This window comes from Impatiens glandulifera, chromosome 3, assembly GCF_907164915.1.
Source record: "Impatiens glandulifera chromosome 3, dImpGla2.1, whole genome shotgun sequence".
In the NCBI taxonomy this organism is placed as follows: Eukaryota; Viridiplantae; Streptophyta; class Magnoliopsida; order Ericales; family Balsaminaceae; genus Impatiens; species Impatiens glandulifera.
The window spans coordinates 23,437,510-23,492,612 of NC_061864.1; the positions used below are offsets into that span (position 1 = coordinate 23,437,510).

At 30.5% G+C, this 55,103-nt stretch overlaps 4 protein-coding genes and 1 non-coding gene across 6 annotated transcripts; 2 read left to right on the forward strand and 3 right to left on the reverse strand.

The window, feature by feature from the left end:
- Positions 1-1,905: 1,905 nt before the first annotated feature.
- On the forward strand, positions 1,906-3,121 carry LOC124931755. The gene is made up of 4 exons (XM_047472307.1): positions 1,906-2,237; positions 2,330-2,440; positions 2,734-2,802; positions 2,867-3,121. Exons 1-4 carry the CDS (start codon positions 2,082-2,084, stop codon positions 2,915-2,917), a joined length of 387 nt encoding a protein of 128 aa, XP_047328263.1. The 5' UTR covers positions 1,906-2,081; the 3' UTR covers positions 2,918-3,121.
- A 10,332-nt stretch (positions 3,122-13,453) lies between these two features.
- LOC124930022 (aspartic proteinase CDR1-like) lies at positions 13,454-14,821 on the reverse strand. Its single transcript, XM_047470393.1, has one exon. The coding sequence runs from the start codon at positions 14,819-14,821 to the stop codon at positions 13,454-13,456; it is 1,368 nt and encodes a 455-aa protein (XP_047326349.1).
- A 15,069-nt stretch (positions 14,822-29,890) lies between these two features.
- On the reverse strand, positions 29,891-32,197 carry LOC124930023 (polygalacturonase-like). Its single transcript, XM_047470394.1, has 9 exons — positions 31,994-32,197; positions 31,578-31,706; positions 31,319-31,486; positions 31,200-31,220; positions 30,881-31,088; positions 30,637-30,718; positions 30,428-30,536; positions 30,228-30,344; positions 29,891-30,115 (listed from the first exon to the last, which is right to left on the reverse strand). Exons 1-9 carry the CDS (start codon positions 32,195-32,197, stop codon positions 29,891-29,893), a joined length of 1,263 nt encoding a protein of 420 aa, XP_047326350.1.
- A 3,686-nt stretch (positions 32,198-35,883) lies between these two features.
- On the reverse strand, positions 35,884-35,956 carry TRNAF-GAA. Its single transcript has one exon. It is a non-coding gene; the product is annotated as a tRNA-Phe (tRNA).
- Positions 35,957-41,963: 6,007 nt separating this feature from the next.
- Positions 41,964-47,394, forward strand: LOC124929191 (WD repeat-containing protein 3). 2 transcript variants are annotated; one of them, XM_047469485.1, is made up of 13 exons: positions 41,964-42,004; positions 42,088-42,333; positions 42,649-42,864; positions 42,952-44,037; positions 44,437-44,559; positions 44,655-44,836; positions 44,918-45,149; positions 45,442-45,654; positions 45,736-45,864; positions 46,300-46,368; positions 46,571-46,693; positions 46,977-47,027; positions 47,108-47,394. In XM_047469485.1, the coding sequence occupies exons 2-13, from the start codon at positions 42,100-42,102 to the stop codon at positions 47,270-47,272; spliced, it is 2,823 nt and encodes a 940-aa protein (XP_047325441.1). In that variant the 5' UTR covers positions 41,964-42,004; positions 42,088-42,099; the 3' UTR covers positions 47,273-47,394. The 2 variants fall into 2 exon arrangements, with proteins under 2 accessions (XP_047325441.1, XP_047325443.1); XM_047469487.1 differs by having other exon boundaries at positions 41,979-42,004; positions 42,098-42,333.
- Positions 47,395-55,103: the final 7,709 nt, after the last annotated feature.

Here is a 55,103-nt window from a genome sequence, read left to right on the forward strand (position 1 = left end):
CAAGTTTTTTATAATCTAAATCCAAGAAAGTTATTTAAATAAAAATGTATATTGCTTTCAACATAATTTGATGGTAAACCACTTGGTACATACATAAAATTAGTGACAATATTTAAATCTAAACAAATACCCTAACAAAGTATGAATATTTATTATAAAAAAAAAAAAAATCAAAACTAAAAGAATCTATCAGGCATATATTGGTTTATCATTTGATTATGTTGAAAGCACTACTTGTTCCAGTTATTCAAATAATTTTCCTTTTATATTGATATTATAAAAAATAAAATTATTTAGTTAAAATACTTAAAATAAATAAATTATAAATAAAATAAAAAATATTTTAATTTATAAATTATTTAATTATATAAAACACATAGCAGTCTAAGTCTAATGCACCTTGTGGACAAATACAAATTTAAATTTGATGCCCTCTAATTTTTTTTTAATTAATAATTATACATTTTTTAATTAATATTTATATATAATATAAAATGAATAATATATTATAATGCAGAAATATATAAAAAAATTATATATATATATATATATATATATATTATATAATATATATTCAATATTAAAAAAAAATATGACTAATAATATAATATATAATTAATAATATTAAATTATAATTTGGGACTATAAAAGATATCTGAGTTAGGGCATTTTTATCAACTTCCCTATTTTGTATCCCTAAAAATAATATAAAATAATAATATCCTTATTTTAGAGAATCAAAATATAAATTATTCTACATCAACTTTCTTATCCTTATCTATATATCATTTAAATATTCATTAAAACAACTAACTTTTCAACCACCTCAACCACTTATTACTTATTCATATATATTTAAATATTCATTAAAACAAACAAATGAGTTACAGTTAGCCATGAAAGAGAAAATATATTATTTTATTATTTAGGGATGCTACAGTAATTCCTAAATATAAAGATTCAATGTTCATCATCCCTAAAAAATTATAAGAATAGAGAATTTGATAAAACATTTTTTTTACAAGTTTTATATTATTTATCTTCATAATAGAGATAGAACACATTTCAATGATTCTGTTATAAATGCCCTTATATAGATTTTTATGAGACTTTTTAATTTTTTAATTTTTTAATACTTCGTATACTTCCTCCTCTTTCTCTATATTATTCATAAATAATAATTTATTTAAATAAAATAATTTAATTTATTGTAAAATAAAATTTAAAATAAAATAAAATAAATATTAAAAAATATATACGAGTTAAATTTAATTTTTATTAATATAAAAATAAAAATTTAAATGAATACTAATTTAAATGAGATATATTTATAAATTAATTAATATTTTTTATTCAAATATATTTAATTTAATTTTATAGTATAATTATTTATTTATTTGAATTATTTAAAATTTAAATATTATATTAAATAATATGGTACTGTATATTATATTTGTATTTATATTGTGTTTTAATTTTTATTTTGACTTAGTTAATATAATTTTTTTAAATGAAATAATTTTATAATTTAATTTATATTAAAATAAAATTTAAAATGTAATTAAATAAATAATTAAATATTATATGTATATATATATTAATATTAAATTTTATTAATATAATATAAAATATTGAAGTAGAGAATAATTTTGATATTTATGATTAAGTTTTAAAATAAAAAATATAATTTTATTTTAATAACAAAAACAAATAAAATAAATAAAATTTGATTAGAGAATAAAGTATTTGTTAAGAAAATTTCAAAAGTATTTTAAAATTGTTAATATATATGTTTTATTATTTGGATATGAGTGATGGAGAAATGAAATAATTAGAAGTAGATTATACAAGAGAAGAGAAGATAAACAGAGCATAATAAAGTGTGGATTCCCCTTTTCTTCCAATCAATTTGATCCAAGTAAGCTTCATCGTCTTCTTCTGACCACCATATCGATCTCTATCTGTATATCATCTTCCTTTGTCTTCTTATCATCGCATAAGTAGAAACACACACACACACACAGAGTTTACAGAAAGAAAAATCGTGTTGCTGCGTAGAAACCCTAAAAGGTTCTTCTGCCATGTCGAAGAAAGGAGGAGGTGGAGGTGCCGCCTTACAGAAGGATGTTCCATGGAGAGCATCTCCTACGGTTAAACCCATCCCGAAGATTCATCATTCTCCACTTCTTCGTCTTCCCCAGACCCCTTATTCCGATTACGCCCTTTTAGTCATGAAGGTTGGTTGTTGTTGTTGTCTACTATTCTGTCAATTTTTTATCTTTTAGGGATTCTGATTAGTTCTGGTTGATTGAATCGAAATTTTTTGCAGGATTCGAATCCAATTGGAAGTGGGTTAGGTCATGAAGCAATAGTTGAAGGAGCTGGTCCTGAGTGCATTGTTCCAGGGCAGATGAAACCGATTAAAGTGCTTGGTTTGAAGGTTTGTTGGGTTTTTATTATCATCCTTAAAAGTTTCTTTTTAGAAGTTTTCCTGTTCTGTTGATTTTAGATCTTGTGTTTGATTTACCTGCCTCAAGAACTCTGTTTTTCACTGAGACTCCTTTAGCTGCCTAATGATTCATATATTTACTCATTTTGTTGAATTGGGTTGAATCAAATCAGATAATGAAAACTCTTCTTTTCATATTGATGAACTGTATTGTATCAATTAACATCAAAGTCCAAGTTTGAACACTTGATTAAGAATGGTTGTTTTGTGTGAAATTTGCATAGGTTTGGCCGATTCATGTTGACTTGAAGTTCATGGAACCAGTTGGTCGGGAGCTCAAATCGATAGGAAAGGTAACCCAACAGTTATTAGCATCATAATTTTCACTGGTCAATAATGTAATTTTTCTCTGTGCAGTTTATGGATTCAGCTGTGGAGCTTATGAACAAGTCATTCATAGACAACTGAAATAGCTCTTGTGTGGGGGTTTTCTATCTTCAACAACTCAAAACCGCGGCTATAATGAGAAGAATATTTCGAGTGTAAGAAGTTTGTTTACATACAGATTGACAAATTTATGGTTCCTTTCATAATTTGGAAAATTTGATGATGGTTCTGTACTGTAGTAGTAAATTTTGCTCAAATAAATCATTGAGACCCTATTGATCAATAGATTATTCGAATAAAAACAGCTCATATTGTCAAAATAAAGGATAAACATACACAAATAGATTAAACCTCATCGGCTCATCTCCAAAATTGCCAAACAAGAATACAACATCATATGATTGGAACTCTTAAGAATCTATCTTAAATTGGATCGATCTATGTTTGCCCTTTTTATTTGCATTATTGTGTCAATCTTTTTGAGCTTTTCTTTGTAAGCACTATTGAAGTGTCTGATCAAACACATATAAAGATCATCGACCAAAGGGACCTCGTCATGCCTCAACAATTGAGAGTTCTTGTTCTATTCTGATCTTCAACACAGGTGTCCCAATACTAATAATTCAAACAAAGTTTGAAACTCTCTCGGATATTTGCTTGTTGTTTGAAGCAGTTTTAATTTTGATTGTCTTGTTTATTTGAGATATTTAAAATAAGTCTAATATCGTCATATTTTGCATAATATGGTAATTAAATATCTTTAAATGATTTCTTCGAATTTGCGGAGTTGTCGTTTAGTTGTGTTATTTTAATTTCGCTGCTGTATTTTTAGAACTCCATAATGTTGAATATTGTCAATATGGACATTTAATTTCATATTGTCTGTGATTAATAGTCTAACTCTTTTTGGATTAACGTCCCATAATATTTAGATTCCTTTCGTGAAAAGTATGTATCTCAATGATGATGTATGATTAATCGATCGATATACAATGACGTCTTGTTAAAATTGTCTATCAAATTCACTCCCAATAACATTACCGGCTTCTCCTATTTCTACTAACAAGACATGTCATCTTGTTATAAAGCTTGCCAACAAATACAGCTCCTTGTTCAAATCAGTCTCATCTCGGAGCATTTGGATCTCCTACATCATTCTTCCAACATAAATGTGTCACTGAGACTTCAAAGAGAAACAAGTTATTGTATTGATATATGTCATTGTTTGTTTTGTTATATTGTTTCTTCCTTTAATGAGAATCTAAGAATCAACAAGCCTCTCATATTCTAACAATAAAACATGTAATATGGTTCTAAAGCTTACCACTAATACAAGAATAGTCGTTTTTCATGTGGGACAATATTATAATTTATTTGTTAATTAAGCTGTTGATGTATGATTTTTTGTTAGGTGTTAATGATTTTATTCAATATATTTTTTTGTTGTTATATGTGCATATAGAGGTAGAATCGATGACTCACCTATTTTTGCATTGTCGATGGATGACTGATATTTAGAATCTCTTGTGAAGTATGACCGAAATTTACTGGAGGATACCTGAGTTCTTAATAGCTGATGGAAAATTTTAATTGATGCGGCTAATATGACATGTTTATATTTTTTTTGGTAACCATCCTTATTATTTTATAGTGTACTTATAGTGTACTGTTTGATTGAAAAGAAATAATTGAACGTTTAATGACCGTAATCGTTCAATTTGTATAATTTATAATATTATTATTGCGACGATTTCTAAAGTTCGTTTGATAAAGTTAGTTAATTCGGTTGGAAAATTAATCGTCTTTCTTAAAGATCTAAGAGCTTGATAATATATTAGGTAACACGTTTATGTTTTTATTCTTATTTTCATGTTTTGTGCCTTTCTTTTTTCCTCTCCTATCATGTTTGAGTTGCTGCACATAAAAGACTTTCATAATTTTCATTATATATGAATCGTTTTCATGAAAAAAAAGAGCCATTTGCATATAGTAATATCTCAATCACTAAAAATAATATAGTCTCAAAAATTTGGGTCACGAGTTTAAATCCCCTACAATGTTCCTCTTTGAACCGTTGAGTAAAAAAAAATACAATATAATGAGTTCGGTCAATCTGTCTATATTTTTTTGGAGTACTGTTGATTACATTAATCTCATACATAAGGTTAAAACCCTAAACTATGAATTAAAATTGGGATCCCCACCCTATGCAAATCACACTCTGACTGAGCCGGCATGATATTTATAGATAATATTACGTTACAAAGACTAAATTACTCTAGGTCTAGTACGTTAATTCTAAGCTCTTTAACATGTAGATATAAAACACATACACAATCGTTTGTTTGTTTGACTATGGTTGGTTGATGAGGGAGTATAATGTCTAATACGCGTGACCCATTGTCGTGTTCAAGCTGGAATTGTAACATTTTTGTGCGGTTACTTTCAACTCAATTCTCTACTCTTGGTTTGTAAAGACACTTAAAGTCATTCCTCATCCCACCCATAAGAGTTAAAGAGGGCTGTCCCAAATAGCTCAACAAGAAGATTACTATATCAAAAAGTGCTACCTACACCATGGGCCAGGGTAAAGGCGATTGTGGGATTCAATCACGACCTCTGCAAAACTTATGACACAAGTGTTTCTCTAATTAGTTAATTATATGATAGTTAGGTTGGCATATCAATGAAATAAGTTAATTTTATGGTAGTATTTTTTTTAGGTTGGCATATCAATGAAATAAGTTAATTTTATGGTAGTATTTTTTTAAAAACAATAGTTAAATGTATATTAAAAATGATAAGTATCATTTAAGAAGATAACAACAAAATATGACATAAGAAAAAAAATCACAAAACATAAAAATAAGAAGAAAAAAAAAATACAAACACATTACCTAACATGTTATTGAGTTCGTAGATCTTCAAGAAGAACAATTAATTCTCAGACGAACTCTACCGTATTTTTAGAACGAAATTCAGAAATCATCTTAATAATAACATTATGAATGATGGACATTAGAAGACTAAGATCCTTAAAGGTTCAACAATTTTTCTCCAATGAGATAATCCACTAAAATATAATCGGATGATAACCCAAATATTTAGGCATGTCATATCAGTCGCTTCGATCTAAATTTTTCAGCAACTACCGAAAGACTTGTTAGGATTTGGATCCTCAAATCTAACCTATTTGAAATGCAAAAAAAAAAGAACATAAGAAGACACAAATTTATAGTGGTTCACTCAAATGAGTTACGTCCACTTCAACCACAACCATATTTCACTATGAAGAAGAAAAAATACAAAGTTTTTCTTATCTCACACTTTATATCTCTAGAACTATGTCTTATCATTGTAAACCCTTTGTTAGATTAAATTGTTAATCATTTCTTAGTATAAATAAGAAGTGAATCATGTTAAATTAATCTTGTGCAGATTAAAGAAAATCGAAAAATAAGATGTCCGACAGTTGATCATAATCGGTTTGTGATCAAGTTCGGTATTATATAAAAAGGAGATTCCGGTTTTTATCTCCAAATCGGTATTTCATACTTTGGTATTTTAGCTTCGGTATTATAAGAGAAACACGTAACCGATATTATATTCTTTCAGTAGTCTGGGAGTTTGACATTATATTGAAAGCACTTGTCTAGTATTTTATCTTCGGTATTATATTAGAAGCAAACGTCCGGTTATATATAGACTTCGGTTTTGTAATAAAGTGCCTCCGGTAGTTTGTAAAATCGGTATTTTATAAACACGTAACCAGTAGTTTGTAAAATCGGTATTTTACAAACACGACTCTGGTAGTTTGTGAAGTCGGTTTTGTTAAAACTCGTATTCGGTAGTTTGCATCTCCGATATTTTAAAAGAGACGCGTCCTGTTTTTTTGTGAGCTTCCAGTAGTTTATCCAAATCAGTTTTTAGATAAACGTAACCAATATTTTATCAATTCGGCATTATGTTAAACGTAACCGGTAATTCATCAATCCAGCTTTATACTAAGCGTACCTGGTAGTTTACTATTTCGGTGATACAAGGTATTTCCAAGTTTAGCTTTATGGACAAGCACCTTATTGTACCTGATCAATCTTATTTTCAGAATAAGCTTTCGGTTTGAGTAGTCTAACACCGCAACAGAATCAGATTTATGCAAGATTGCTATGAATCAAGTCAAGTCAAACCTTCTAAGCTATACGTTCCTCGTATATTACAATTCCATTAATGAATATTTTGTTTACTATCATCCAAGTACAGACAAGATCAAAGAGGATCTTCTCCAATGTACTCTCCTGGAATTCAGCCAATCAAATAAGGACTGGCATTCTATGAAGCAAATATGTCCGTTATATGATCATTGTAGCTTGGCTATTTAAGAAGAAGACAAATGACAAATTCCATAGGTCCATATTCTCATACACGATCAACTGCTTTCACAAGCTCTCAAAAGCCCTTAAAATTCCTCAAAGTCATATAAGTTCTCAAATTTGTTAGAGTGTTAAAACTGTCATACATACTACCTATTCTGTGTGAGTTGGTTAGCATTATATGTTGACAGAATTTGTTTCTGCTCAACAAAGTAAGTGTGCTAGGAGTTCGAAAATATGCAGTAATTAAGTCCTAGTTGTTTGACTGAGTTTGTACAAGTGCTGTATTTAAACCAAATCTTTTAGTGAATATCCTTCTCAAGTTTGAGAAGAAGGAGTGACATAGAAGTTTATACTTCGAACATCCATAAAACCTCTTGTCCCGTGTATTCCATTCTTTCAATCTCATTCACATATTGCTTCAAGTCCAAACAAATTTTTCCGCACTTGAATTTGGTTCAAGAGTTTGTGAAGGCTTGCGTAGAATAGAAACATATATTAACTTCTAACAGAGTTAATATCAAACAAAGCGTGTGTAAGCGTTCAACATAGTCAGACCCCCGTCTCTATCGTTGATCCCGATCCTAACAAGTGGTATTAGAGTAGCCAGTTTCTATTCTCAAGCACTCGAATATCATAATGTCTTCATTCAACAAGCCCCCCATGTTCAAAAGCGAAGACTTCATTGATTGGAAGCTACATATGCAAGTGTTTTTGGCCTCGCTAGATGATGACATGTGGTATGTCATTACTGACGGCCCGATCAAGATTGAGAATGAAAGATGCGAGTGGACCAATTATGATAGAAGGAAGAACAACCTTGATAACTTAGCCAGAAATGCTATATACGGTACTCTGGATAAAAACACTTTCGCAAAGATTAGAGCATGTACCATTGCCAAAGAAGTATGAGAGAAGATCATTCAACTCAATGAGGGTAACGAACAAACCAAAGAAAACAAAATCATGGTCGCTACTCAGAAATTCGATAACATCAAAATGCGTCCCGGAGAAACGATGAACGAATTTAACGAACGTTTCACCAACATTGTCCATGAACTTTCCATTTTTGGAAAGGTCTATAGCAATAAGGAAATCATAGTGAAGGCGTTGAAGGCTCTTCCCAGTGCCTGGGAAGTTAAGACAATCGTGATGAGGGAATCCAGAAACCTCCACAAGATGTAGCTGCATGACTTGTTCGACGATCTGAAGGCTTATGAGTTCGAGATGAACTAAAAAATGAAGATGAGCTCTCATCATCGAACGTGACTAGAGTGTTGGTTTCATCTGTGGAACCAGCAGCCCCTGCACCTATTAAGACAACTGAGCAGTTCAGCGAAAATGTAATGACCTTACTAGTCAAGAAGTTTGACAGATTCATGAAGAAAAATAAATTCAACCCATCTTATCACCACAACAACAACTTTAATGATTATAAGGCTAACAATCGTTGTTTTAATTATGATACTTTAAGTCACTATAAGTCGGAATGTAGGAACCAATGAGAGACAATAAGAAGCCAACTGATCAGAAACAAAAGAAAGATCAATCCCACGACGAATCTTATAAGGAGTTGTATTATTAAATGTTGTTTAAAAGTAAACACCTACTAGTAATTTTTTTTTATCACTTATCATGGAAAAAACAAAGAAGAAAAGTTACCCACATTTTTGTTTTCCATCATAATTAGGGTGTTCCTTAAAATTTTGATTTTTTACATAAAATTCTTTACACTTTAACTACTTAGGGTCTTCATAAATTTATGTACTACTATTAATTATACCATATACAAAAACATCAAATCCTCGTGCATTCACAGTTTGTTGTATCATTCAAATTAACTGAAGGTAGACACTATCAAATATCACATAAATGCGTTACAATAATATTACAACTTATTACATCGCATACGATATCTCCATACCACACGGTTTGTCGCATAAAATACAACTTTTTAATATTTCACACTAGGCGTACGTCAACCTAATTATACAACTACGAGTCTACGAGCAACATCAGATCATGAAGAAGTTATTATAGGTCAATCGATCAGTTCCCTGGCTGAGCATCTGAGGACCCTGGGTTTTGATTGCTATCGAATGATTCCCTCGGTAAGGTATGGTGGTTATGAACCTCATTAGGCAGCTTAGCCGCAATCGTAGCTAACGATCTCATCGTGTGGATGGTCGGACGTTGTATCTGATCGTTCATGGTATCCCGATTATTGTTGTACCCAATTACCATTATCATCTTCCTATTGTTGTTTGCTCCATTGACAAAGTGATGATCATCGTGATCAGCTATGATCATGATGATAAGTATTAGAAGCAGAATGAAGTATTTAGAGAAAGCTATTGTTTTCATGGCTGTGATGGTAGTACTCAAGCCTTGATCTTTAGAATCCATACTTAAACATATGATCATATATATATATGAAGAGGGATTAGGGTTTGGAGACTTCGAGAGAAACAGAAACCAGATGTAGTGGGTAGAAAAAAAATCTTATTTAATCATTTTAGGATGGTGGGATTTCCACCAAAGGTCAACCATTATTGAGTTGGTTAAAAATGGTTTAAAAAAAGTTATTTTTATTTCCCCATTTGATAATTAAAAAAATATCAATTTTTATTTTACAGTTGTTAGTCTATTTATAAATTTTCTAATATTTTGTATGAAAATTCATAATTCAACAGTAGAGAACATAAATAATATTCTAGAGTCATTTGTTTGAATCTTCATATTTAGACCATTTATAAATAAATAAAAAATTCTATATATACATATTCAAATATTTAATTTTAAGAAATACATGTTCATTCAAAGAAAAAATCACACCAAATTTGATGAAGACATCCTTATTCGTATGAAAAAAATCATTATGAGTCTCAACTCTCAAACCGCAAATAAAAGAATAAACCGAAGATATTTAAATCTAAGTCTAAAAAAGAAACAATAAAATCTGATTGCATTTTGAATTATTATAGGAAAGTGGATTAGACTTGCTCATAGCCTTATAGTGACAAGACAATCTTGATCCTCTAGATTTTTTTTTTCTTTCTATTATGAGTTTTATTTAAGTATTATGTATGTTTTTATGTTAAATTTTAAGATAATAAGCTTTCTAGTTCAAACATTTTATGGCTCAAATCTATAATATATATTTTATATTTTATGTTTTAGTGATTATTGATTTTATGTTGCATTGCTGTAAAGTAGTGGATGATACTATTCCCAAATAGGAAAGTGACAACAAAAAAATTAGGCCACTTGTGTGACAACATCATTTTGTTGATGTAAAAAGAAGAATGTGAAAGGGAATAAAAGACATCAAATTGCTTATTGGTCTGATTTCTTTGATAATAATGGTAAGTTTTATTATTAAACAAATGTATTTCCCCCCATTTTATAACAATCTAGTGCTCATAATGAAATTCCACTCATTTAGTGCTTTTCTTCTGTAGTTATTTTCAACAGTTTCAATTCTAGCAGGTATTCAAAAACCCTAGATGCATAAAGTAATTTAGGAATGTCAATGTTGGCAAATTTTAATCTTGGTATTCACAATAACTTTATCGATAAAATAAATTTCAATTTAAATCAAATTTATAAATCTACTCATCATGATTTACCTTGATATTACTCCTAGGACTTGTTCTATAATAACATGATTGATGATAAAATTAGGTACAAGTAATGAATTGTTTGAGACTAAATTCAAATAACACAATGGAACAAGCCCAAACAAGCTTCAATAAACATAATAAAATTGCCAACATAGTAAACAAACCGTGATTTCATATTGGGACACTTGGAAGAAACAAAACATCGACCAAGTAAGATTAAAAAAACAAACAATTTTACCATAAGACCTTTGGCAGCTTGGGGGATTAACTATTGGACCTAGAATCTTGAAAACTCCAAATATACTTCTCAAAACAACCCATGTCACCCTTAGCCTGAATCATCACGTTGAATAGAAACAAACCCAAATTGAAAGGCCTAATGGGCTCAAAATGAATTTAAAAAAATGTATTATATACCAAATTTTGATTTATCCAATCTTTTAAAAATAATAATATCTTTGTGTTAATGACGAATTCTTCTTTGAATTATTTTTTGTTTGAGAATCCAAAATTACTCTTAGAGATGACTGAGTCAACAATCCTTCATATTGGTGAAGTTATCATGAAGATGATCAGTAGGGCTATTAGAGGAGCAATCATGACATCCCCTCTTCTAGCCTAGCGGCAAAAAGAGGTGGATACCAACCCTAAGTTCATGGGTTCGAGTCTGTTGGGCACGTGATTTTTATAAATGGGTTAAACATTCCTCGCACAGTAAGATTTGGAGGGGCGTCCATGGCTAAGGTGGCTGTCATTTTTAAGTCTTCTGAAGAAGAAGAAGCTGCTCGAACTACTCTAGGACCTGTTGCTCATGCCGAGTCAACTCGTAACCTTGGCTCACTCGCTTGTGAACTCAGGTTCCGAAAGCCCAAGTCCAGAAACCAATCTGATTTGGCCCAACCTACTTCTAAAAATCAGACCCATATCCGGCTAGGCCCACTAACTTACATGCCCAAAACCGAAACTTGAGCCCAAAACCCATAGATTGGCCCAATGGACCTTATGTCTAATTTGTTTTTATTTAATTTTATTTATTTAATTGTATTATTCCGTCGTTTAAATGTCTTGAACAAATTTATAAAAATCCAAAAATAAATAAAAATAGTTAAAAATAAATATTTTTTTAAAAAAGATTATTTTTTATTTCGTTGAGTGTATGTTTGGTTCAATTTTAAACATTTAATTTTTTTTTTGTCCACGGACTATACAAAAATCAAGAAACCTCATGGTTGATTTATTTTATAACCATAAAGTTAATTTGTAAATATAAGTTTTTAATTTACTCTTGGAATATTTTCTCATTTTTTTTCCACATATTGAAGGTGTTATTTTATTTAATTATGAATAATTATTATTTTTAAACTATTATTCTATCTAAATTAGTATTTCCATTATATTTAGTCTTAGGCCTTAGCTATATATTTTAGACAAGTTAAGATTCGGAAAAAAAAATGATTAAATCATATTTAAAATATTTTTAAAAAATTGTTAAAATTTTAAAAATAGAGACCGTTTTTAACGGGCACGTGAGACATAACGCAATGTCATTTCCTTGATGATTCTCTTTTCCGAGGCATTATTGTTACATAATTTTTTAGGAACAATTAGGTGACGACTCTTAAGTTACAAACTGGACTTTTAGCCATGTCTCGATTTGATTTAATTTAATTGTTTCATAATTTTTGAAGAGATTTATCTTTTATATTTATTTCTAAAATTCGTATTACAATTTTTGGAATAGATGTTTTAAACGCGTATAAGTGGAAACATACATGGATATGTAACGTAGCTTTCAACTCTCGATCGATAATATACATATTATTATTCTAAGAAGGTTTTATGAAGAAGTTTTCGCTTAATTTTGGATTTTTAATTTAAATATATGTGATGAAAAGATATTCCTGGATTCTTTGATGGAATCCTCTGGCAATAGCTTTAGAGTTTTTTTTTTTTTCTATCCAATACAAGATATTTAAATTAATAAGCTATACAAGATATTTAAATAAGCTCCTAAAGTTTATAATTTAATCAATTACTTTTATTGGGTTTAATATTTATCATGAAAAGAACCAATATACATTAAACAATATATATGTATGGATTTAATTCAACCTACTTAAGCATTTGACATGTGCTTTTGTACTGGCTTGAGTAGATGGACTCCATATATTCCTGTTAATTTTTCTTCTTGTGTTCTTCAAAGTTCATCTATAGCTGCCCTCTGTTTCATATTTGTTATATAAACGGTTCACTTAATACTCTAGATATAAATTTAATATATTTATACTCTATCAAGAATATATAATCGCTGAAAAGATTTTTCTTGGTTTTGTATAATCGTATAAGTGGTCTTTACAATGAGTACTTGTAAACTCGATAAGACGGTCACCCGGTGTATAGTTCGGGTATAGGGTTTGAGTGGATGAAAAAACAAATAAGTAATTAGTATTTGTCAATTAGATAATTTAAAAGAATATATAATCAAATATTAATTTTTTTATTATTATTATTATTAAGGTTTGATGAGAAAATATATAAAATAGAAATAAGCTAATTCTACATTCATATAAAATAATTATTCAAATTTGTTTGATTCCTTCCATTCCATGGAGCAGCAGTTGTGACTAGTTCTTTGAACAATCTGTTGGTTTGAAAGAGACTTTTCCTATCTGAAGATCATAACCAATCAAGTAATCCATTTGAAACAAGTTTCCATATATGGCAACTTTGGCAGGGAGAATTGCTAGACACATTAGATTGTCGTTTAGAACAAAAGTACTCGTCATTGGTAAAGTCAAGTCAGCCCCTCCCGCGAAATGAAAGATGATCGGCGGAATTCTAAAGTTCTTGCTGTTCTTATAGCATAACTTCAATTTCTTTTGTGGATCTTTTACCCGTTTGTGATGAATAGCTTTTTTTAATGCATGCTTCACTTTCTGGTACATATCGTGCGGCAAATAAGTTAGTGTCGTGCCCGAGTCTATTATGATATTACCATTGTCAACAATAGTACTTTGGTCATCTTCCAAGACTTCCATGGATTTATCTAGGCTTTCATACGGAAACCTTGTTTCTCCAATGCTAATCGCTTTCAATGAGAGATAATAGAACGTGTCGGTCTTCTTTCCAATCAACGGGGTGGACACGACTCCGTGCCCAGACACGATCGCGTGACTGCCGAAACTAATCTTGCTTCTTGTATCTTTGTTCAAATCGAATCGATACACTAGGCAGTATGAGAACTTCCCACCAATCAAATCGCGAAGCTGACCAACGAATGAGAGTGATCCACCTCCGAGCCCAATGATGCCACTAGCGGTTCCATCAAACGTGCCTTGACTATCATGTCCGCACCCGTAAACCATTTTTGGGATGGAAGTGGGACCTAATTTATAAGTTTCAAAGGCTAGTTCCCCGCTACTGATGGAATGGTCACCATATGCTAAACGATATTTACATATGGTAGGGTTAATATCACATGATTGAACTTCATTGTTCATGGCTGTGCATGCACTTGAATTGCATTCCAATTTGTGATAAGACGATGACTTTTGGGGATTAAATATGGGTTGATTCTGCTTGAAACACTTGGTACATGGGAGGCACTGGGTCCAAACAATGTCACTACCGGTGTCAACAACCACCATTTGCTTGATCGGAGGTGTGCCAATGGAAATATCTGTGAGGTACTCTCCACCAGACGACACGATTGTAGAGTATACATTATTTTCATCTTCATCCACATCGTTGTCGGGGAGGTTTAGAATACTCTTGAAATGGGACAAGCGAGATCTAGAACGATGAATGGCTCTGGCTACATGGCTAGTTTGGTTGACATATGAGTCACGCAAAGGTGATTCAAGTGAATCGCGATGGATGAGATAAGTAGAAAACCCTATTAACTTTGATGCATTTGTAGTAGAAGCAATTGAAAATTGTAATGTAATATACAAGAGTAAAATTGTTGCATAATAGATAGAAAAATTGGGCATGATGAAATGTAGATAGAGGGAAATTAAATTAATAAGAGATTGAATTAGAAATTCGTAACAATTGTGGAATTTGTAGTAAGTGGATTAAGAATAGAAAAAGAACTATTAAAAAGAATATTAAAAATCCCATGTGTATTACAACCATATTGTGGTGATTAAATATAATTAAGAATGTAATTACCTATTTCCAAAAGAAGAATGCATTTAATCTTAGATTCCCTTAATTTTAATTTTAGCATATCTTAAAAATGTATTTTATTTTATAATCTTGAATGACAATCTAAGCTTTTAAAGGTGTTTATAATTGTGATTTTCTTGTTGTCCAGAATTTTAATGAAATATTGGCTATATAAATATATATTTTACTTTATTATAATTTTATAATAATAAATTAAAATAATATAAGTAGAATAGTGAAATTGAAAGGTTCATTCACATTCCTTTTAAAGAGGTTTTTGAATGTTGAGTTATTTAAATTAAATAACAATAAAATAAGTTATTTAGATTTTTAATTAATAAAATTACATTAATATTTTTAAAATTTAAAATTTGTAAAATAAAATATTTTAATAAGAATTTCTGATAAACAAAACTCAAAATCTTTACCATCAAGGGATATAAGTGAACATTTAGATAGACACATTGACTACCAATGAGACTTTTATGTTAAAAAATGAAAAGAAAAACATAATGCAATTAATTTTAGTTTGAACATTTTGTAAATGTTATTTATTTTATAAATCTTGATTGACAATATTCTAGATAGTTTGACTCAACAATTTTGATCAAACAAAATTTTAAAGGTGATTATTGTGATTCTTTTGTTATTTTATTTACTTTGTTAATAATAAAATAACAAAAGTTTTTTCTTCTTAAAGACCCTAAACTTTGAGGGACTTAAAAAAATTGATTTGATTTTTTTGTGTGTTAATTCACACTTTTAATAAACTCTTCTCCTTCAGAAAAATCTGGATAGAGCTTTTACCCTAGGAAATAAGGAAGAATTTTATGTTTATATATTATAAATTTGACCAAATTGTTAGTTTTGGATCATTTTAATTAAACAAGTCTCAAATGTTAAATTATGTGAAATGAGACTCAAATTTTAAATATTTTTTTTTTAGTATTTAAGGATTTTTCTCAAATAGATATAAAGTTCGTCTTTAATGTATTACTTTTAAATTAACTTAACACGTATATAAATGAAATGATATTTACCAATATTGTATACTTATTTTTTTTTTTAAAAAAAGAGTATATTTTCAAGATCTAAGTATTCAAAATGGTGAAATATGGGTTGAGTGACTAAAAAATATGTAATACGAGGAAATAATTGGAAAAATAAAAACAAATTTGAATTTTGTATTTTGTATTTTTTTTTATAAAATTTTGAAACGACATAACTTCGTGTATGTTCAACCGTTTTGAACGTATTTGTTATATAATTGAGTATATTTGTAAATTTATGTGTTTCAAACTATCAAATTTGATTTGAGTGCCTTAAAAAATATATGATGTGCGGATAGAGTTGAATTTTTTTAAAGTTTGATAATTGATATTTTTTTTATCAAATGTGGTAAATTAATTAAAATTTAAATAAAATGGTACGTTAAATTAAGATGAATTCGAGTTTGTTTGGAATAAAGCCTCAAATAATTAAAATTGTGATAAATCATCCCCAATATGGCAAAATTTAAAATTTGAACCTTATTTTATAAAAATAACACAAGGCAACTGGAATTATACGTTGATTGTCCTCATTTTATAAAAATAACACAAGGCAACTGGAATTATACGTTGATTGTCCTCATTTATAAGGCAACTGAGACTATCAATGTAACGAACTTTTGACCCATCAGTTCGATTACGTCATTTGATAAGATAATCTTGAAATATTTGACAAACAGAATGCGTGGAATTTTGAGTTAAGTTATCTTTTGCAACCAAATGATTTTCATTAAAGATCGTAAAACATTTTATGCGGTGTTTATCACCAATGAATGTATTGATTCGACTCACTCTAGAGGTGATAATGTACTTTTGTCAAACTCGATATAAAAAAAGCATATGATCATGTTAATTGAGAGTTTCTTTTCATATTATGGGTAAAAATGGATATGGGGGAGAAATGGATCAAATTGTTAAGCTTTTACGTGTTGATAGAGAAATTCTCGGTTATCGTGAAATAAAGCTTTTAGGGATTTTTCTGGGAGTTCAAGGGGTATAAGGCAATGTGACCCTCTATTCCATTTGTTCGTTGTTATTGTTACGGAAGGCATTTTTAGAATGATGGTGTTTTCCAAAAATGGGTCTTTTTCGATGGGTAGAGTGCGGTGTGAGACGATCTTTGTTCTTTATGTCTCAATTATTGTTTTTGTTAGGATTCGAGTGCCGAAATCCAACGTTTTTGAAACAATTTATAAAAATGTAAAAAAGTAAGAACACAAAAAAATACATATATAATGGTTCACTAAAAAGAGCTACGGTTCACTTCAATTGCCACCTGATTTCAAAATGAAGAAAGAATGCAAAGTCTTGCCTCACATTATTTATCTCTTTAAAATTTATTCTTACCCTATAAAACCTTAATAATAACATATTTATAGGGTAAATATTAAGGTAATAAAACATAAATAACTCTTGGTTCAAGCCTAAGACCAAACCCAAACTCAATAAACTCTAATTAACTTATGTAGAGTTTATTATAAGTGTAGGCTCCACAACTCAACAATTTCCCGCTTGGAGACTAACTTAATCATCTCTCAATCGGTAGTGACTCTTTATCTAGTGTCTTAACTAAGAAGGCCAACTAAAGTTGCACACAATATCAGTTTTTCATTTATCACAACTTTCGTTAATATATCCGTTAAATTCTCACTATCGGTAATCTTTCAAGTGCTAACACTACATATTCTCAAGATGATTAGATGATTAGATGAAATGATAACAAACATGTATATGCTTTATCCTTCCATGGTAAATCAAATATTTTTCCAAATGAATGACACTTTGACTGTCGCATCGCAACATACTTTCGTCGTAGTCTTGGCCCAATTCTCACAAAAAGGGTTGCAACTCCATCATCTCATTAACAACTTCTATTACAACAACATACTCTATCTCACAACTAGAAAGAAAAACCATCTTCTATAGTTTTGAAAGTTATTTGATTACAATACCTCCCAAAGTACTCCCAAAGTATAGATATATCATATTATATTCTTCCTACTATCAACATCAACATCATTGTGAGCATGAACATATTCTTTCAAACCCATGTTAGAACTTTAGAAAACACAAAGCGAGACTCGTACTTTCTCTTAAGTATTGTAGTATTCACTTTACCACTTCACAATGTTGTCTACCAGTGTTGCTCATAAATCTCATATGTTTGGTAATGTGAAAACCATATAATACATAATACAACAATGGTTGAGGCATATAGAATGGTGACCATGTAATTTTCTCGTTCTCTATGGAAGACAATTGATCTTTAGATAGTCTAAAGTGACTAGCTAAGGAGGTAGTAACTAGTTACACATCGTACAAGTTGAACCTACATAGAATCTTTTTCACATATTCTTCTTGTGAAAGTTTGATAATCTCTTTATCCCTTAAGTTTCTCATTTCAATGATTTATTTTGCAATACCTAAATCCTTAATTGAAAACTGCTTAGACAGCCTTTTCTTTAGCTTTTTAATCTCATACAAACTTGCTCTAGAAATCAACATATCATCAACGTAGATGAGCAGAATAATGTATGATTTATCAAATCTCTTGATATAACAACAATGATTAACTTCACGCCCCATAATATTGTTACTTTTAATGAAACTATCAAATTTCTTATACCATTACATTGGATCTATTTCAAAACATACAAACTCTTCTAAAGTTTACACACAACCTCATCTTTTCATTTACCTCAAAGCCTTTTGATTTTCGCATGTAAATTTCTTCATCCAAATAACCATGAAGAAAAGCAGTTTTGACATAGATTAAGGTCTTCTTTCACAACCAAACCAAAAATAGTTCTAATTGACATCATTTTGACCACTAGAGAGAAAATATTGTTGTAATGAATACATTCCTTTCGTTGAAATGTTTTCACAATCAATCTTTCCTTGTACATCATTGTTTTTATCATGTTCTTTTTTAATCAAGATCAATTTGTTGTGATGTGATTTCTTTCCCTTTGGTAGTTCAGTGAGTTGTCAAGTCTAATTTGACATTAAAGAGTCCATTTTATCTTTTATCACAGACTCTCACTTGATTGATTAATCAGATTATACTATTTTCTCATAGCATTTAGGTTTGTCTCTATTTGTAAACAAAATGTAATTCAAACATGTGGACCACCTCTCGATTATTTTTCAATTTCTTGACGATCTTCTCAACCTTTAACAGTGTTTGCTGATTTCCCTCTAGGGCCATGTTCTCAATGATTTATTATTCAACAACACTTTGGTCTTCTTCAACAATTGGTATATATTCAGCTGAAAAATCTCTCAAATCGACCGTAGCAGATTCATCCAATTTAGAATCCATTTGATGTCTTCCCAACACAATCTTTGTAAAATATGTTCATTAATAAGTTCGAGAGAAATCTTCCCATTTAGAAAAGTAATATGATTTCTAAAGGTGATATTTTATTCCTTATTAAGAGGACTCTTGTTTTAATGCCAATTTATACGATGTCTATGTTTTTCCTCCCAAAGTGTGTGGTCGTAAAGATGGAGATAATTATGTGTAAATTCTTTTGGGAATCGTGTGATTTTTTATTTTCTAATTTAGTGAGTTGAAACAAGGTTCATTTAATAAAAAAGCAGGTGGTATGGGAATCCATGATCTTGTGGATTTGAATAAAGCCTTAATATTCAAATGGTGTAGTATATTTGCATCTGAGCAATATAGTTATAAGTGTACCCCCACGGTCAATGTCGTGTTCCATAGCTTAGCACGTGTCAAGAGACACATGGCAATATGAAGGGACTATTGCGAGGAAGCCCAAGGTTTGATGCGTTTCAACCTTGGTTTGCGTGCCAAATATTTTTTTAAAAAGAAACATTTAGTTTTTAAAAGATTTTGAAAATACCTAGAGCGGTAAGAAATTAATTATGTAAAAATAATTAATCCTTTGTTCAAATTTTAAATAAACTGGGATGCTAAATAACAATTTAACTTGCACCTGATTTAAATTAATTAAACATAATTAATTTAAAGATTATTTATTTGAAAATAAGAGTCGCCAAGAGATTTTATGAAAATCAATAAAATGATATGTGTACAAACGTATTTATACTAGGGTTTTAGAAAAAATGTAGTTTGTTGTCTATTTATGCTCGGGAAAGGGCTTTCGCGCTATGTCCTCTACGCCCGCCTAAGGACGGTTTTCAAAATCCTTCTAAAATAAACAAAGTCTGACTTATCCCCTCTTCTAACTTCGTAACAATAAGAGGTGGATATCTCTCAGGCCTCCATGATGTCCTAGGTTCGAGCCCGTTAGGCAACAAGTTCTGCGCCTGGTTAAATGGTTAAGTGTGTTGGTGGACTATATACTTAACCCGCGAGGATTAGTCACATTCCATTGGAGCAACGGAACCCAGCGTTCTAGAAAAAAGTTTGGCTTTTATAAATCTAATTATTATTTTCCTTATCTTTAATTAGTAGTCTAGGGGTCCTAAATGAGAATATATTTTAAATAATTGTACAAAATTATTTAATGAGGTGTGTATCTGTTGCGTCGATGTTCAGATTTAACAAAACCTGAAAATATTAGAGGAGATTGTCAGAATTTAAAAAATAAATTCCAAACGGGTCCTTATCCAAAACAATGGTTTAGGAAATATCCCGAAAATATAAAAATATCATTTTCTAACCTTTCGGGATTATTTGAAAATGATTTCGGATTCTAAAATTACAAAAGTAATTTTGGATTTTGAAATCTTGAACCAACAGGCCTCTAAGGCTCGGTCCTAGGCTAAAACCTTAGGACAGTGTGTTCTTATTTTGGTCCAAAATTTCAGAAGTTCATAACTTTTGAATGGGATCATGAAATCATGATTCGTACTATAGTAAGTTTATATGATCATAAAAAACAAAATCCCTAACATAAATCATGATTTTGAAGCCCTTACAAAGATCAATTTTACAACACCATTTCTAAGTCAAATTTTGAGATTTTTTAAATTAGGCCATTTGAAGGCCTGAATTTTGTTCTATTAACTTTGAAATGATGAATATAGTTGATCTAAACCAAAATAACAACATCATTAAAACATTTTTGAAGATTGAATCAAAATTCAATTTTTTTTTCAAAAACTCGATTTGATCAAACATGATCAAAGTGATGAAATAGTTGCTTAGAATTCATCCTAACATATTAACAAACATGTATAACAACTAATTGGATCAATAAATCTAGATTAAAAGTAAGAACATATAATTTCAAAAATCGATATTTTCAAGCTTTTTTTCTAAAATTTCAGTTTGATCAAACATGATCAAAACACGATTACAGTTGTTTGGAAATCATTCAAACATGTATAACAACTATATAAATAAAAAAATCCATATTTAAACCAAGAACACAGATTTAAAAAATCTAGTATTCAAACTTAAATTTTCAAAATTTTAATTTTGGTAGATTTGATCTGGTTTCTTTCTACAGAAAGTTAATACATTTATGTAGAACAAAATATTTTCCCTCTCTATTCACTTTTTATTTTCAAGATTAACATCTCTTCATCTTTCTATCTCTCCATCTTTCTTTTGCTTCAACCTTTTCTCTAACTTTTGTTGAACTTCTTTCTAATTTTTGTTGAAGTTCATGTATGTAATAACAATAAAGGTGTCATATTCTTCAACTTCTACAATATAATTATACAAGTAAGTAATATTTTTATATGTGCTTTTAATATTTAGTATATTTAGAAAATAATAAATAAAAAGTCATATGTTAATCAGGTAATGGGGTACCTAAAGAATCGGGGATGGGGATACAAATAGATATACTCGTTGGGTATAGGATCGAGGATGGGTAATAAAATAAAAATCGAGTTCAGGGATGTGTACTTCACTACCGGCGGGTATGGTACCCGTTTCCATCCCTAATTGGGAGGCATGTATCGGGACAGCTAAAAAAAGCGAGACTTACAAGTTAGATCTCGATCCCTATAATTTTTTAGTGAACTATCTAGTTGGAAATAAATCGAAGAACATTTAACATTCAAAGTAGATCATTAAGGATAATCATAATATCATTATCATGACCTCGATTTGCATGTTGAGAATCTTGTTAAATAAAACATTATTTTAAAAAGATTTATAGAAATATGTCTCGATATTTTGAAATTAATTATAACATATTTTCTCGAGCCATTCATGAGATACATCATTTAACTCCACTTCTGCTAAAAAAAACTTTAAAAGATAAAATTATAGAGATTATAACACCATGTAAATTTGGGCAACCATGCTACTTCAACGACTAGAGACATTCAATAAATCTTCAAAATCTTTGTTCATACTCGTTGACATATGCATCAATTAAAATTAACAATTCTTTATTATGTCAAAATAATTTTTATCCTTAATTGCCACAAACTGAGTGTCATATCATTCAAGTCCAACAATCGACTAAAACCAAAACACCGATTAGACCCAAGACGAACTTTCATCATCTACTTTTTTAAAATAGATATCTATAAAAAAAAGTGAGGACACCCAAGACAAACTTTCATCATATACGTTCTAAAAAATAAGATACCGATCGAAAACTAAGAAGACCCAGGAAAAACTTTTATCGTTTGCTACATAACAAATAATTAGGTATATATCTCTAATCTTTTTTCTCAAGCTCAAGATCTGACAAAACATTTACCACTCATCTTGTCTTGAACGTTGCACATTCAACCAACTTAACCTCATACTTCTCTTTGAACAAATTAACTTGCAATCTACTAATTTTTGAATCCAAAATGACGAACAATTCAAGAGTATAATTTTAAGATTCACTAAATCTCTTCTATTGTCTTCAACAATGCTTCAAATGAGCATCTATAGTTTCTCCGAAAGAAATCGCGAATATCTTTTTATTTGAATTGCTCGAGCCTCTCATCTAGCCCCTTTTCATGACTAGAATCTCATTCAAGGTCTTAATTATCTCCTTAATAATATGACAAACCAATCATCTCATTTATCTAAATATGATCCACAACGCATAGACAATTAGGATAAAATAAAATAAGTAACAAAATCACCACCTTTGAATTAACCGAGTCTCTAATCTAGCATATTTTTCATTAATAGGAATCTCACTCAAGTTCTTATTTATCTATCAATATGTCGACAATGTTGTCATCGTTAAACAACTCTTTGATAACAAATTTCCATACTCGATCATGTTCCTTTGTCAAGTGTCAAGCACATAATCTCTCCATCATCTTCATTTTGATTAGTTCTTCTAATATGTTTCTTCAATAACCATTTTTCACAGAAAATCTCTCTAAACTCATTTTAGCTGAGAATTTCTTCAAGTCAAAACCCTCAACATAGTGAATTTTTTTTTACTTTTGATTATCTCTAATTGTATGTCAATAAGAGCTTCAAATAATGTCACTCATTTATGTCAAGACAATAATCAAAAATAAAAAAACTCCAACTGATTTTTTCAAGAATGAAGTTGTATTGTTTGTTCTCTAGACTCTTCTAACCACATCATGCATAGAAAGAATCTAACAAATCATTTATGATTAGTGCACCCTTAACTAATACCAGAAATTATCATTCTTGGTAGAACTATTAAGGCATCGGCGCCCACCTAAAAACTTTGTATTAGCACTTTATTTGAGAATGTAAAATAAAACATACTCACAATGTTTGATGCAAATCCAAATCTGGCTCTTATACACACATATTAAAATCATGCTCTTATAAATAAACCTTAAAGCCACCCGTTTTAATTAGAAAACTCTTTACATGTTGCATCAACTGTCTTCCACAATCTGCAACGTCGAATAAGCACTCCACCTTTTAAAGAAATCAAATAGACCTTAAACTCATTTAGTGAAAAAAATCGAGACTTAAAGAAAATGTCTTAGTTGTTGACTGTTTTAAAGATTCTTGATTCACTTATTCTCTAGATTATATTACATTATAATATATATATATATTTTTTTTCCTTTTTATATTTTAATAAACCATATGTCCCAAATTAAAATAAATCAAAAGAATAAACCTCATCTTCTTCGTTCTGGTGTCACTGTCTACACGACTTTTCGTCACTTGCGTCTATTGGCGCCTTCGAGAAGAACAAAAGACGTGTTGTCTTCTTTTCAAGACATCGTCACAATAAATTGAGAAAAAAATTAACGACCGTTGACATCCCCTTAGAAACTGAAGATTTCAACTCAAATCCTCATAACTGCTAATTCTTCTACAACCTATGTTGTTTTCTCAAACATCTAATAATCTTCAACAAAAACATAAATTTGCAACAATTTCTCCAGTGTCGGTTAGAGTTTGTCATATCTTCACAAATAGATTATGTTAAATATTCTCAAAACATGATCTGATACCATTTGTTAAGAAAATATTTAATTTAAACACACTATAAAAAAATATAGATATATAAGAGGTAAAGAATAATAAAGAACATAAGATATAACGAGGTTCGGCCAACAAATGTTTCCATCCTCAGGAGTCATCCATTCTATAGATTTTTCATGAAATAATGATCAAAGTAACCCTAGGTTACAATGTCTCTATTATGGGAGAATATCCAAAGGCATAAAAACTAAATTATCACTCATAAACCCATTAAAGACTAAAAGCCCATTACAATATATAAACTTCAATAAAATAGGATCCCAAAACCAACAAATCAACCGGGGGAGTTTTCAACAAGCCCAAGATTTTTCTATAATTAATCCATTCATTCATCACATTTTCTTATGGGGGAGAAGCTAGACATAATCAGATGGTGTACAAACAGTTGCACTAAGTGTCTACTCTCCATTCACAACGAACTCTTGTTCATTGCCAAAATATGTGAATTCTCTACGATCGAATGACAGTTTATGATGGTCTTAAAATGATTTCTTTTACAAAACCTCAAGTTCTAAATGAACATTCAATTATCATAGAAAGTATGAGGGTTCCCACAATTCATTGTTTTGTTGATGGTTGAAATGATAAATTTGTTCATAAACATTTGTAATTTATAAGAAAAAGTTTAATAAGACTAAAAAACGTCATTATTGAAAATTACAAGAAGAGAAAAAAAATATTAATCTTAATTTTAGAGAGAAATACAAAATCTCATTATAATGATATTAGGAATATATGAAAAACGATTTGTATCAACAAAAGAGCTATTCACATTTGATATTCGCTAATGAAACACAATAAATGATCAACTACATACATGATTTTAATCTAGGATGGTGAAAAAAAACAAAAAAATTAATAATCGAACTGAACCGATAGTTTACCGATTTCATTTTATCGATTTATGGGTTAACCGGTTCTAACGGTTCCAGTTAACTGTTTTTTATCAGTTAAACGACTCAGTTTCGGTTGAACTATTTTTTTAACGGTTTAACCTGTAAATCGGTAATAATTTAATTATATATTTATATTTTATAATTTATATTAGTTATTTTATAAATATTAGATATATTATAAATAATATTTAATAATGTATATATATATATATATATACACATATAAATATATTAATTATTTTTAAATTATAATTTGTATAGATTTGTTTTTAAAAGAAAAATCTAATTTATATATCTATTAGTTTAAAAGTAAAAACTTTTAAAATATATTACATTATTACAATAATATAATATATTATAACATATTTCTTTATATATATATATATATATAAAATATTATTATAATATATTATATTATAAAAATAATATAATATATTATAAATTATTTGAGATAATAAGGTGCAAATAAGGATTTTGAAAAAAAAATTTATATTTAAAAATTTTAATAATTAATTTAAAAAATTTAATTATTGATTAACCGGTTAACCAACCGGAACTTGAACTGGTAAAACCAATACAAATATTGTCCGGTTAACCGGTTTGTAAAATAAGAGATAAATCAGACTTAACTAGAACCGTTTAACCGGTTGAACATCCCTATTTTAAACACTTTCGGAATATTTTATGGTTATTCGGTACATGTTCTGATTTTTGAGTTAATCTTAATAAGTTAGATATCTTTTTCTCAAATTATGTTTCTAATAGAAGATTGATGAGGTTGACAAATATGTAGGGGTTCAGAATTAGTGATTTTCGTTAACATATTTTGGTATGTCATTGGGTGCTAAATTACAATCAAAGGTCTCTTTAAACCTGATTATCAATAAAATGAAATATAAACTATTTAGATAGAAAAGTAAAATAATTTTAAAAAGGGTCGGTTAATCCTTATAGGAGTGTGTTGTCATATATGCCCACATATATGAATTCTTTATTCATTTTCCCAAGAGAATGAAGGTGAAAATAGAGATAATAATGTGTAAATTTCAATGGAGATCTTCTAACTCATCATTTTGTCATCTAGTTAGTTGGGATAATGTTAAATATTTTCAAGGAGATCTTCATATTATTGATCTTATTTTCTTTAATAAGACTCTTTTATCAAAACGGTATAGTAGATTTGCAACGGAGTGGAATAGTCTTTGAGCATCGATGATCATATAAATATGGTCATATGTTTGGTTGGTTCACCAAAATGTCCAATTATTCAGCAGGGTGTAGCATTTGGAAGGGAATATATTCTTTGTAGAAAATTTTTTGTGAGTAGTTTGGATTCATTGAGGGGATGGTTTTTCGATCAGTTTATGGGATGACATTTTGTGTAGTGTCAAAAGTCTAGATACGACATATCTTGGGCTTGTTTTCATTGATATATGTAGAAATCTCATAGTTAAGGACATGTTTGATCATCGGTTAGTGGTTTCGCTAGCCGAATTAGATATAGAAGGAGAATTAAGTATTAGGGAGAATTATTTTCATAATAGAGTTTTACTTTTGGTAGGACACAAACAAGTATTCACATCTGAACAATATGTTATGCATTGGTAAGACATTGATAGTTTCCATGTGGGGTATTGCTACAAGTTGTATGCTAAGATTATTCCATATAAGTTTTGCTGGGAAAAACTTTGGGAGTCAAAGTTTCCATCAAATATCTCGTTCTTTGGATGGAGCGTTATTCATAGTGGAATTCTTACCAATGATATATGCATGAAAAATATTATATTATGGTTAGTCGTTGTCCTGTGTGTCACGAGAAGGTTGAATCAATAACTCATTTACTTTTACATTGTCAAGGGTGACTAGTATCTGGAGTCTTTTATGGAGTGTTACTAAGATTCAATGGGTGATGCCCGAGTCTTTGTGTAGTTACTGGTAAGTTTGGATTGATGCGGCTGATATGGTAGGCCTACATATTTGGGTTACCATCCCAATTATGTTTTGGTGTACTATCTAGTTTGAGAGAAATTATCGAACTTTTAATGATCGTAGTCATCCGATGTGTATCATTCATAATGTTATTGTTATGACACTTTCTGAGATTTTTTCCGACAGGAAAGTAGAGTCCTTATGAAAGTTAGTCGTTCTTTTCAAAAACTTATGAGCTCGATAACCTATTGAGTAACATTTTTTTTCATGTCATACTTTGTCGTTGTTCTTAAATGACATTTATCATTTTTAATATATAGGAACCTTTTTCAAAATAGAAAACATCAAGTGAGCTAAATTAGTCTAGGTTATTCGACTTTTCTTGATGTATTGTTTTTAATTATTATTGTATTTTTATTTTTGAAAATGGTCCATGAAATATTAGAAAATGAAAATCGTTTAAGCACAATGAAACAAAGCATGCATGACATTAGAAAAAATAAAATACTAAAAAGAAATAAGAGAGAAAAATTAATATCTTAGGCCAAAGACAAAAGAAATTAACGTATACGAAGGTCTTCAAGATGGGCAATGAGCTTCCCAACCGTTTCAACGAGTTTTCCAGAACAAATTCCAGATAGTATAATAATAATAACGTTATGAATAATACGCATCAATAGAATACAATCATTAAAATATGATGATTTCTTTTAAACAAAATAGTTTACCAAAAGATAATAGGGATATATATAGTAACACAACGATTTAGACCCGCCATATATGTTGTCTCGATCTAAAACATTCCCAACGACTATCGAGAGACTCATGTATCACCCACTGAATTTCAGTCATGCTCTGAAGTATACTCCAACTATCGACACTCCTCGACAATGCAGAAGAAGGTGAGATGTTGATTTAACCTTAATAAGACACGTCTAATAACAACTAATCATAATACAACATTTTTTCATATATATGTCGTCCATCAAAATCCACCATGAATAACACTCTAACCAAAAAAATGAGATTTTTTTAAATATTGAATTCCCCAACTTCTTCCAACAGTAATAGTACAACCTATAACATTGTCCCACGTTAAACAAATCACGTCTTTCCACCGCATAACATTATTTATGGTCAATTTAACCTATTTAGGCACACACCATATGATCAATGTTCTTATCTTTATAGTCTAATTTTATTGAACTTGTAACTAGGGGTGAGCAAACGGGTAAAACCAATTTGTTTTGTTCGATCTGTATTAAATCCAAACTAACTTTATCCAATCCATAATTCAAATTATTTTACTATTTAATATGGATCGGATATGGTTTGGACAATCCAAACTAAATTTTTTCTATATATATTTGTAAATGTCAACTTAAAATTATTCAATAATTTTAAATTAATTGGATTATTCAAATCTAATCCGAATTATACTCAATTTGAATTTGATCCAAACCGAAATAGTTAATCAAATTTTGTAATTCGAATTCGGTTCGGATTAGTACGTTAAATACTCACATATTGGATTAAGAAAATCTAATTACTTAATTTATTTTATTATTTAATGTTTAATTTGTTTAATTATAAAAAAAGTATTAAATTTTTAATGTTATAATTAATTTTGTTTATTTATAATTTAAATTGAAAAAATATATATATCTTGTTGACTAAACAATGCAGAAATATATAAAACAATATATTATATTAAGGTAAAATATAATTTAAATAAAAACAAATTGAAAAATATATTTTTATTTAGATAGTTTGGTTAATTTGGATAATCCTAATCTCTTCCGAATTTAATTGCATCCGAACTCAATTCGATCCGATCTAAATCCAATCCGAAATATCAAATTCGAATTAGTATTTCGAATTGGATCGAATTGGTTTCGGATTAATCCATCCATTGCTCACCCATACTTTTAAACATTCATATCATGATTTGATTATTATGTTTTAATGTGTTTTGCCCAAGAAACTTTTCATATTATAATTGGCCATGTATCATTAAAAAAAACAATTACACTTTAAAAAAAGAAAAACTTGTTAAAATAATCTTGTTTTAGAAAAAAATATTATTATTTTCTTTTTAACAAGATCATTTTATTCAAAGAATTAGTCATCTTAACTAGAGTCAAATTTAGATTAGATTTCATAGGATCTTTTGGATTCTAAGTTATTTAAACCTATTACATTATTTAAATAACATTGTAATGCAAAACTGATAAAAGAAAGTTGATTATTTAGATAAAAAAATTATAATAATATTTTAATTGTCAGATTTTACTTATCTTCTTTTGTAATCTTTAAGGATAGCTAGACTGTATTCTATCATCTCCTTGACAAATATTATTTTCAAAAGCTATTTGTGATGATACAATTTACAATACATATGAGAAATATAAGTATGTAAGTTTACATGCACAATGACTTAATATATATATATGCTATAAATAGCAATATTTACACATTATTATCACCATAATTAACTAATAAAATATACAGAAATTGTATCCACACAGTGTGATCATTATTCATAGATGTAAGAAAATAAATGTATGTTGGCTTATAATTAACTAATAAATTTATTCATGAATCAAGCCCATGTTAGATTTTTACTCTTTATATTCAAGTAGAGTTACAATTAGGGGACATGGCGCTAGTTCCACTGAACTTCGCGTTGATGCAAGAAGCTTTTGCCGCAAAGCCATCCTCTTTATCTAAGTTGACATTTTGCATCACAATCTGTTGGCACGGATAATTTTCATTACAGTTTAACGTAATTGCAATGTTGGATGCGCTCGTTCCATGTATGTTCTTGTAGAGAACATTCTTCACTTGAACCGCCGAAGTCTTTGATGATATTTAAGGTAAGAAATGAAATTATCATCGTTAATTAATTGTACATTAATTAAAAAGTATATAAGCTAAAGCATAACGAGTTAAATGTATGTATTATATGTACCTGCTTGTTACACTTCTTCTTTTGGTCACAATAGTTTTGGTCAATAATGATGGGATTAGACACTCCGATCATTTGAATGTTTTGAAACTTAATGTTACTTGCAGATCCAGATCCTCCCTACGTTTACAAACTCGATAAATTTGTTTATATAAAATTGAATAATAAAACTCAATTAGATTTGTAAAAATGAGACAAATTACCTGCCAAGTCTTAATTCTAACTCCATTTGTAGTCCTAATGAGTTTAGCCCCATCCACCACCACATCTGAAACATGGGCTTCTGAATTTGCTTCTCCTAAGCTTCCAATACTGCATTCATACTAAATTATTAATTCCACATATATTAAAATATTGAGAATATAATTATATTTGTTAAGTCATTTTAATTCTATCATGTATATCTTTTTACCTTATTCCATGACCAGGTCCACATGTAATGCCGGTTGCTTGTACTTGTTGTGATCCACTCACGATTGAGATGCAATCATCACCTTAATGATAAATTAATTACCCATCAATGAATTTGGATTATTTTCTCGATTTTGTTTGATCAATATATGATCGAGTTGATCCTAAGGTTCTCTTTTTCCCTTCTTTTTTTTCTTTAGTTAAAAATTTGTTACTTTTCTAATGGAGATAATCTCTATATATACCTGTAGCAATGATACAATTGGAGATTTTGATATTTTGGGTGTTGGTGACGTGGATTCCGTCGGTATTGGGGCTGCTCTCAGGCGAAGATATCGTGAGATAAGAGGCTTCGACTATGGTGCATTTCTGGAAAGAGATGTGCATTCTTTGTGCGTTTTGGATCTTCAAATTCTCCACTATCAAGTTCTTACATCCATAGAAGGTTAATGCCTGCATGCATGATCAATTATGTCACCAAATTCATTCCCATTATAAATATTAATTAATTTTAATCTATAGTATAAAATTAAATTAATCATTTGACTAGGAACATGTACGAACATTTGGAGAATCCGTGCAAGCCTGCAAAAAAAATCCATAAAAGAGAATTCAATCCATGAACAAGCCGTTGAATAAATCCGGTTTCTTGAGGATAAAGAAAGCTCTATGAAGTGACTTACAAGGGCTTTGTTGATCTTGCAAGAATTTTGCCACCAAATCTTTCCATTTCCATCGATGGTTCCGCCTCCTTGGACTAACAAATTTTCAATATTTTCAAATATGAGCCAGTGTTTGTTGTCATCCTTGTAGTCTGCCCGGTTATTCGATGCTTCAATGGTGCCAATAATCTAACATAAACGAAACACTTACATCGTTAAACACAAATTTCACTATTTTTCAATAACACAATGTAAACAATTAAATTAGTATTTATGTCACCTGAACCGTAAGAGAAGATTTGCAAGGACCGGCGAAGGTGATTGGTTTTAACAAATAGCTCTTCTTGGGAACTATAAGGACCGCACTCGTAGTAGAGGAACAAGCTGCCTTCCAAGCCTTTGCAAATGCCTAAACATAATCAAACATAGGTTTTTTTAATTAAATTAAACAAAGTCTAGACAATGAACATGCATATATATATATATATATATATATATATATATATAACTACATAAAAAGTAAAATCTCAAATACCCTACTCCAAATATAAAATATCCTCTACACATTTCCCAAATATTCAAATACCAAATATTTTCAAATGACCCTAAATTATATATATGTCCATCTTTCATTAAAAGTATTATCATAATGAGTATATATACATATTATTAAGTCTTTTGTAATAAATGTATAACCTCAGTATCATCGTAACGTCCATCAGCCTTAGCTCCATAAGAATCAACGCTAAATGTTTTAGTAGGAGTACTTCCGAGTTCCCTTCTGATAGGATTAAGATCAAGCGAGTTCACATTACGGCTAAGTTCCAACTCAGACCATGATCTTTCGCCCAAAACCAGGGATGCAAAGAAGAGAATGACAACAAGATATGTCATTGCCATTATTGTGATTTGTATTAGTAGTTGTGGTAGAAGAAGGATAAAATATGTAAGTGTGAAAAGAGAAAAGTAATCAACTAGTTGTATAGATAGATAGATAGATTGAGTGGATTGAGATATTTATAGTGAATGTAAGTGTGGGCTGGTAATGGGGTTTAATTAGTTTGTACAAAATGAAAGGAATGAATGTAAATGCAATGGAGGTAAGATGTGTACAAAGCACCATTTGGAGTATGGGCACATGTAATTCAATAGAGAGGTTTAAATGAATGGGATTACCTTAAGGCGGTTGTTAATTATTAACCTCTTTTACTCAACCGTGGCTGGCTACCTTGTATAGATATGACACACGTGCATTGCATGTAGACATATATATTATGTTTAATTTCTTTTTTATCATAAGATATTTTAGAGCATTTTAACTAATCTAAATGTTATATATATTAGTATAGCAATTATCATGCATGGCCCAGATCTAAAAATTTGAGTAAAGAGACTTCAACTTACCATATATACTAGTAGTTAGTGACAACTAATACAAGAGAAATAGACTATTATTATTTTTAAAAGATTGTCACATATATATATTTGTTAAATAATAAGTTTTTTTTGGATTGGACTTAAACTTAGTATTTAGGTCTTTTAATTTTGATATCAATAGAATATGAAATTCAGTTAATTTTTTTGAGTTATAGACAGTTTTGAAATAAAATAAAACAAATCATTAAAATGGATTTATTTAAAAAGAATGTTTTAATGAACTTCTATATGTTTGAAACAAATTATCTTATATTTATATTAAAATTTAAGATAATGAAGGGTTATGATGTGATCAAGAGATGGGTTTTTAAGTGTAGGTCGATTTTGAGATCATATTTGGCAAATTGGTCAAGATTTTTTTTTGGCTTGTGCCAACATTTTGTTCATGTTTTCTTGTCATTTATTTATTTTTAGATGAAAAAGATTTCTCACTTTCTTTGTTAAAAAAGCAATAACATTAATACATAGTTTCTTATTATTTCCAAATAAATTAAACTTGTCTTCAAATTGACCCACTAATTCCACTGTTGGCTCTTTTATACATGTCAACTAGATATATATGGTACATTCAGCAACACAAAAACAAATAAAAGATTTGGTCACGTGCATTGCATTTAGTCAATGTTCAATTTTTTTGTTTTAAGAAGATTAACGAAAATTCGTTAAAGGAGTTTTCTAGTCAAATATAAGCAAATAATTTAAAATAAATTAAATTTAAAACAGGTATTAATATAAACTGTATATTCAAAGTGAAAATCAAAACTATAATCACCATTTTAATCAGATTCACCCTCCTTTATTAACTTCTTCCAAGTTCCGTCCCGCAATTACTTATATACCCGAATGATATGATAAAAGTATTTCATTTGGCTTCATTTAAAAAGTCACTCTCCAACTTTAATAGAATCTATAATGTAGTCATCATAAGAATACCCTTACATTCTTAACCACACCCTCTAGCTAGCTAGGGTGTTTTCATAAGCTCATAAGATATATAATTGGTTGATTGATTCATTGAACAAATTTGAAGTTTGCCTTTATGTCTTTATTTTTCAAAAAGATTAGTTTTATTTTTATTAAGTAGTTGCTTAAAAAGATTTTGAGTCACGGATGATTTGACGAATACTTTTAGCGTTAAATCACATCTAATTATTGAATTAAATTTATAATTATATATATGTTTTGTATGTAAGATTTTTTTTTTTGAAATATAGATATAAAAATAAAAAATGAGAATATATATATAATTAAAAAAGAGAAAAATATTATTTATTATTTATTAATTTTTATTTATTTAAGAAAAATATGATAAAAATAAAAAATAATTTATAATAGTCATCTAAAAAGTAAAAAATAAATGAGAGAAAATATCTATATATAATTATGATTCTTGCCGAGGTATAATATTTATAATTATAATTATGATTATGATTATGAGGAGGAATATATATTTATTTATTTATTTATTTATTTATTGTGTTCTTGTCCCGATATAACCCCGAACACGAATAAACATAATTAAATATATAACATTACTATTATATTTATTTATTTTTCATCTAATAAATAAAAGTTTTAAGTTTATTTCTTTATAATAATATAAATTTTAATATATTACAATATATATAATATAAAAAAAAATATATATATAATTTTATAAAGAAATTTTTATTTTTTTTAGATAATATTGTATAACGGTGCCTTGCAGGGATAATAATAAAAAAAACATCGAAATAGAATGGGATAGGGAGAAGACAGACTGGTTTGTTTGTGAAGGTGGATTGAATACCTGACCTTCAGATCTTCAGTTTGACGCTCTCTCAACTGAGTTATCCCCGCAATTAATATTTACCGTTTTCTTAATGACTATCATGTATGTATTTGTAAGTTTACTAGAAGACTCAAGATGCTCTTACGCAATGATCTTGAAACACCCTCTTGTAAATGTCCACTTGATTTACAATAGTGACAAAATAAGTCTTTGTAATTGTTTCGGCCTACTTTTCTTGATTTTTTTCATTTTCTTTGTTTCAGTGAAGGTGGATCGAACACCTAACCTTCAGTTTAACGCTCTCCCAACTGAGCTATCCCCGCAATTGATATTAACAATTTTCTTAATGACTATCATGTATGTATTTGTAAGATTCTTGAAACACCCTTCTTGTAATGTCTACTTGATTTACGATAGTGACAAAATAAGTATTTGTAATTGTTTCGGCCTCCTTTTCTTGAATTTTGTCATTTCCTTTGTTTTTAGAATCTCTATAATTTTTTTTAAAAGAAATGAAAAGAACAAAATTTATGTGGTGAAGATGAATCAAACAACTGACATTCAATCCTCTCTTCTAGCCTAGCGGCAATAAGAGGTGGATATTAACCCTAAGGTCCTGGGTTCGAGCCCTTCAGGCGGCAAATTATGCGTTTGGTTAAATGGTTAAGTGTGTTTGGAGGCTACCTACTTAATCTGTTGTGAAATATTTTATCCCCTCTTCTAGCCTAGCGGCAACACGATGTGGATATTAACCCTAAGATCCTAGGTTCAAGCTTGTCAGGTGACAAGTTCTGCGCCTGGTTAAATGGTTAAGTATGTTTGCGGGTTACATACTTAATCTTTTGTCCCATTTTTTTTCCTAAAAAAAATAGCTGACCTTCAAATTTGTAGTCTGATGCTCTCCCAACTAGTTATCCCCACAATTGATATTAACAATTTTGAATACTGAGGTTGTTCTTCAAAGTTACCAAGTGTGTTGGCAAGGTTGACTCATTTTTTAATTGCTTTTGTATCTTTTTGTCCCTTAGACTAATCCGAGTACGCAATGATTTTGAAACACTCTTCTTGTAAATGTCCACTTGATTTACAATAGTGACAAAATAAGTATTTGTAATTGTTTCGGCCTCCTTTTCTTAAATTTTTTCATTTCCTTTGTTTTTAGAATCTCTCTAATTTCTTCTCTTGAAACACCCTTTTGTAAAAGAATAAAACTATGCGGTGAAGGTGGATCGAACACCTGACCTTGATTTACAATAGTGACAAAATAAGTATTTGTAATTGTTTCGGCCTCCTTTTCTTAAATTTTTTCATTTCCTTTGTTTTTAGAATCTCTCTAATTTCTTCTCTTGAAACACCCTTTTGTAAAAGAATAAAACTATGCGGTGAAGGTGGATCGAACACCTGACCTTCAGATCTTCAGTCTGACGCTCTCCCAACTGAGCTATCCCCGCAACTGATATTTGATAGTTAAAAGTAAAACAAACATTCATAAAATCCAATCAAATAGGTGGTTGAAAAAAAAGTCAAAAGTCAGCCTCATTCTCCCAGGTCGTAATAATGGATTGGTCATTCAGGTCCACTATCATTGTCTTGGTAGTGAATATGGACTTCTCTTCCATGCCCGTATATAATGGTTCAATGGAAGAGACCTCCTTCAATCTCTCGTCCGTCGATGCCACAAGAATAGTCAGGTCTCCTTGGCCCGCGTCCGCAAGCATACATGTTTAGTCTCCATCGACTCTAACAAACATTGAAGAGGCCATGTATACCCTTGGTATTACATTTCCTGATCTGACATGGTACATGGACACGGGTGCGATGTCCCACATGATATCTCAACAAGGTACTCTCTCGTCTTATTTCAATTCAAGCATTAAACATGATATTATTGTAGGTAATGGTAAAATGATTTCGGTTTCGAATATTGGGCATACCACTATTTCTTTTTCGAATCCTAAACTGACCTTGAATAATGTTCTCCATGCTCTAGCTCTTGTTAAAAATCTAGTTTATGTTAGTAAATTCATTGCGGATAATTTTGTGTTTGTTGAGTTTGATCCTTTTGGGTTTTTTTGTTAAGAAATTTTGGACAGGGATAAGTCTAATGATATGTGACAGTTAGGGGGATCTATATCTGGTCACAACTGGGAGTCGGGTGTCGTCTTTTGTCGCCATCCTTGTGGCATAGTCGCTTGGGTCATCCTAGTAACCCTAGTTTTGAATATCTTAGATTAAATTAATTAATTCATTATAATAAACAACATATTTATCATATTCATCCTTTGTGTTCATTGAGAAAATATGTTTGTTTGTCGTTTAAGGCTTCTACTTCGATTTATTTGTTACCATTTGATATTATTCATAGTGATGTATGGACGTCTCATGTGTTAAATTCTATGGGCCATATATATTATGTTTTGTTTCTCGATGACTTTTTGTCTTTTGTGGACTTTTCCTTAATCTCATAAATCCCAAATGTTTAATGATTTTCTTACAATTTCGGACACTCGTCAAAAACCCAATTTGAGAGGGATATAAATTCTTTTTATTGTGATAATGGGAGGGAATTCAATAATCATTCATTTAGGGAATTTGCGTCCACGCATGGGATGACATTTCGCTTCTCATGTCCTCACACTTCGTCTCAAAACGACAAAGTCGAGAGACAGTTTCGTACGATTAGTACATTAATCATTAATGCCAAGATACCCACCTCATTTTGGCATCATGCTCTCCAAATGGCCACATACCTCCTAAATATTCTTCCTCATAAACACATGGCATACATTACTCTATTACAACGTTTTTACCGCAAAGATCCAATGTATGACCATTTACGCGTGTTTGGATATTTTTGTTACCCTCTATTTCCATCCATGAGGATTCATAAACTTCTTTCACGTTCTACCCCATGTGTCTTTCTTGGATACCCATCGAATCACCGGGGCTATAAGGGTTTTGACTTATCAAATGATAAAATCATTATTTGTCATCACGTCATCTTTGATGAGTCTCATTTTCTTTTTTGTTGAAATTTAATCCCTTCCACTCTCGTATGATTTTCGATGATCCTCCATCACTATATGTAATTCATCATTAGTCTACACAATCATCTCCACCTCCTCCCCCCTCCCCCTCTCGTCCATCCTCCCTCTTCTCTTCGACCGGTCACTCGAAGTCAATGGAGGTGTTTCGACCCAAATGTACTTTTAACCTTCTTTATGTTGGGTCTAAATCTCATTTACCTTGTAGCCCTATAGCTAGCCTATAGGATCCGAACTGGAAGTTAGCCATGTAGGAAGAGTTTAATATTTTAATTGCTAATAAGACGCGGGAGTTGGTTCCCCATCCAAGTGATGTTAATATTATTCATTATTTATGGGTATTTACTCATAAAGACTGTGTTGATGGTTCTTTTGAGAGAAATAAAGTATGTCTTGTAGGTGATGAAAAAACTCAACAGGTTGACGTTGATTGTGGAGAGACTTTCAGTCATGTTGTCAAACTGACCACTATTCGGTTAGTCCTCAGTCTTGCCCTATCGAAGAAATGGTCAATTCACCAACTTGATGAAAAGATTGATTTTCTCCATGGCACTCTTGATGATGTTGTCTGCATGCATCAAGCCCTTAGGTTTAGAGATTTCTCATCATGTTTTCCGTTTGAAGAAATCATTGTATGGTTTGTAGTAGTCTCCTCGAGTTTGGAAAAAATGCTTTATGGATTTTATGTCCACACCTGTTTTTTCCCGGACTGTTTCAGATCACTCATTGTTTGTGTTTCGGTAGGGTGAGAACATATCATACTTGTTGTTGTATATTGATGATATAATATTAACGACATCCTCTGGTTCTCTCTATCAATTCTTTATCTCCAACTTGAGTACGGAATTTTCTTTGAAGGATTTGGGTCTCTTGCATTATTTTTTGGGAATTTCGGTAAGGCCTCATACAAATGGTATGTTCCTCTCTCAACGAATGTATGCGTCTATGATGGTAAACTGTGTGGGTATGTCATCTTGTAAGTCGTTGACTACACTAGTTAATACCACATTGAAACTTGGGGCTTTAGTCTCTTCTCTTGTGTCAGATTCTTCTTTGTACCGCATCCTGACTGGTGCTCTATACTATTTGATATTTTCTCGTCCTGATATCATGTATGTGGTTCAACATGCTTATTTTTTCATGCATGATCCCCGAGAGGTACACATGGCGGCTCTAAAGAGAATTATCTGGTATAATTAGAGAACTCTTGATTTTGGCCTTCATTTGTCTATATCCTCTATTACATTCCTTTTGGCTTACAATGATGCTGAATAGGGTAGGTTCCTAGACACCGTCGTTTGACGTCTAGCTACTATTTCGTCTTGAGAGATAATCTAATCTCTTGGTCGGTCAAGCGTCAAACCACTTTGTCCCGTTCTAGTGTCGATGCTAAGTACTAGGTGGTTGCGAATGTGGTTACATAAACTTGTTAGCTACAAAATTTACTCTTAGAACTTAATTGTTCAGTTCCCACCGCTACTCTTATTTACTGTGGTAATATGGGTACAATTTACCTCTCTAATAATCTCGTTCAGCACCAGCGGACCAAGCACATTAAGATGGACATTGACTTTAATCGTGAGAAGGTCTCACACGGTCAAGTTCGAGCTCTTCATGTCTCATCTCGATTTCAACTTGAGGATATCTTCACGAAGGTGCTTCCGAGAGTTCTTTTTGAAGAATTTCGATCCAATCTCATCATACATCGCCCACTTGCTTCGATTGCGTGGTGTAATAAAGATAATCAATTAATAGTTATCTTGGGTTTATCTATATATGGTTGGTCTAATTAATATATTGAAGATCTCTAGATTAGTGGATCTCAATGTTATAATCTTGTATATATTTTACATTTTGGAATGAATAGAACAACAGATTGTATTCTATAAAAAATGAGCAAACTTAATGATATTTATATTTATGATTGAAACATCAAATGTATTGTAACTTTCAAGGAAGCGTTGATGATTACGCTCATCCACTCTATATGATCTTTGATGTAATGTGACATTTTTTTAAAAATACTTTTGACATTCATTACTTACAAATTTCCCTCTATTATTAGTTTTAACAGTTCTAATAAAAAAAAGTTAGATTTGGTTCTAATAATATCATTAAATTCAAAAAAAAATTGTACAATAATAGTTTTAGTTTTAATCATATATGTTCATGTAGAAGTGCTATGATCATCTCGAATGATTTTTTATATGGACTCCAAATGTGCAATAAAATGAGTTAAAACAATATGCAGTTTTTGATGTACTAGTGTGTTAAACGAATGTTTTTGCATTTTAGAAATATAATTATTTTATTAAAAAAATGTAGTAAGTTTATTAATAGATACATAATGAAACTTATCACCAGGGACTATAATTGTTTCAACCTGTTTTTCCTGAACTTTTATCATTTGATTTGTTTTTAGAATCTCTAATTTCTTTGCTATTGGTTTGAATTATTTTCATAAGCACACAATTTTCATATGGCTTTACCATGAAGTTTTGAACTTTTATTTGTAGATACTAAAATTTCACTTGCCTAATTCATAGAAAATTTTCAACTAATTTTGAGCAGTTAAAATAATTTTCCCAAAATTATAGACTCAATTAGGGGTTTAACTATAATTAAATTATTATTTCAAAAACATGTTGTATTCATTAATCTCAAATTAATTAAAATTTGGTCTAAAAGTAAATTAAGTAATTATTTGGAGAAAATGTTGTATTAATTAATTCCAAATAAATTAAAATTTGATCTATTCATTAATTTCAAAATAAAAAATTGTAGTACAAATAATTCCATATGGATTAATTGAGTTATGTATCGTCGTCGGATTATCATTGTCCATGTCCTTCTTTTTCATTATTCTTGTTTCAGATGGATCGCTTTCTAAACATGAATCGCTATTCGAACGGGATGGATCTGAACTGTAGTCGTTTTATGCTTTTGAATCGCTTCTTGAACTCAACTAATCACTTATTTCTTTGACGATGATTTCCTTTTTTTTTGTTTGACATTTTCTTTGTATTAGTCCCTAGTTTTTTTTTGCTTGCAGAAATTTGTTTCTTCCAATTGATCTTCTGAAATTAGATAGATCAATATAATCTGATATCATAAAATCGTTAGTAGTATATATTGAATTAGGATTTCTATATATAAAAAAAAATGAAATTTAATTATAAGAATTCAGAAGATCGACAAAAACTTGGCCTACATTCCCTTTTATATATATATATATATATATATATATATATATATATATATATATATATATATATATATATATATATATATATATATATATATATATATATATATATATATATATATATATATATATATATATATATATATATAATAAAATATACAATTTATCCGTATTGTTTTACTTATTTTACAATTAACTAATTCAATTATTAATACATTAAATTTATTTCACTCAATTGTATTAAAGGTATGACTGCAGGAGGTTATTCAATTATTAATACAAAATTAATATTTGAAAAATTAATTCGATTACGTTAATAAGATCATATATATTCGACTATAATATATCGATTTTATTCGTATCAAAATTTTATATTATTATTAAGTATATATAATAATTAAATGACTTATTTAATACAATATTTTTGTTTTTTAATTGAATTTAATGTGATAAAAATATAAAATAATTATAAAAACTTTATATTTATATATATATATATATTAAAAAAATAAAAATAAAATGAAGAAAAAGAATGAATATAGGGAAATTTGATGAAATGACCCTACTAGTAGGGCCTAAATATAAAAATGGACCCGCTGGTTATAGTTGAAAAAAAAAAAAAAAAAAAAAGGCCCTTTTACCCTACGAAAAGTCTGTATTGCCCTACGAAAAGTCTATATTGCCCATCGCGCGACCAAATTACCACTTAAAGACGAGAAATGTCATTCACGCGTTTTCATCTAAAAAGTGAAGAAACGCGTGAGTGACATTTCTCGACTTTTCATTTACGGGAAATGTTACTCACGCGTTTCATCTAAAACGCGTTTATGAATTCACGTGTTTTAGATGAAAACGCGTGAATGACATTTCTCGTATTCGAGCGATAATTTAGTTGCGCGAGGGGCAATACATACTTTTCGCAGGGCAAAAATGCCCTTTTTGCAAACTATATCAAGCAGAGTCTATTTTTGTATTTAGACGAGTCTGTTTTTGTATTTAGACCCTTTAGTTAGAAGGGTCGTAGGGCCATTTCATCAAATTTCCCGAAATATATATATATTATGTATAATTATATTTTATAAATATTATATATTGAAAAATAAATGATGAAAAAATATAATATATATATGGATTTTTATATTTAATTTATTTTATTATATTTAATTTACATTTAAATCATAAGTATTGAAAAGGTTTAGGGTTTATGATTGTAATGACTTGAAAACAACCCTTCTCTCTCTTAGCCGCCGGTTTGCTTTCTTCTCCGTCTTATTTTTCTTTCTCTCATCAATATATCATTTATCTGTAAATCTTTTGACCTAATTTTCTACAGTGTATCACAGTCATGGTGAAGTCTTACCTTCGATACGATTCCGCGGCTGCGTTTGGAGTGATCGTATCCGTTGATTCCAACATCACCTTCGACACCTCCGGAAAACATCTCCTTGCTCCGGCCCTCGACAAAGTCGGTGTTTGGCAAGTTCGCAAGTGTGAATGTGTGAAAACCCTAACGCCGTCTTACTTCTCTAAAGGCCCCTCCCTCGCCGTTACTTCAATTGCTGCATCACCCTCTGCTTTGGTGTTTACTCTTCTCATCTTCTTTCTTCACTCTCTCTCTCTCTCTCTATATATATATATATATATATATATATATATATATATATGTGTCTTTAGTTTGCCAATTTGAAAGCTTTTTACGTCTCAAAATTCTTAATATAACTGGCCTTTACCACTTCCTTTGAACTCAGTAAATTGGACAATAACTTTTCTATTGATATCAATGTCACAGAAACCACATTAATATATATATATGTTTGTATTTTCGTAATTGGGTAATGTTCTGTATTATGCACGGTTCACTCAAATTGATTTCAATTACAACTTTTAATGACAGATAGCTAGTGGATATGCTGATGGTAGCATAAGAATTTGGGATAGTGAGAAAGGGACATGCGAGACCACATTGAATGGACATAAAGGAGCTGTCAGTGCCCTTCGATATAACAAGGTCGGATCTTTGCTTGCCTCTGGAAGCAAAGATAATGATATTATTATATGGGATGTGGTTGGGGAAACTGGGCTTTTTCGTCTTAGAGGGCATCGTGACCAGGTCAACATTCACTTATTTAGTTATATACCATTTGATTATCCTTAATTTGCAGTGACACGATTTATTGATTGGATTGTGACATTGCAGGTGACTGACATAGTTTTCTTGGATGCTGGTAAAAAGCTTGTTAGTGCCTCCAAGGATAAGTTCTTGAGGGTTTGGGATATTGATACTCAGTATTGTATGCAGATCATTAGTGGTCATCATAGTGAAATTTGGTCAATAGACACAGATCCAGAAGAGAGATACCTGGTGACTGGTTCTGCAGATCCAGAACTTAGATTTTACAACATAAGGCATGACCAGAATCAGGAACAAGATGGTGAAGCTAAAGGTGATGGGGATAATTCAACTACGAACAAATGGGATATCTTGACGCTGTTTGGTGAGATCCAGAGGCAATGCAAGGATAGAGTTGCTACGGTGAGGTTCAATAAATCTGCGAATCTTCTTGCTTGTCAAGTTGCAGGAAAGACGGTAGAGTTATTTCGAGTTTTAGATGAAGTTGAGTCTAAACGTAAAGCAAAAAGGAGGATTAGTAGGAAGAAAGAAAAGAAATCTTCCAAAGGGGCGGTTAATGAAGTTGTTGAAGATGGAAACACCACTCTTGGTGCTGGGATAACTGTCTCTGATACTTTTAAACTTCTTCAGACTGTACGAGTTAGCAAAAAGATAACATCAATGGCATTCTCTCCAATAACTCCGAAAAACTCACTTGGCTTGTTGGCATTGTCATTAAACAACAATTTGATAGAAACATATTCCATTGAGAATAGTTCAGCAACTAAGACTTTTACTTTAGAGCTCCAGGGTCATCGTGCTGATGTCAGAAGTCTTGCACTTAGCTCTGATAACACTGTCTTGATGTCAACTAGTCACAATGCTGTGAAGTTCTGGAATCCAAGTAAAGGTTCTTGCCTTGGAACTGTTGATTCAGGTTATGGCCTATGTTCACTGTTTGTTCCTGGCAACAAATATGCAGTTGTTGGTACAAAATCTGGAAATATAGAAGTTATTGATGTTGGAAGTTATACTTGTATCCAAGTGGTGGAAGCACACGGTGGCTCTGTTCAATCAATTGCTGCACTTCCAGATGGTAGTGGTTTTGTCAGTGGAAGTGCAGATCATGATGTGAAGTTTTGGGATTATGAGATTACGCAAAAGTCAAATGAAGTATATCCTTTAAACCCTTATAATTTTTTTATGAGTGATAATTAATATATGGCCTTGTTTGATTTTGGGTGATTTGAATAACCAAGTGGTTATTTTCAAATAGCCTTCTTTGATGTAGCTGATTGAAAATTAGGTTATTTGGTTAAAAACGTTATTAGGGGTATTAATATATATAATGAAAAAAATATTTGTTTTGTTTAAAATAAAGATTTTTTTGGTTGATTGGATAGTGGGTGATTTAAAATGAGTCTCAAATAACCCACATCAAACAAGGCTAAAGTTTCCCAACTCAGGTTGTAACCATTGATTAAGCAAATAAATATGCAAGGATGTTGGAACTTAGATCCATGAACTGCTTTAACAAAGAAATCTCACTTTTGCATATATTTCTCTTTTCAGGGTTCTAAGCATCTCACACTCTCGCATTCAAGGAGTATGAAAATGAATGATGATGTACTTGTTGTTGCTGTTAGCCCGGATTCCAAATATATTGCTGTTGCTCTCCTAGATTGCACGATGAAGGTGAGCCAAAAGCTTATAGAATATGTATATATTTTCTGGTTCAGTGCCCATATTATTTTCCCTAATCACCACCCTGCATTTCGCCAAACCCTCAGGTCTTCTTTTTGGACTCGCTCAAATTTTTCCTCTCACTATATGGCCACAAGTTGCCTGTATTATGTATGGATATTTCATCAGATGGTGACCTGATGGTTAGCGGCTCAGCCGACAAGAACTTGAAAATATGGGGTTTGGACTTTGGTGATTGCCATAAATCAATTTTTGCCCATGGTGACAGGTTAGTTGATCTTCATAAAATAAGAATATGCAGTATTAACAACAAGAATTCTTAATAATTTTTTTATTTTTTATTTTGCAGTGTTATGGCTGTGAAATTTGTGGGCAATACCCACTACTTATTCAGTGTTGGGAAGGATCGGTTGGTGAAGTACTGGGATGCTGACAAGTTTGAGTTGCTTTTAACTCTTGAAGGTCACCACGCCGAGATTTGGTGCCTTTCTGTAAGCAACCGTGGTGATTTTATCGTCACTGGTTCTCATGATCGTTCAATACGCAGATGGGACCGTACAGAAGAGCCTTTCTTCCTGGAGGTTTGTTTGCTTATGCTTGATATTGTCTATTTAAGCCAATGTTTGATATCCCAGCTTATCACTTAATTTGAATTAAGTTCAATTGATAATTAGATTTATCTCAAATTAAGTCAGAAAAATATGGCTTAATTCAGTAAGTTACGATTGAGAAAATAGTCTTCAAGTACTTTTCATACATTAGTTCCACATTTTATCAAATCAACTTAACTTTTCAGTTTATTAAGCATTTATTTTTAGGACACTTAATTTTCAGTTTTGTCTTGCTTAAGATTTTTTTCATTTTCAACTACAGGAAGAGAAGGAGAAAAGATTGGAACAGATGTTTGAGTCTGATCTTGACAACAATGCATCTGAAAACAAGTATGCACCCAAGGAAGAAATTCCTGAAGTGGGAGCTGTGGCTTTAGCTGGCAAAAGAACTCAGGAAACACTTACGGCAACTGATTCGATTATAGAAGCATTAGACATGTCCGAGGCTGAATTGAAGCGTATTTCCGAGCACGAGGTATATGTCATGTGATTTTAGTTACTATATATATGCCCCTCTTGATTTATAGTTAGTTACATGGGTTTTGATTGTTCTCAGGAAGAGAAATCAAGAGGAAGAGATGTGGCTTTCCCACCCAATATTCTTATGCTTGGGCTCTCCCCATCTGATTATGTTCTTCGGTCAATAACCAATGTTCACGCTAATGATCTAGAGCAGACACTCTTGGTAAGTTGGTAGTTTAAATGACCTTTTTAACACATTGAGCTGTTTTGGTATGCATTATTTTCATCTTGACTATGATCCAGAAAAAAAGCTAGATTTGTTGTGTTTATAAAAAAATCACAGAAATAATCTTTAGATCATGACCAAAAAGTAATTGGACTATTTAGAAACACTTTTGGAATCTGGATCCAGATGAGAAACCACCGCTTATAGCTTTTTGAAACTGTCTGATTATGTTATGTTTCCAATATGATCTCATTTGAATCCATATCCAGATGTTAAAAATATACTATAATGTAGTCCAAAAAGTTGAGAATCCACATCCCTGATTTTGAATGAGATTGTGGCCATATAAAAATTTCCACATTGGCTCAATTATGTCATTTGAATTATAGTTTTTGCAACTAGAGCTGAAAAGGAAAAACCGTGAAATTGCAGGCTATACCATTTTCGGATGCTTTGAAGCTCTTATCATACTTGAAGGAATGGGTCTCCAATGCTGACAAAGTGAGGACTCTATTTTATTTTTATTTTCAACTTTTGAGTTTATTTAATGCCCTTGTGGCTTGTTTTTGAAATATTGATAGTAATGTCTAAATTCCATTTTGTTACTTAGCTGCCTCAGATCCCATGTCACAATTAAGTTCTTTATATATCAACTATTACATTGTCGAGTATTGACCTGTAGCTTTTTTTTAAACCTTTGCAGGTCGAGCTTGTTTGTAGGGTTGCAACAGTTCTTCTTCAGTTGCACCATCACCAGCTAGTCAGTACCGCAGCTGCCAGACCTGTTTTAACTCTTCTCAAGGATATTCTTCATTCACGAGTCAGGGTAAACCCCAAATCTCTCTACCTGCTTTCAAATTTCTGTCGCATTACATGTTTTCATCATTATTCCGTCTGGAGGCATTCACACTTTTAAGGTTTTATCCATAATTTATTGAAGAAATGGTTCGATATTTGAGTAAAGTTGATTTAATCTAAATGAAATTGTTTTGTTTAGTTTCACTAATTGAACTTTGTAATTAAACAAAGTAGTATAATAAACTATGGTCTCAAAACCTAGACAAAACTTTCTTTATGTTTTGATAAGTTGGAACTTTTATATTTCGTAGGAATGCAAGGACACTCTTGGCTTCAACCTTGCAGCAATGGATCATCTCCAAGTAAGCTATTATGATTACAATTTTCTTAGTTAAACCGAAATGGTTTCAATTAACTTGTGTTAAATTACGATTTTTTTCAGCAATTGATGGCTTCTAGATCAGATGCTCCCTTCCGAGATGTGAAAGCAAAGTTGTTGGAAATAAGATCACAGCTTTCACAGCGGGTAGAATCAAGGGTGGAGTCGAAAGAAAAGAGGAAGAAGAAGAAGAAACAAAAGACAGATGATGGCCATGTTTGGAAGTAATCATTTTTTTTGTGGTGTATATTATTTCTACGCCAATATTGTATTATTTATTTAAATTTCAACTTCATAGATATTGTTATGGAGATTTTTGATCTCTTAAAATTAGAGTAAACAGTTTTGAACGGTTGTGTTCTGTTTCAATATATTTTGGAGTGTTTTCAAATATGGTCAAAATTATAGAAATATAAAATATATTAAGTTATAACATTAATCAGCAGTAGTAATTGTTAAAAAAATTAACTTCAAGCTTGTAATTCTTTCTTATTCCAAACACTATATAAGATTTTGTTTTTGAAAAGACAAATATATTTTTTATAGGGTGAGTGGTGATTTGAGAACCATTTGTAGGATTTGGAAAATCTGTCTTATTTTTGTTCGTTTTTATTTATTTACTAATGTAACTTCAATTTATTTTATAAAATTCTGATACAGAATTAGAAACTAGATCTAAAAGAGATATTAGCATTAAATATGTTCAAACTCAAAATTCAAGGCGGGTTAATTTGGTTCAAACAAACGAAATGACCCTAATGACTCTTTTTTTGAAAAATAACACAGGCTTGATAAAGTTTACAAAAATGACCCTTTAGACAGCACCTAAAAAAATATCATTTTTATAAACATTATCAAACCTGAATCATTTCCCAAAATACAAAATTATTAGTCATTTCATCAGATTTCCCACGTCACCTGCATACTATTATTCTAAAAGACACTCATAAATCTGTTTGGAAATGATAGTCAAAATCGTACAAAAGTTCAAATTGGAGGAAATTTAGAAGTAATAGATCTAGATAAAACTATTTTCACCCAAAAAAAAAAAACAAACAATAAACAAAATTATGTCCTTCAGATCTTAAGTTCTCCTAATTGAGCTATTCCGCTATTGAGATTGGGTAGTTACAAGGGAAAATAACCTCCACTAAACTCAATCAATATAGATGGTTGAAAACGAAAAAAAAAATGTAATAGAACAAAACTATGCGGTGAAGATAAATTGAACACATGACATTCAGATCTTTAGACTAACGCTCTTCCAGATGAAAAGAACTTCTACAAAAACTAATCAAAATACGTGTTTGAAAACGGAAAAATGTAAAATAACAAAACTATGTAGTGAAGATGGATCAAACATCTGATCTTGAGCTTTTTAGTATGACGTTAATTGAGTTATTCCAGCAATTGAGATTTGATAATTAAAAGAGAAAAAGACCATTCACAAAATCAAATCAAAGTAGGTGATTGAAAACGAAAAAATATGCACAAGAACAAAGTTAACTATGCGGTAAAAGTAAATCTAACCCTTGTCCTTCAGATCTTCAGTCTGACACTCTACTAAACTATCTACGCAATCAAGATTGGTAGTTAAAAGTAAAAATAAATCTTCACAAAACCCAATCAAAATAGGTGGCTAAAAAAATAAAATAAAATATAAAGAGCAAAGTTATGCGGTGATGGATATCAGATAACACTCTCTCAACTGAGCAATCCTGATAATTGATATGGTGTAGTTCAAAATGAAAAGAAGCTCCACAAACAGGTGGTTGAAAACGAAATAAATGTCATAAAAGTATGCGTTGAAAGTCTTGACGCTCTAACAACTGAGCTATCCCCACAATCAAGATACAATATTTAAAAGTGAAAAGAACATACAAAAATTCCAATCAAATATGTGGTGGAAAACAAAATAAAACGTAAAAAAACAAAGTTAATTATGTAATGAAGATGAATAGAACACATGACATTCAGATATTCAATATGACGCTCTCCTAAAAGAACCATCCCCACAATTGAGCCTTGGTAGTTAAAATTGAAAAGACAACAAAAATCCAATAAAAAATAGGTGGTTGAAAACAAAAAAATATAGAAAAAACAAAGTTATGTGCTAAGGGTGTATATCAAATAACGCTCTTCCAACTCAATTATCACCGCAATTGAGATTGTGTAGTTAAAGGTGAAAACAACCTCCATAAAACGGGTGTTTAAAAATGAAAAAAGTAAAGAACAAACTATGCAATGAAGATGGATCGAACACCTGACCTTTAGACATTTAGTCTAAAGATCTTCAAACTGAGCTATCCCCACAATTAAGATCTAGTAGATAAAAGTAAAAATAACATCCACAAAATCCAATCAAAATAGATGTTTGAAAATGAAAAAACGTAAAAGAACAAAGTTAGTCATGCAATGAAGGTGGATCGAACCCCTTACCTTCAGATTTTAAATCTGACGCTCTCCCAACTAAAATATCCCCGCAATTAAGATTGGGTAGTTATAAGTAAAAAGAACCTCCATAAAACTCAATCAAAATAGGTGGTTGAAAACCAAAAAAAAACCATAAAAGTGCAAACTTATGCGATAAAGGTGGATATTAGATAACGCTCTCCGAACTAAGTTATCCCCGCAATTGAGATTGTGTAGTTAAAAGTGAAAAAACCTCCACAAGACAGGTGGTTGAAAACGAAAAAAAAGGTAACTTACATGGTAGATAAAAGTGAAAAGAACATTCACAAAAATCAAATAAAAATAGGTGTTTGAAAACGAAAAAATGTAAAAGAACAAAGTTAGTCATGTGGTGAAGGTGAATCGAACACCTTACCTTCATATTTTCAGTCTAACATTCTCCCAACTAAAATATCCCCAAAATTAAGATTGGGTAGTTAAAAATAAAAGAACCTCCACAAAACCCAATAAAATAGGTGGTTGAAAATATAAAAACATAAAAGAGAAAATTTATGCGGTAAAGGTGGATATCAAATAACACTCTTCGAACTGAGTTATCCTCGCAATTGAGATTGTGTAGTTAAAAGTGAAAAAACCCTCCACAAAGCAGGTGGTTGAAAATGAAAAGAGATGTAAGTTACCTCAGTAAATAAAAGTGAAAAGAACATCCACAAAATCCAATCAAAATTAATGAAAACGAAAATATGTAAAAGAACAAAGTTAGTCATGCGGTGAAAGTGGATCGAACACCTTACCTTCAGATTTTTAGTCTGACGCTCTCTCCTAACTGAAATATCTTCGCAATTAAGATTGGATAGTTAAAAGTAAAAAGAATCTCCATAAAACCCAATAAAAATAGGTGGTTGAAAAAAAAAAACATAAAAGAGCAAAGTTATGTGGTAAAAGAGGATATCAGATAACGTTCTCCGAATTGAGTTATCCCCGCAATTGAGATTGTGTAGTTAAAAGTGAAAAAAACCTCCACAAAACAGGTGGTTGAAAACGAAAAGAGATGTAACTTACCTCAGTAGATAAAAGTGAAAAAAACATCAACAAAATCCAATCATAATAGATGAAAATGAAAATACGTAAAAGAACAAAGTTAGTCATGCGGTGAAAGTGGATCGAACAACTTACCTTCATATTTTCAGTCTCACTCTCTCTCCCAACTGAAATATCTCTGCAATTAAGATTGAGTGTTAAAAGTAAAAAGAACCTCCACAAAAACTAATCAAAATAGGTGGTTGAAACAAAAATAACATAAAAGAGAAAAGTTATGTGGTAAATGAGGATATCGGATAACGCTCTCCGAACTGAGTTATCCCCGTAATTGAGATTGTGTAGTTAAAAGTGAAAAAAACCTCCACAAGACAGGTAGTTGAAAACGAAAAGAGACATAACTTAAATCGGTAGATAAAAGTGAAAAGAACATCCACAAAATCAAATAAAAATAGGTGTTTGAAAACGAAAAAACGTAAAAGAACAAAGTTAGTCATGCGGTGCAGGTGAATTGAACACCTTACCTTCAAATTTTCAGTTTAACACTCTCCTAACTGAAATATCCTCGCAATTAAGATTGGGTAGTTAAAAGTAATAAGAACCTCCACTAAACCCAATCAAAATAAGTGTTTGAAAAAAAAAACATAAAAGAGCAAAGTTATGTAGTAAAGGTGGATATCAGATAACGCTCTCCGAACTAAGCTATCCTTACATTTGATATTGTGTAGTTAAAAGTGAAAAAAACCTCCACAAAATAGGTGGTTGAAAACGAAAAGTGATGTAACTTACCTCAGTAGATAAAAGTGAAAAGAACATCCACAAAATACAAATCAAAATATGTGAAATGAAAACGAAAATACGTAAAAGAACAAAGTTAGTCATGTGGTGAAAGTGGATCGAACACTTTACCTTCTGATTTTCAATCTAACGCTCTCTCCCAACTGAAATATCTCCGCAATTAAGATTGGGTAGTTAAAAGTAAAAAGAACCTCCACAAAATCCAATCAAAATAGGTGGTTGAAAAAAAAACGTAAAAGAACAATGTTAGTTATGCGGTGAAGGTAGATCGAACACCTGACCTTCAGATCTTCTGTTTGACGGTCTCACAGCTATCCCCACAATTGTGATTCGACTGTTAAAGTGAAAAGATTATTCAAAAAATCTAATCAAAACAGGTGGTTGAAAACAAAAAAAAATGTAAAAAAACAAAGTCAGTTATGCGGTGAAGGTAGATCAACCACATGACCTTTAGTAGATCACGAAAATTAATATGCTCTCCCAACTAAGTTATTCCCACAATTGATATTTGGTAGTTGTAACCCCTAGAAAAACCCTTTGTATTTGTTTCCGTGAAAAAAAATGAGGTTCATGTTGAATGCTAGAACTTTTCTTTTAAAACAATACGTTATTTTAAAAAAAATTTAATGATTCCTGACAGTTATTAAAATTGATTAAAAATATTAATTCCGGGGTTAAATTTTAAATAATCCAGGATTTGTAATAATCAAATCACAATTTAATTTTTAAGAAATCATTTAGTTTAAATTAATTAACAATAATTAAATTAAAAGATTATTTATTTTGAAATAGAGTCGCCAATTGATTTTTGAAAATCAATAAATGTTGGTATACGTAACAAACGTATTGACCAGAGATTTGTTTTAGTTTTTAGTTTGGTGATACTCAGGAAAGAGCTTTCACGCTTCATCCTCTTTACCGTTTTAAAAACAATCTCTACTTATAAAGTTGACTTTTGAAAATCAGTTGTATAATGTTAAAGTTTTAACCGATTATTTTTCCGATCCTAATCATGCTTCTAGGTTTTAGCGTTATTTAAAATTTTAAAACAACAATATTTAATTGCTGATACTTGTTGTTGATGATAACTAAGGAGAATTATACCTGAAGAATATCAGTCATTTTAAGAGTGTTAGAGTTTAGAAATAAACATCAAATATGCCTAGTCAAAATATTTTTTTATGGAAATATACCAAAAATATTTTGAAATCATTTTCTAATTTTTCAGGATTTTTAAAAAATGGTTTGGGATCCCAAAATTATAAAAATAATTTTGTTTTTTGAAAAGTGGAACCAAACAGGTCTTAGGACCGGAGTCCTAAGCTTCGGGTCCATTTTTGTCGGCCGGGGTCTAAAGACCCTCAATCTAGGTGCTAAGGACTCTCGGTCCATAGTAGAGTTTAATGTTCTGGGTGTATAAACCCATCGGTCCTGTATTAGCCTAGGGCTAACTTCATTAGTTTGGGTGTTTAAACTCACTGTCATAGGTTAGCTCTTGGCTAAGTTCATCGGTCTTAGGTTCGGGGATCATCGGTCCTAGATTGGACCTCTCAGTCCTAGATTAAAATCTTCGGTCGGACCTCTTAGTCCTAACTCAAGAACATCGATCCTAGCTCAAGAACATTGGTCGGACCTCTCGGTCCTAACTCAAGAATATCGGTCAGACTTCTCGATCTCAGGTTTCTGTTCAGACCGATGATCCTCGGTCGAATCTCTCGGTCCTAGGCTAACAAGCCTAGGTCCTCAAGAACACCAAAGTTCATTTTTTAAATTCATTTTTTAGCTTGGATTCTTTGATCCAAGGGTTTGGGTAGCTTCACAAAGCTCCCAGGAATATGTTGATCATCATCTCAAGGTATCAATCAACGTGGATGATGATCAAATCTTCCAAAATAGTTTGTGATCAAAATTTGTGTTTTTGATTTTAAAGCTGTTTTGAGGAGAAATGAGCTAGTCGATAGCCTCCTTATATCTCATATACTTTATTGGTACCAAAACAAGAACAATGGTTGTTCGTTTTACCAAAACAAGAACAATGGTTGTTCATTTTACCAAATCAACAATGGTGAAACGTGAGTGCGCGCTCCTTCGGTTACAACCGGCTACGTGTGCGCGTCTAGGTCATTGGATGAGATCACAATGCTCATCTGATGGCCCTATTTTCGATTGTAGCTTTCTTTTTAATTTTCGGCTACACTCGATTATGAGTTTATCTTTATTATACAACTTTAAGGGTTTTGTAACCCCGAGAATGGTCCCCTTCCGTAGGTTAGCACGTGTTTGAATGACATGTGGTAATATAGGGGGAAGACCCGAGGTGGGTTGAGGTTCGATGCGTTTCAACCTTTGTTTGCATAACATACATCTTTTTTTAAAAAAATATTATTTTAAAATATTTTGAAAATACCTAGCTAATTTAGAAATTAATTGTATAAAGATAATTAATTTTATTCAAATCTTAATAATGTGGGGACCAAATAATAATTTAATTAAAACCTGATTTAAATTAATCAAACATAATTAATTTAAAAGATTATTTATTTAAAAACAGAGTCGCCAAATGATTTTAGAAAAATCAGTAAAATAAAATGTACATGTATAAATGTACCTTGTACTAGAGTTTCTAGAAGGGGTTAATTTTGTAGTTACGCTTGGGAAATAGTTTTTGCGCTATGTCCTCCGCACCCTTCAAAGGAAAATTAATTTTCTTAAATAAAAGTTTGGCTATCAAAAGATTTATTTATAACATTTATTTCCTTTAATTAGTAGTTTGGGTTCTAAACAATGATATATTTAGATTACGTAAATAATTGTAAAAAACTATTTAAAAGAATGTACCGGCAATTACGTTGATATAAGATTAAGTATAAAACCTGAAAAATATCAGAAAAACTGTTAGAATTTAAAAATAAATTCCAAATGGGGCCTTAACCAAAATGTTTGTTTGGGAAATATCACGAAAATATTTAAATATCATTTTCTGATCTTTCGGGATTATTTAAAAGTAGATTGGGGTCCCAAAATTACAAAAATAATTTTAGATTTTGAAAAGTGGAACCAAACAGGCCTAAGGACCAGAGTTCTAAGGCATGGGTCTATTTTTGCCCAGGGTGGTCTAGATTAGGGTTCGAGAGTGTGGGTCCATAGATCTGGAGAGCTCAGTCTTGGGTTCGGGAGGCTCAATCTATATGTTTTCTTGACCTAGATATAAGCTAATTAACAAATATTGTTTTCTATTTATTAACTCTATATGTTTTATATTAAATATTATTATATATATTTGAATTATTTGGGTGCGAGTATAACAAGAATCTAGTGTTTTTCTCTAAACATATTATATACTAACATTTTTTGTCTCCATTTTTTTTTATCTATTTTCATATTATATATAATATAATATACTTTTATTATATATAATACCTTAATATTTTTTTATCTCTTCAATATTATGTATAATATACTAATTATTATATCATAATATTTACTTTTATTATATATAATATATTAACATTTTTTTTTATCTCTTTCAATATTATATATAATATATTTTATTATATACAATATATTAACATTTTTATCTATTTCATTTCAGTATATTATATATAATAATTACTATATCCCTAATATTGTTAGTCATTTTTTCTATCATCAATCAACTTTCATATCCCCTCTTCTAACTTAGCGGTAATAAGAGGTGAATACTAATCCTAAGTTCTTGGGAAGAAGAAAAAAAGGTATAAGAGTGAAAGAAATGATAAAGGTAGAAGAAGAAGAGATGAATAGTCACATAAATATATATATTAAAAATTAG

What these genes read in the sequence shown, in the direction of transcription:
- LOC124931755 (XM_047472307.1), top strand. Translation starts at nt 2,082, where the DNA reads ATGTCGAAGAAAGGAGGAGGTGGAGGTGCCGCCTTACAGAAGGATGTT. An exon ending in TTAAAGTGCTTGGTTTGAAG is followed by an intron (nt 2,441 to 2,733) that starts GTTTGTTGGGTT and finishes AAATTTGCATAG; the next exon opens with GTTTGGCCGATTCATGTTGA. An exon ending in AGCTCAAATCGATAGGAAAG is followed by an intron (nt 2,803 to 2,866) that starts GTAACCCAACAG and finishes TTCTCTGTGCAG; the next exon opens with TTTATGGATTCAGCTGTGGA.
- LOC124930022 (XM_047470393.1), bottom strand. Translation starts at nt 14,821, where the DNA reads ATGCCCAATTTTTCTATCTATTATGCAACAATTTTACTCTTGTATATT.
- LOC124930023 (XM_047470394.1), bottom strand. Translation starts at nt 32,197, where the DNA reads ATGGCAATGACATATCTTGTTGTCATTCTCTTCTTTGCATCCCTGGTT. An exon ending in CTTGCACGGATTCTCCAAAT is followed by an intron (nt 31,089 to 31,199) that starts GTTCGTACATGT and finishes TCATGCATGCAG; the next exon opens with GCATTAACCTTCTATGGATG. An exon ending in CAATTGTATCATTGCTACAG is followed by an intron (nt 30,719 to 30,880) that starts GTATATATAGAG and finishes TTTATCATTAAG; the next exon opens with GTGATGATTGCATCTCAATC.
- LOC124929191 (XM_047469485.1), top strand. Translation starts at nt 42,100, where the DNA reads ATGGTGAAGTCTTACCTTCGATACGATTCCGCGGCTGCGTTTGGAGTG. An exon ending in TCCTAGATTGCACGATGAAG is followed by an intron (nt 44,560 to 44,654) that starts GTGAGCCAAAAG and finishes CCAAACCCTCAG; the next exon opens with GTCTTCTTTTTGGACTCGCT. An exon ending in ATTTTTGCCCATGGTGACAG is followed by an intron (nt 44,837 to 44,917) that starts GTTAGTTGATCT and finishes TTTATTTTGCAG; the next exon opens with TGTTATGGCTGTGAAATTTG.